A 72,089-nucleotide genomic window follows, 5' to 3' on the forward strand; every position below is an offset into this window, starting at 1 on the left:
GAAAATAAATATTTCAATTATCATATTTTAACACTCATACCTCCCATTACTCAACATCACTGTTTTGTCTGGTCCATCTTCTTGACCGAGGTCAGCAGCGCGACCCAGTGAGCAGGTTCCGCAGCCTGCCAGGACTCTGACCTCATCATCGGTATGTGAGTGGGTTATGTGCCCATGCAGCTCAGTGTTCGCGTGGTTCTTTCAGATGTTTTACTCTTTGTTCTGACCGTGGTGGTTACGGCCCCCTGCTGGGCCCCCGGTCTTCCACACACAGGCCCATTCTCCCGGCCAAACAACCCAAGCCTTTCAGGGAAGGAGTGGAGTTCTGCTCTGCAAAGTAGAGGAATGACAGTGTACCATGCTACTGTAAAAAACGGTTAGGATTTTTATGGTAAAATGTCCATATCTGCTGCATTGTTTTATATTAATTCAGTATGGATATGTCAGAATCAAAAGTCAGGGTAAGTTATTTGTGTATTTGTAAGAGAGAAGTGTGTATATTTGTGTATTTGTGAGACAGAGATGTGTGTGCATGTGTGTGTGTGTGTATTTGCGTATTTGTGTGTGAGAGAGAAGGCAGGAGGTATGGAGAGCGAGGAAGAGAGAGGGAGAGAGAGAGAGAGAGAGAGCGAGAGAGAGCGAGAGAGAGCGAGAGAGAGAGCACATGTTCTAAAGAGCGAGCGAGAGCTGAGATCAATATACCGATTACAACTTTAATTCGCTAATGGTTTTGTGGACAGACAAATCAGAGAGAGTCTGGGGGACTATTTATATCCTTGCTTAAGGAACCCTCAGACATCTAAAGGCTTCGGCTTTTTACAGTATACAACTACAGTACAGTATACACAGTTTCCTAAGGCTTCGGCCTGTTAGAGTATACAACAACTATACACAATCTCCTAATGCTTCAGAGTACTGAGAGTTTCCTAGAAGCCTGACCCCAGACTAGAAAGTCACAGTGCTTGTTATGACATGGAATGTTTGCTTGGGGATTCTGTGCACTATTGCTTCCTGTGTGCTGATGGTGGCCGCTTAGTGTTGTGGAGTTTCCAGATTTCCCTAATTTCCTCTTTCTCACGCTTTTTCTAATACTACGTGTTCTGCCTTGGGAGAAGACCCCCACCCCCCTGCTCGGTCAGCGTTAGGGTGGGACGGGGGCGGTAGTGAGTTTGGGGGAGGCGAGAAAAGAGGAGTTCTGGGATGTATCTCGATGCAGTCGAAAACAGTGATATGTTCAAACTACTTTTTTAGGAAACTTTTGACTGACACTGTTGTCACGCTTGGAAAACATTCCTTGGAAAACTTCCTGCATTGGGAAAATTAAACAAGTTTTATACATTCGAGAAACTAAAGACTTCTTTTTTCTGTGTACAATTATCCACAATAGTAGAGAGAGAGAAAGAGAGAGAGAGAGAGAGAGAGAGAGAGAAAGAGAGAGAGAGAGAGAGGGAGAAAGAGAGAGAGAAAGAGAGAGAGGGAGAAAGAGAGAGAGACAGAGAGAGAAAGAGAGAGAGGGGGGGTAGAGAAAGCAATGACAGACAAATCTGCTCAAATTCTTGGCTGCTGACGTGATCATGTATGACCTGCTGTTGTGAGGAGAGAGGGGGGAGGGAGAGAGAGATTGAGTGTGTGTGAGAGAGAGAGAGATAGAAAGAGAGAGAGTGAGAGAGGGAGAGGGGTCTGGCTGTGATGAGGAGGAGCAGAAGACATTCACTAACACAAACTCTCTCTCCATGCCGAGTCCTGGGGTGGGGGGGGGGGGGGGCCTGAGGGCCCCAGAGGAGACAGGAAGTGTTCGGAGGGAGATTCTGAGGCTCAGCAGATGGTTGAGACATGTGTTCCAGTGAACACTCTTCCTCCCTGGCTCCTCACCACACAGATGTTCCGCAGAACCTTCCGGAGCACAGCGCCCTCCGAGGCCGGCCGAGCACCAGCCCGTGAACCTGGACTGAACATGTACGTGACCCCCCCCCCCAGCCTCTACAGGCCAGTCCTCCACTCAGGAGGGAGCTCAAAATGGCGGCGAGAATGTGTGTATCCTGAGTGCTGGGAAGGGCCAGCCTCTCTGTGTCACAGAACAAATGTTTTAATGCGTTTTATTGGATTAGCCCGCTTTAAGAGCAGCGTGCTGGTCGATGGTCCTCCTGGCCTGATGTGGGGTAATAGCATTATGCTGGGGTGGGATTGGCAGAGTGGGCCAGGCTCTCCGCCTCCATCATCCAGCCCTCCAGGGCCACTCACACACTTCCTCCTCCCTGCCTGTTGCTCGTGAAATATTGATAGTGGCTGACGACTCGTTCTGGAGACGGGCAGATTCGGCTTGAGAGGAAAACATCTACTTGCAGGCGTTCTGATCTCCTAGATGGGTTTGTTAGGGGACGAGGATGAGTAGTTTATGATCATTTGGGGCTGGACGTAGTTACCTGATTGATGCTCAGCTGCCATTTTGTGCAGAGAATGTGGTTGGTGTCTCGTTGTCCACTCGTGGCTGATCATGTCACGGTGGTCGTGCGTGGATATAACAAGCCTGCTGGAAATGTGAACCATCTTCTACCTCATCAGTAACGAGGGTCGTGGTGGAGATCAATACTCTGACATTCACATGTTCAGATGTGCCTCTGCTTGTACACAACAGCATATAGATCCAGTTACCTCTTACCCAAATATGTCCTCAAAAGGGTCAGTTCTGAAATATAATAAGGATTTGGGGTACATTTGACATCCATTCTAATGGATTTATATCACATCAAAGGCCGCGTGCAATAGCATAACAAATGTGCTCTGAAAATGTGATCTGTAGATCCTTTCTGATGGCTGCTGACCAACTGAAAACCACCAGGTCAAACCAGTCATTCTGAGCGAGTCCTGAGGGAAAACCAGGGAATGGCTGTAGTTGATCTGTTTGTTGACAGCGCCCTCTGTCTGCAGAGCAGCTCTGGCTCAATGTCATAATTCCCCACAAAACAAGGCACCATCCACTCAGATGATGCTCTTGGGGGGCCTTGTCTGGTTAGCAAACAGATGCTTCGGTTGTTCCACAGTGGCAGTTGGGATTGACATAGGCTAGCCTACTAACAGACAAGCCAGTTAAAGCCAGGGAACAGCCTTGCGGATCAATAGAGGCAGCCGAGGCAAAGCCCACATAACCACTAATGAATTCAAGAGTGCTCCACTCGGTCACCGAGGAGCAGGGCATGGCATTGAAACATCTTACAGCAATGCCAGACTAGCGATAAAATATTATCACATACAGTATGTTTAATTTGCCTGTTACACTCACACATAATCTGACAGTCCCAACGAATCTGTTCCGCATTGCAAGTGTAACCGAGTGAAACGTGAGAGTAGCTGGTGAAACTCACTCCTCAAAGGAAGCTGACAGTTATTCCAAGAGGGACGTCCCTATTGGCGTAGGGGTCAGTGTGTCCGCCTCACAAATGGTAAATGGTAAATGGACTGCACTTATATAGCGCTTTTCTCACCCCTAAGGGACAAAGCGCTTTACAATGGCCTCTCGTTCACCCATTCACACACACATTCACACACCAATGGCCGAAGCTGCCATGCAAGGCGCCAACCTGCTCATTGGGAGCAATTTTGGGGTTAGGTGTCTTGCTCAAGGACACTTCGACATGTGGACAGTCGGAGCTGGGATTCGAACCACTGACCCTTCGATCACTGAACGACCCACTCTACCACTGAGCCACAGCCGCCCCTAGCGTTAGAGCATGTTGAACGTGGGTTTGAATCCTGGGCAAAGACCTTAACTTGGGTTGCACAAGACTTAGGTTTACTTGAACTCATCATCAAAATGTCTTAAGACCACCTGTTGAGCTATTTCCTCTCTGAACTGCTGGGTTGGCGTAGAATGGAGGATAAGTGGCGTTGTTTCCTTGTATGTCGTGACATCACAGCGGTCTGTGGGACAGGTTCTGTGGAGAGACTCTCTTCTTCTGTTGTTTGACCAGTTGTTGTGTGACACATCCATCTATCCGCGTAGCTAGATATTGCCCAAGAAGGCCTACGGAAATAGTGAATTTTATTCGGCAGTAACTACCCAACTCAAAATATACAATAACTCACTAATAATAACCCAGATAGCAAGCGGATCTGGGCCATATACAGGCCAGATCTGGCCCTTGTGGCTTAGTTCCGGCCCATATATGGCCCAGATCCGCTTGCTATCTGGGAATACAAATGTATCATACTATAGTTTACTTAACCACTTTTTAACCACTTTCATAACAAACATAAACGAGTGTGGCCCATCTGTTTCGGTATGCCCAGGACAGGATTAGTACCCAGGTCTTGGGAGGCAGACGCGCTGACAGTTGCGCCAATAGGGACCTCCCCTTCCACTTGGTTACGCATGCAGGATGCAACAACATTCCAGCGTCCTACACTCCAATACAATAACACACAGAGCCCTCAGATCTGCCTCACCTACTCATCCCTCCACACACATCTTTGCTGTCCAGCAGGGAAAACAGGCGGTCCATTTCCGCTGAGCCGCCGTGTATAATGGAGACGGTGCTCGATGCGTTCTGACAGCCGTGATGTACGATTCTATCAGCACTGGGGCTAAAGCCCTGACAGAGCTCTGCCCGCTACGAAAAATGATGGCTATAACCGCCGCTCCCCACCACCAGTAACGAGCGATTCCTCAGCGCTGAGTCAAGCACTTTAGAGCTCGTCTTTAGGATATTAGCGCAGCCAGAGGTTATTCATAGACTATCAAACGAAAGCTGTGGTCAGGAAATTCTGACTTGACTTATGTGCATATCAATTAAATTAGCGGAGGCCTGGTCAGTGGTGCACTGTAGCTTGTTTTAATGGTAGTATATACGTCAACAGTGCACCTCAATCATGTTTTCACAAGACTGGAAACATAGAATATGTATACATTATAGACAGTATAGTGGTTAATGCAACAACATTAGAAATGTTGATGATATGCTGTTTTAAATGACTAAATTATGCATCGATGGGCTCTGATAGTTAGGCCTACAATTCATCCATGCTTACAGCCTACATCAAATGCTCAGTGTTCCCAAGGTAGCCTACAGAAGGTTTAGCGATGCAATTGTTGTCATAGTTGGAGAAGCCCTTTTCATCGTTAAGCCGGCCAGTCCGTCTCAGATAGATAAAATGGGTGCACCGCTCAGCAGATGCAATGTCAGCAACGTAATCATCTTCATGGGACCGTGGGCAGCGACCACACACACACACACACACACACACACACACACACACACACACACACACACACACACACACACACACACACACACACACACACACACACACACACACACACAGGGATGGGGAATACAGAACACAGAGATAAAGAGTTATTTTCAAGCTATGGAAACATCCATGAGATATGGTTAGGGTTAGTAAATCACAAATGCATGGGATGCAGTTAATACTACGGTAAAAGCACATGGCTATTCCAATCCTCAGTCTCATATCTTCTAGATCTGGGTTTCCCAGCCTGGGGTCCGGGGGGCACCAACGATCGCGGGGGGAGGGGGGCAGGCCTCAGACAATTTGAGGCCTTAATATTAGCTAGAGAAATATTTGTCAAAGAATCATGCTACTGACATATCACACAGCAAATTTAACAAAATAGGTACATGAACATATCTAATGAAAGGCCAAAAAGCCTTGTATTTACGGTACTCCAATACCATATAAATTCAACAAATTAATCTGAGACTATGAATCATGTTACATGAATATTACTGCTACACTGGCGAAGCGCTTCATTGTACCCTAACTTACACCTGATGGAATTTGTGGAACATATGAACACACACAGACTGGACATTCACAGAGATTTTTTTTTTTGGGGGGGGGGGGTCAGGTGAAAGTTAGGGGGGCTCTGGGGGAGAAAGGTTGGGAACCCCTGTTCTAGATAGACAGTATCTGTTTTCTCAGTGCCATTAGTAGGCTACAATCTGCCATCAGCCTATTGGAGATGAACATTTAAATATGGTATAACAACATACTATATGAATATGATCCAGCCGCGTATATACTGTACTGATTGGTCCAATAATTTGCATTGTATTTATTCCTCCAATAGCTTATATCTCTCAGACTTTACTCAGAGTGCACACACAGTGTCACGTTCTTGTGCCTCTCCCAGTAGTGGCAGTCTTCCGGAAAGTTCCACGCCGCCGCGCTCTCTTTGTGGCGGCTGACGGCGTGGACCACGAACCCGGCCAGCTGCTTCTCCAGGACCTCCGCCACCGACCGGGCGTCCGCCTTCTTCCCCGCCCCGTCCACCAGCTGCTGCACGCAGTCCCGGGGCACCGGCTGGGGGGCGGCGCTGTACGAGACCACCAGGTTGGTGTCGTTCACCTGCAGGACCTCGAACCAGTTCTGGCCGGCCGCGTGCTGGAAGTGCTCCCCGGCGCGCCAGTTTCGGTAGCTGCTTCCGGAGTGTTTCACCGCCCGCACCGACCACTTCACCCAGTCGTACTTCTTGGCTAGAAACTCCTGTAGTTCCTGGGCCGTGTCCTGCAGGCTCCGCCCCTCTTTCTCTTTGAGAAGACGCTGGGCGTCCAGACAGGCTTGCTCAGCGAAGGCTGCTACGCACGCCTCGATTGCGGCCTTCATTTTGGACTCAACCTCTTCGATTCTGCCGCTCCAGTCCTTGATTACGTCCTGTTCCTCGTCGGGGGTCTGGGTAAGCGCGCAGTGGCCCAGCAGGGCGATCAGGCCCAGGCAGAGCAGCTCCTTCATCCGCACGCAGAAATCCTCCAGCAGGCGTCGGTTCCTCGCCTCGTACCTGCAACACACGACCGACCTCCCAGTCAACCGCTCAGAACCCATGAAGACAGGCGTGTGGACGTGCCATGCTTGAACGCTGCCGTGGCTTTCTACATTATCAGATGTGATTTTTAAGAGAAAGGGAGATAGGGAAGATTGAAATTATTAATGTTTGGAGAGAGGAAAGATCCGCACACTGATATCTCCCGGTTCACTTTATTGAAAAAATGCAACGTTTCGACCCTTAGGTCTTCATCAGGCAACTTGGAAGTTGCCGATGAAGACCTAAGGGTCGAAAGGTTGCGTTCATTTCAACCTTACCTATCTCCCTTTCTCTCCAAACGTATGTAGGCTACTCTAAGATCCAGCACCTGGCCTACTAAGGTTAGATGAGCGCACAGCTCTTTTGCCTTTTGAAATGATTCATGATCACGGGGAGAAATAACTTAAAAACACATTACCTCTCTACAACCTCCAAGATGGACTCCCCGAAGCTGTTGGTCCCTTTCAGAGCCTCATACAACACATACAAGTTCTTCTCCCCGCCAGTAGTAGCAAAGTGCTCCAGAAAGAGTTTGATCTTGACCTGCCGGAACTGTGGCTTGGCCTCCAGAATGTCCATGTACTTCCGGAACTGGTTCCTGATGTTCTCCTCCACGGTGAAGTACTGGGAGTCCAGACGACCTTTCTTGATCTCGCAGTCGATGTCCTCCAGTTGAGCGGACAGGACGTCCAGCTTGTTCCTCACGGTCAGGAACTGCTCCTTGACGTAGAAGACCTCTTTGCTCTGGACGTTGTCCAGCGCCAGTCGTAGGACGGGAGCGGCCGCTTCGCAGAGAGGAAAGAGCTCCCCCACGGCGCTGGCCAGTGACTCCGCCCCCCTCTCCAACATCTCCATCACCGCCTCGATGGCCTCCTTCTTCTGGGCCACCACCTTCTCCAGGGGGCGCGCCATGCTCTGGGAGATATTCGGTTTTATTATTCATATTGAATGTAAAAGTAAAAAAATAATTGTATTCTTATATATCCTAAATTACATTAAACTGTATCACTTTCAAATCTTTATTGTCTTGCAAATAAAATTTAGTTTGCAGACAGGGAGGGTTTAAAAACGCATAATAAACGCACTGTAAATTACCACAGACCACGTGATTCATTTAAGAAAAATGTCAATTCATGTTTTATTCTTATCTTTGAGAGACAATGCAGATGCTTGTACACACAGAATACATGCTGTAATAATAATGCAGAGCATTTAGTGAGGGATTAATCCTGTCGTCAATGTCAGAAAGATAAATCGAGAATTAGATACAAATTTGATAAATGCCCCTGGCATATATTCTTTCATTTCAACTGAGGACAGACCAAGCCCAAGCCACATTTAAAAACCCCTTTCATCTCCAGCGAGTTGCTGTAACCTGACATAAATCACCGCATCCTCACTGGCCAGACATCGTTGCGCAATGTCTAGCACAACCAGCAGTGCGTCATCTCTAGATGTGCCCAACTGACCTGACTAATGAACCAAGTAAACAAGCAGCCTGTACATTAAGGTTTAATATAAACACCACTGCCTTTTTATTCAGGAAAATCCAATAAAATACCATTCGTGTAGATAGTTTTAAAACGAATTTTCAGTTTTTTTCTAGTTGCTAAAATAAAAACTGTACTGTACAGTTTACTGTAAATCCAGCTATTGCTTGGTATCATTTGGTAAGCTCGTGCGCACACTCGCCTACAGTAAAAGGGCCTCTTTGCGGCTACATTTACGCACGCAAACGGAGGTCCTTGGAGCAGCAGTGGACACACCTTGCTGTCTTTCCCCCTGTCCTGGTGGTTGGTAAACCCTTTCCTACAACAGCAGCTCGTATTTGTACCTGAAATAGCGGCTCGACTGGTCCTTCACGCTCAATCTGCCTCCAACAGCTGCAAGGAAGTTTCCCTTTTTTTAAGTTTTTCTTCCCACGACTCTCACTCTACCGTGGTGCTGAAGAAAGAAAGACCCAGCTGGATAGGCGCTACGCACTCAATATCTGCAATATGGGTATGTGTAAAGGAGTCAGAAAGAGAGAGAGAGAGAGAGAGAGAGAGGGAGAGAGAGAGAGAGAGAGAGAGAGAGAGAGAGAGAGCACGGTGGCATATCTGGATACCCTCGCTCTCCCTGCCTGGACAGTCATGAAGTGGTCGACCCTGCGAGTCTCTTTTTTAGGAGGATAAATACAAAAGTCAAATATTTACTTCTCCTATAAATTTTGCTGACAATGACATCTTAACGACAAGATTGCGCATTTTGCGCCAAGAAATCATAACGTTGCTTTAATGGTTCTGGGACGTGCGGTTAAAGTGAGGTTCTTCATCAAAACACTCGACTATTGTCTAGAGAACGTTTGAAGGTGAGTCGGTATGTTTAACTGGTAGAGAGGTTGTCTGGTTTGGAACTGGAAATGTGAAGATTTGATTACACGACCTTAATTTAAAATTAGAGGATAATTTTGGTCAACCATCATGGTCTATCTAAAGGCGGGGGGCAGACTAAACCTTATTCTTTATTTTACATCACTAAACATTCAGAGGTAGATCTTAAACGCTTTACTTATACGCTACAAAAACATCATTAGTGAACTAACAAGACAGGGTCAGATCCGAGTAGGCTAGGCTATATGCGGACCGTGTATTGTTGCCGATTTGCATAAATCTGCATTACTTCATCCGGCAGACCAGTGGGGTCATCACTCAGTCAGACAGACATTCACGTTTATACCAAAAATGATCCTGTAACCAATAACGAATTATGCGTTCCCCAATTATCACCTTCAATTCTCTCCTCCGCGCCCCACCTGCCTGCCTGTCTGTCTCTCTTTCTCTCTCCTCTCTCTTACACACACACACACGCACGCACACACACACACGCACACGGACACGCACACACACGCACACACACAGTCTGTCTCTGTCTGTCCGTCCGTCCGTCTCTCCCTCTGTGAACGCACGGTTCAAGAGCCAGTTTCTCATAATAATTAAGGAGTTGTTGTCTGATAATGGTTTTCGTTGTAATACGACTGCACAAATATATTTTTATTATTTCTTCTGGTACAGTTAAGCACGAATTTCCCAAAACGAGATCATATCATGTGTCTTTGCCTGAACACCGCTGATGCGCAAGGTGAAAACAGTCACCACTGAGGGAAAACTGCAGAGCAGCTGGGCAGGTAGGGTTTGACCATGAACCTCGGTCTGAACTACAGATAATTATTTCCAGTTTTGGTCCACCGAGACCACGTCTTAAACCCCGTTTTTCAGGCTGATGCGCGGGCATACCACAGAGCGTGTGGGTGGATGCCTGTGTGTGTCTCCCTTGACCGCTTTTGAAGTGGCAGTATTTAGTGTTTACCTTCCTTATGCCAAAGTTTATTTTGAGTGTATCAGCTTTCTAACGTAGCCTAACTTTGTATAGTGATTTATTTTCTAACAAGTATGGTCAGTACAGTATATGTTCTATTCAGACATTGGTAGCTACATTTGTGGACATTAGTAGGCTAAGCCTATTATCATTCCAGAGTGTCAGTGGCGAAACGTGTTGTTGTACCATGCACATGGATGCGAATATGTCTCCCCCTGGTGGACGTACCTATGAATAACATATCCACACAGTTGACCCCTCTAATGAAAATCTTAGGTTATCGTTTACATCTACAACATAACGAGAAACGAGTACAATATTAAATTCATAAAACCTTTATTGACAGAGCTATAGTAGGCTACAACCAGGCAACAAAGAACCACAATATAACAAAAATACCATTATGTTTAGATTATGAACACATATTCCAAAAGCCTATTTCCACGTTTTCATGTTAACAGTGCATAATTATGACTATAAACAGCATATATGAACTCCAGGACCACAGAATCACCTCTATGTTACAGACAGTATGGGGTTATATATAATATGGGGTTATATATAATATGCACAGAAAGCAGGGTTCTGAAGCAATATGTCCTCAATGACAACAGAGAATGCAGAGGCTAATAGATATAGATTACATTTATAGACTGTATATAAAGACAGACCAGTCTACAGTCTAGACTGTATATAAAGACAGACCAGTCTACAGGTAAAGACTGTATATAAAGATAGACTAGTTATAGATTGTATATGATCAGATGAAGAAGAACCCTGTCTTTGGACCAATTTAACAGAGCAGAGGAGCGTTTAGGGAGAGAGGAGCGTGGAGGGAGAGAGGAGAGAGGAGAGAGAGAGGAGGGAGAGAGAGAGGAGTGTGGAGGGAGAGAGGAGTGTGGAGGGAGAGAGGAGAGAGTAGGGAGAGAGGAGTGTGGAGGGAGAGAGCGTGGAGGGAGAGAGGAGAGAGGAAAGAGAGAGGAGGGAGAGAGGAGCGTGGAGGGAGAGAGTAGAGGAGGGAGAGAAGAGCATGTAGAAGGAGGCACTGTTGGTGAAACGTCAAAAGTGCAAAATGTTCTCCTGATTCTCAGGGTTCTCCTTCAAATATGAGGCAACAACAAGAAATACTCATAATAACGCTGACTTAGCAATTTGTACATAATATTACACCCATGGCTAGAATAGTGATTTAATCATTGAAAAAATGCAGATAGATTTTTTTAAATTGAGTTTTTTTTTTACATTTACTACACAGAAACAGAGAACATACAATTTTCCCGCTGAGTAATTGTGTTCATATGTAACAAGAGAATGCATGAGAGGTGTCTTGCTGACAGCAGGCGTGTAGTGTTCTGCACTTTGACCTTTTGTGTTATTCATTCATGTTCAGGCTTTCTGTAGCATTCGGTATGTGTAGTTTGCAGTGGATAGTGTGATTAAATCAAACCTCTTGACCTTACAGTTACTGTTGTTACTTAGGATTCACTACAACAAGTAGGCTAACATTCTCACTTTAGGCACAAATGATCAGTGAACTCTATATTAGTATTTGGTGGTAATAAATTCACTATAAAGTGGCAGCATCTTCTGTACCCAGTCAGTTAGTCTGATGTCTGAAAGGTAAAGATTGAATCACTAGTGACATTGTAGTACAGTGTCCCACAAGCAGGAAGTGGACAGAGATATTAAAAGTGCTATTCTACTAAGGAATATGCTCTCTAGTGGCGGACCTTACATTCATGCAAAAGCACGACCTGTTCTCCCTGTCTCAACATGCAGCCTGGTGACTTTGAGGAGGGTAGACAAGCCGTCCTTAATTCAATTTAACTGCCCGTCAAAAAAGTTTGTCCTCAAAGGCCACTGTGTATGTAGGTCTCCATAACAGAGCATAACAGGGAAGGGAGGAAGACTGGTTATAGACAGATAGGTTATAAAGGGAATGTGGACAGAGTTCTGCCTACGGAGGCTAGAGAACGATAAAAGAAAGATCCTCCACACCTCCTCCTCTTCCTCCTCTCTCTCTCAGTTGCACCTCCGAAGTGCCTCCTGCATCTTCTCCTGCACGTGCTCCATCTTCTCCGTCCACTCCTCGGTCAGGCCCTCCTCGTCGTCTCCGATGATGGCGGCGTAGCCCATGAGGGCGATGAGGCCGATGCAGAACAGGTAGGTGAGCCGCTTGCACAGACTCTCCATGGTGGCACGCTCACCCTGGGAGTGGCTGAGGTACACCTCCAGGATTGGCCGGCTGAACAGCTTGGCCTTGCCCACCACGCCGTCGTACAGCGTGTGCAGGTTCTGGTCGCCCAGGTCGTTGGCGTAGGCGTACTCGAAGTCGTCCCTCTTGCGCTCGCGCTGCGCCGGCGTGCGAGCCTCAACCATCTCCATGAACTTGCGGAACTGGTTGCGAAGGTTCTCCTCCACGCGGGAGTACTGACCGTCCAGCGTCTCTTTCTGGATGTGCAGCAGGGCGCCACGGTGTAGCTGGGACAGCTGGTCCAGGCCGCGGTTGACCGAGTTGAACTCGCGCTTCAGCGTGCGGATGTCCTCGTCGTCGACGTGGTGCAACACCACGCGGATGAGCGAGCCGGCCACGCCGAAGATGGGGTTGACCACGGCGGCGGCCGAGGAGATGGTGGCCACGCACTCCAGGACCTTCAGCAGGCCCTTCTTTAGCTTGGCCTGGTCCTGCTCGATTTCCTCTGACATCATCGCTACCAGGGGTGAAGGCGCAGGGGTCACGACCTGGAGTTGTTAGGAGTCTGTGAGAGAGAGAGAGAGTGGCAACAACATTCATTGGTGAAAAAGGAGGTGGTTTCGACACACTGCAATGGTGATCCTGGACTCAAATCTCCATCAAGCTTTAATTCTTGGTTACATAGTAGCCTACAATGAGACAGACTCCCCACAACATCATTCATAACTTGCTAGAACCAGAAGAAGAAATACTTCAATTGAAGAAAAAATAAACCTGAGCTTGTTGGTTTTCAGAATCTTTTATTACCAATCTGTCAGGGGCAACCTCAGAAATAAAATATGCATTCGTCTTAAAGCACAGAATGGCGTCTGGACTGCCGACAAGAGAAGAGTCATCAACCAGAGAAGAGGAATCCAAGTTCACATACAGTAACGTAGTAAGTCATGTTATGGAGGAATTACATACAGTAACATGGAAGGAACCTGCGAGTGCAATCTACACCCAGGGATCAATAAACTACTATTACTACTGTACTACTACTACTGTACTACGACTACTACTACTGCTGCTGCTACTACTACTACTACTACTACTACTACTACCACTACTACTGTACTACTACCACTATTAATATTTAATTTATAAATAAATACATAAATAAATATATATATATAAAGATTTACTGATTGCAGAAAGCAATTAATAAAAGGAAGTAATGATCATGATTTGATCCAAAATTAGAAAAGTAAAATCGAGTGAATTCATAAGATTCATTCAGTTCACAATTATTTAGTTACACTTTTCATAAAAACAAGAACACCATCAGGATTAGAAAACAAAAACACTTGTTTGCTATTCTGCAAGTGATAATCCTGCCTCCTCCCCCAAAAATATGATTCATTTTCAGTGGAACACTCAAGTGATGGTGCCCACCCCCCGCCCAACACGCTCAGACTTTTGAATCCACATTCGATCATTCGACTCATAGCGACGCATTAGGAGTTAGTGCTGTATAGTAACCTTTCAAAGCTTCCTTAAACCTCAACATTAAAGACGTTCAGCCCCTAACGTTCAGCCAGCTCCGGTGGTGCCAGATGATCAGTTCCCCTCACACTTGTCCAGCATCTCATTCATTTTGGCCTGGATCTCTGCCATTCGGGATGACCATTTCTCCATAACCTGATCCCCATCATCCTCAGTGATGAAGGTGTACGCCATCAGAGCCCTCAGTCCCCTGCGGAACAGCTGGGCCAGGTTGGAGCATGTCGTTTCCACGGCGCGTCGATTTCTTCCACAGACCTGCAGGTACACCGCAGACAATGACCGCCCCAAAACCGGCCTTCCGACCACACCTCTGTAGTAGATGTCCAGACCCATATCACTCTTGTTGGCCTCGTAGACTTCTTTGAATGTCTTCATGTAGTTTTGGGAACACCCAGGGGCGTTCTCCACCTGCTCCAGCATCGCGTTGAGAGCTTCGTACTGGTGGTTGATGTGATCTTCATACTTGCCGTAGGTCTTGTTGACTTCGCTCAGGTGGATCTGCTGTAGGATCTTCTGATTGGCCTGGGAGATGCTGCCCATCTTGGTGTGGACCTCGCTGAATTGTTTGCAGCTTTTGGCCGTCTTCAACAGGCTAGCATGTTTTTTTTGCACCGTTTCACCATGGCGGTAACTATTTTGAAGAGAGGGTGGAGACTTTCTCTAAGCCCCTCGGGAGAAGGGACAGCTGCTCCTCGTCTCGCAAGTAGCTGCCGCAGTTTGAGCTCCCTGTATTCCTGTAAAAGAGTGCATGTATTGTAAATGTGAGAAGGATCAAAAGACCAAAAATATGTGAAACCATGTCAGGAATAGATGTTGGTCTGGGGGACAACATGACCTGGTGGCCTATGATTCAGTCATGTAGAGGCATGTAAACAGGAAACAAACTAGTTCAATCTTAAGCTTGATGGTACAGTACCATGCATCTGACTCTAATCAACCCAATCCGTCAATGTTTTAATTGTATCTGTTACTATCAGATGAATATCACTATACACTGTATATAGTATTATAGAATAGAATGTAGAATCTTATGATATCAATGTTTAATACTTCAAAGAGATTCTTTCTTAGGACCGAGTATATTCACGGTATATGGCTTGAATTTTTCTTACTTTTCTTTTCTTAATTTTCTTTAGATTGCTATTCTTGCACTTTGCCTTCAGCACTAGATTATGCTCTTAGTCACTTGTTTTAGAAAGAAGATGCACTTGGGAGTTCTGGCAAGTAGTAGTGCATTGGCTTTTCCTACGTTAAATGCAATTATTGTTAGTCGCTTTGGATAAAAGTGTCTGCTAAATGACTGTAATTTAATGTAATGGCTAGGCAGTATATTCTGTACGGAAATGGACTGTGTCAGTGCTCATTAGTCAAAAGATCATCTAAAATCATTAGTCGCCCAAAGTAGTTTTATAGGGTACAAGCAACTTCTACTCATATTATACAAGGCATAATTTAAAGTACTGGCTGGTCTTACCTGTGCAAAGTTGGTAGCAGTCTCCTTCTTAGTGGTGCAGCTCTCTAGCCATCTGAATATATTCCCATCTGGACACCCCGATTAGTCCTTTGTGCCATATATGGGCAGCTGCTGTAGGTGTGACTCATGCATAATCATTCTGATTGGGTCAGAGGAGCAAAGCTGCTCTTCTAGGCACTCGTGATTGGCTCTCACACCACCGTCTGCAAGATATGACTTTCAGTTGAACAGTGTTTTGTTTGGTTTTCATACATTTGTAGAAGTGGAGAGGAGAGGCCAGGGTGTTCATTGTTGCCGTTTTGAGACAGCTGTTAACAACAGTCCCACAGCTGTCGCGTAACTGAAACCCTGTCTGTCTGTCAGCTGTTTCTGAGGGAGCGCAGGGGTGCGGCGTCACCACACATCATGAACCCATTCATCCCCTTCATTCTGGGAGGAAATGTAGGAAGCACGTGAACAGATTCTAGTGTCAATCATTTGTTTCTGCGGAGGTCTAGGCCTGAACGGACACAAATTTAACCACAGGCAGCGAACAGAAGCTTGAGCAGCTGACTGACTGGGTCTCCCAGGCGGTGAAAGAGTTAACAGCTAGCGCCGTCCGTTCAGCACTTCAGCACCGGGCTGGTGTGACTGCGGGTCTACGGGGGGAGCTGATAGCTCCGACGAAGCAGCAGCGATGCTAGCAGGCTACAAGGAAGTAAGCGAAGCAGGCTTTGCCGGTGGCAGGCGCGCACTCGATGCAAGCAGCCACCGGGAGGCTCACTGAGCTACAGAGGGAGACAGACGGCCACGGGCGCTGGCTCTTCCACAGCCCAGTCCCACTGTAGTGCACAACATGAACGACAGCCCGACACAAGAGGGCTGTCTTTTGAAACTGATTCAGCAGTGGTAGCCATATAATTAGAAGAGCTATGAGTTTAGTGCACAGTTAGCAGTTATCTCGTATAACTGTGCAGTGTGAACAGCGTATTCTCTGTCTAGACTATACGCAGGATCATTTACACTTTTAGTCATTTAGCAGAAGCACAACTACAGTTGTCCGGAGTTAACCTACTGCTCATCATCAGGTATCTTAATGTAGTAGCCGTATGACCTGGAGTGAAAAGTAGGCTACCTAGCAGACCGAGAGCTGAAGTAAGCAGTTGAAGGGTCAGCCTGCGTGTAATCTCTCTGGGTACGCTGCTGCTTGTACCTCACACCCTAGCGAGTGCTGATGGCGGGGCAGCCATGCTGGACTGTGACCACAGTGAAACATGCCACAGCTCTGAGGCTACAACGATGACAGAAGACATGTGACAGACAGACAGAGGATGGCCCACATACAGGTTGAGAGAATGGGGTTTCTCAAGAGTTCAGGTGGCTCAGCGTCATGTGAGGAACACCCAGGCTGTCTTTCTGTAGTCAGGATCATTCTTCAATGCCCAAGTCTACCACAGAGGGCAGTAATTATACCATTTCAAACAACATCTCCCCTGTCGGAGTTCAGCACCGCGGCGTGGACGGAGCTGCGGTGTCACTCACACATGGGTTTAACCCTTTATCTTCATGTTAATATTAGTCAGCAGGTTTGGACTCCAGTTACTTACAGCAACACCAGCTAGTATTTAGCTGATGTGAAATCAAACAGTGCTATAACATTTAGTATGGTCAGATCTGGTGGCCCAGAGACATACTGACTGATATCTGAGATGCACGAATGACTTTGAAACGTTTTTATTTTATTTTATATAGCCTATGTGCCTATTAAAAAAGTCTAAAGTGTATGTGGTCAATGCTATTCAAATTAAACACAAAACACCACAATACACAGCACCTTCCTTAAAGTTATATGAATGATTTGGGTAATTTGTCTGATTAATTACTTGTTGATTAAAACAAGTTGGATGATATTTAACAAGTTGTCTTCTTTCATGTGTTCCTCTCTCAGATTACACGGCAGCGTGCAGAAACTCTACCTGTCACTGCAACGCTGGAAGACTGCGTCAAAAACAAGGTCATGGAAGGGTTAATCTTTTTTTTTTTTTTTTACCACTTTAAGGGCATTTTTAAATCTCTAGAACTGCAAAACATGCAAGGACAGAGGTTCACTGACAAATCTAAACCACAATTTCCAGCCTGATAAGCGTGAATGCTCCTTCCATATAAGTGTGAATGCTCCTTCCATCACCTTCTGTAGACTGCAGGTTAGTGGCAACAGTAATTGAACCTGTTCTATGTACACACCCAGCTGTTGACGGTTCTTTGCACGCAACAGATGTTATAAGTGACGGTCTTCATGAAAATCGGGGTTATTAAATGCTTGAGCGGAGGCTGCACATTCAATTCAACATTAACGATGTCCGGCCTCTGTTAACCAGTATTTTAATGAGAGAGAATCTGCAGGTCAGACCTAGACTAAGATTACACTAACGTTTACGCTGTCAGTTAACCAATCAGCACTGTGATACACACTGTAGCACCACCTGGTCTGTGGCAGTTAGTCTAGGCCTGTCCTGAGGCCCCATATACTGCTATTATTCAGCATATATTCACTTTATGCAAAGTTAAATCAGATTATTTGTATAAAAACAACATACTTAAGTCAGGTCATGACTTTAAACAAAGTAGCTGCGACACTGCTTCAATCAGGAAGTGGACACTTGCTTTCCCCACAGTGGAGCGGCCATCTTAACAGTTCTCTCTATGCTCATAGCAGGGGAAAGCTAATCAAATTCTACATGTAATCTAACATTAAAACCTCTACTGAGTATATTATTTGCATGTTTACCTCATATTTGAATAGTTGTCTGTCTCCTATTCTAGTATTCTGACAGTTTCCTCCTTGTCATTGCAGTGTTCAGTCTGTTTGGCAGTTGGGGCACTTTCCCTTGGAGCACAGCCTTCAGGCTAATATGCACCAAACAATAACTGACTAAATAAGACAAAAGCAAAACAACGTGGTCCCTTCAGGAGTTCTATTGTGTTTGTGAGTACAACATTAACCCTCATGCCCTCCCAACTGCACAGAGCCAGCAGGCTTGCTCTTCCAACCAGCTATGGCTCCCCCTAGCCGCTCCTCCATGTTTCCTGGTTTGTGCATAGCATAATGTCCTGTCCCTCCCTTCTCTATCACACTCTACACACACCACCTAGATTCTCAAAACCTCTACTTTTCATGATAAACTTCAAATATAAAGTCTCTATACACCCCCTAGCCATCCTTGGACACCATTGGCCATAAGGCAACATAGGATTGCTTACCTTTACAGAGTGCCTCTTCCTCTGTCTCTCTCTCAAAAGCCACAACCTCGATAGCCTCCTTCTTCTTCCCAGCAATCCCTGCAAAAGGACACTTCCATGTAAGTTGAATGTGTAGGGGTGGTCATATTGGACTATACCATTAATACCAAGCACAGAGGCCCCCCAGATGCCCAGAAAGGGCCTATTTGAGCACATGGTCACACAAGCTCCAACATGCTCTTTTCAAATGGTATGTCAGTGGCCATAGCAAGTAAGCCCCCTCCTCAAACACATGCTGTCCACCCCCGAGGCTTTCAACATATTTTGGTCCATCCAGTAGTCATACTGCATATACTGAAGAGCAATTGTCACTCAGTGGGCAGCTAAGCCGTTCACAGAGTTTCCACAGGATCCTGTGCGTCTGGCAAGCCCTGCAGCCTCTTGGAGAGGTCCAAAAAGATTCATTGTGGGTATTTTGGACACAAATAGACCTATTTTAATCGGAATAGACCATTCAAACTTAGAAGAAAATATTATTTCGATAAAATGACAGAAGCAGGCAAAAGAAGGGAAACGTCAAGTGTCCTCTCCATAAAGGGTACAGGTGTATCCAAGTATCTCAAGGATGAGATAGAAAAGCTTTTGGTGTTTAAATATTGATTTATTAAAGTATTTTCCTTCATATTTCACTCAGAGAATTATCAGTTCCAGGTTGGCTGAAGAAAGATGCTGATTTGGGGCTCCTGTATAAATCGCTCCAACAGAGAATGTCACCTGCTCACTGCAGTGCATTGGGTAAGCTGTTTGTCTGTTAGACATCTGGAATCTGTAAAATAATTATTTAAATTCACATTTTCTACGATTTTAATAATTATTTACAATGTCAACCTAGAGATCAGTAACTTAAATTAGCCCATCTGGCGCACAACGTGGTTGGCTACTTGACACATCTTGTAAGCCACAACAAAACGCAGACTGTTGAAACTCCAATTCAAACTCAAACGGTCTTTAACTCTTATCTAAAATGAGACATGTCTAAAATATCATGTTCGACCAAGCCACGATCATTTGAATGTGACAGAAAGATAGTGTGAGTATACATTAGCCTAACCTGAACATGTTTTCGTTCCAACACCATTCAAAGCATTACATGTCTATTCAGTCCGTTAAAATGTCCAATATTCACACATCGCATGGTCAAAACTTTGAAAGACCGTCGTATTCCATGGTGTTTGTAATAGTAAAAACAGATGGTTCCATGGTGTTTGTTTGCTGTCCTGCGTGTCCGAGCTTGCGCCTCCAGGCGACGCATGACAAGACCCCAAATCCCCATACTCGACTCCCCAGTAGGCGGCTTCAACAACAATGCCATTTAGCAGCGGTGTAAAGAGATCAAACATTCATAATAGTGACAAACCTGAAACTGGCGGCGTCCAACGTTTTAGGTAATCTTAACACCTGTTCTAATATATCGACCACAGGCAGCCCTATCATGAACCGAAAATAAGTCTTTATTCATAATATTTTACCAACATACAGTAAAACAAGCCCACGGGCCAGCAGGCTCTGCCAGAGCAGAGCTCCTCACGCGACTGGGGGGATGTCAGCTGCTGGCGCGCGCCTGTCCCTGGCTCTATTGTTCATCAGGACAGCCCCAGCTGTCGACCAAGATCACGTTTCAACACTTTAGAACAAACACTCGTCTGTAAACCACAATTTGTTGTCACTGATAACTATCTAACGTTATTATTTAAAATGCGCAAATACGGTTTGAGTCAGCATAAATATTTACATGTCCACATGTTATTCAGACGCCTTATGGGCTTGGCTATTTACAGCCTACATCAGGGCTCTAGCTTAAATGGAAGTGCGTGCGAGATGCAAGACTATCAACCACATATTGGCTGAAAACAATTGGTGATATAATAAGCTTTTTTTCTTTTAACAAAACCATACGTACCGGTGAAAAAACAAACAGAAACAGCGCGGTGCGGTTGGTTCAGCGCAGCGCCACTACGTGCGTAAAAGCGCCGTCACACGCGACGCGCATGAGCGCACAGCAACAGCTAGAAGCGTGCGCAGTATGCGGCATCAAATGTAGCATTTAAAGTCAAACTGAATAAATGTACATGTGTCATGTCAGTTTGAAGTGTATTAAATAAACTTTTATATTAAAAAAGGATTTTGTGGGCCTCTATTATTTCTCATCTTTCAAAATAATGTAACGTGGTAATGTTTTGTAGTCTTTCTTGTTCTGCAACTGCAAGATGTCAGACCTACATCACCATTCAGCCATTATTCAGCTTTGTCATGTTGATTCAGATATGATCCAGGAGACCCGGGGCTAAAATAATTTAACAACACTCTCCTCTCATCCTTGATCCTGGATTTAGGTCGTAAACAACGTGGTGACTAACGTGGTTTGGAGATTTTTTTTTGAAGAGTAACATTTTAAACAACCCATTCATTTCATGAGTATTATTACAACAATTACCCTCAGGGATGAATAGAGCATTTATTTTGTTGAACCTCACTGCCAGGTTTTATTGTTATCCGTGGCTCATGAATCTAATATGTTCTTGCTTAAACTACCATCACATGAGTCAATCAGTCACAGCTTCTCTTAAAATGCATCTCCCAATTCTCTCTCCCAAATGTGTGTGTGTGCTCCAATACGCTCTCTCTAACAGAGCGATGCCACTTGATTTAGACCTCTGTTCGTGCTCACAGCTCAAAGGTCAACTCCTCAGTGTCAACTCACACACACGCATTCCTCTTCAACCTCCCTCTCCGGAGGAAAGGCCCAGGTTAGACCCTCTTTAGTCCACCTGGGCGGACGGGCCTAATCGCCCTGCTGTAAGACCTTTAAGCTAAATCTCAATCATCAATTCAATGACTCAAGCAAGATATATCTATACTCACCAAACCAATAAAGGCCAGGAGAAAATATCTGATGCAAGGGTAAAAAGCTTTATATAAAATTTGGTGTTATACATAAGTTATACAGACAATCCAGTTACATGAAAAATACAGGATATAAAAGAAAAACATGAAAGAGAATAGCTCCCAGGTCTCCAGCCTCTGACTTCTTCCACGTCTCTGTTGGTGGAAAGAAAAGTCTGACTTCCTCCATTCCTCGATGGAAAGAAGAAGTGTGACTTACTCCATTCCTCTATTGATGGAAAGAAGAAGTGTCTCTCCCTCCTCGCGAGCTGTTTCTTGAACCCCCTTCCAGGAGGGTAGGGTGTTGACGTCACGTCTCTTCGGATGAACACAGTCCTTCTCTCCTCCCTGTCAGATTAACAATCACCCAAAGCAGGACATCACAGAATAAATGTCTAATTAACATCTTATTAAATATCTTACTTTAAGCATTACCTATATACTCAAACAGTTGATACATGGATACATTCTCTAATCGTTACATTGTTATTACTGTCTCACACGTATACAAGGTTACATAGTTGATCTTGACTAAGAACAAATACATGACTTATAAATGTCTACTTCTACTTTAAGTGATTACATTTCCAATAAATGATATTCACTTTAAACAGTGTTACTTGCTTGATTACACCTTCTCCTTCTTCCTTTTAACATCTATTATTCACAATCTCATACAGGAAAGTTCAGGCAGTTCACCCAACACTATCCCTTTGTTCCTTCTGATAAGCGCCAGACCCTGGCTAGAGAGGGGGGGGGGCTTGTCAGTTCCATGTGTGTGTGGACCATTCATTATTCATCCATCCATCCCTTTTTTAGAGGGATCCACTTATAATATTTATTACCACCTTTCCAGCCTGTCCCAGGTGCTTGGGCCGGATCTGCCACCGTAGGCCTCTCGTATCTCATGTCTGACTCTTGGGCCTAATGTGCCAGCCCTTGGTGCACTTGACAGTCCACCTCGTTCCTGACTGGTGGTCGGAACTGGTGGTCGGTCGGTCGGTCGGTCGGTCCGTCCGTCCGTCTTTAACTTGTGGTGAGATCCCTGAGACCACTGCCAGAGTTAGAATGCACAGTGATGCTTGCAGCTGTCACACTGCTGCACTGACACAGTTAACAGTTAGAGAAAGTAAAAACCCTGCCAGCACACATTTTTTACGCATGGGTCGTTCATTCTCACTTAAGGGCCACAAGGAAGTCACTTCACACCCAGGTGGTGAAGTAAGCAGTCTAAGCAATTGCTACTGCCCTCTAGTGCTGGTGTGCAATGGTATTGGCTACTCCTGATTGGGCTAAATCTCATGCTATGAACAGACACATGGACACACGTTAAGTATAGGCTGCACTTTTTTTCATCGTTTTTGTACCATTTAAATGAGTGATGGAATGTTCAGTTGTTAGAGTAATGGCAGTTGGTGATTTGAAAATATCCACACATTTTGCAAATGGTTGCTACTCCTACAATTTCACAGTACTTTCACATATTATACACCGTGTTCAGGTTGTCATGCTTTCACTCGCATTCAAATATCTAAGTGATGCTATTTATAGTTTTTGAAATATTCAGTGATGTTTGAAAACGGGACAGTTTCAAATACCTTGGTATCCAGATCACCAAGGACCTAACATGGTCAGCACACATAAACACTGTGGTGAGGAAAGCACATCTGAGACTACCACCTCGGACTACTGAGGAAATTCAGTGTCCCAACAAATTCGATGAAGCTTCTACTCATGCACGATCGAGAGCATCCAGTCAGGGAATATCACTACTTCTGACAGAAACAGCAGCTCTCAGGATCGCAAGGCCCTACAGACTGGTACGGTCAGCTGAACGTACCCTGGGGGGGCACTCCCCCACCTTGAAGACATCTACACCAGAAGATGCAACACCAAGGCCAACAGGATCCTGAAAGACCCCAGTCACCCAGGCAATGGACTGTTCTCTCTGCTTTGGTCAGGGAAAAGATTTATTAAAAACCTTTATTGTCCCCACTGGGGAATTTTGTAAGGTATTGCACACATGGCGAGCACTCAGGAAGAACTTCTTTCCCCAAGCCATCCAGCACCTGAATGACTATCTAATGTATACTGCACCACTATATCTAGTGGATCAGAATATCTAGTGTACATTTATAACAATCATATGTAAATGTCAATATATCTCACCCCTGGGATTATTTATTATAGCTATAGCATGTACATAACAGACCCATGCCCCAGGTTGCATATCCATATACAGTATATAGCATGTACGTACACAATCCATGTACATACACAATCCATCCATGCTGGTATCTATTTTATCCTTATACTGTATAGATTGTTACATCTTGAGCTCGCAGCAACATTTCACTGTGACGGTACTGAACATTACATGTGACAAATTAAAGAATTTTGAATCTCCATTCACATAAAAGGCGGAATGTTCAGCGCATTCTAAATCTCCTGCTGTGAACGAACGGACACACGGCACCGAAATGTGTCTTTACCTCACAGGCAATGCATTCTCAAGTAAATTAAAAAATATGTTTCCTGTCACCTGTTCCATGGTGCATATACGAATGGAAGCAAACTATATAAAAAAAATATTAGAAAAACAGTTTATATTTCACTAAAAAATACCACATCTCTCAGTGATTCATGTGTCAGTTTAATCACAAATCCTGAGTTTAAATACAGGTACACTTACTTTTAATAAGCACCGTCTAACTATCACAGAAAAACCATGAATGGCTGAATGCACAGAGAGAATGGAGGCTGAATGAGAGATTCAAACCTTGAATAAAATGAAGAGCTTTGGCAGACGCTTCTGTTAATGAAATCACTAGTCATTCTACAGATGAACCAACCAGATTTAGTGTTGCAAGTAGAGGGGGTGTCAGTCCAGAAATACCGTTTTTTAACGTCTTACTTTTCCCAGCTCCCTTATGATAAGCTCATTATTAGTTGATGTCTATGTTGAACGTATTGATTATTGACCATCATCTATTCAGGTGTCTTCCCCAGCATGTGTCCTCAGAGGTATGAATGGATTATTTACACAAGTTTACAACCCGCAAACCAGTCACCGCAAAAGTCCTTATGTACAAAATGTCACCATCGCATACGGTCAAGCACAGTACGGTATACGATCCGCTGTTGTGTTGATGAGCTACACACACTGCCTGCCCCCCCCGCCCCGCGGCCGGCCCCTGAGCCGACTCCCCGCCTGATCGGGGTCGTCCGTGTCCTGGGGGGGCAGGTGGGGGAGGAGGTGATGGGCCTGTGGCGGGTCCGTCTGGAGGCCCGTGGAGGTTTTGCGGGCGCGGTAGCGCGTGGCGGCCGCCCTCCAGGCCTCCCTCCTTAGTCTCCGGCTCTCCTCGGGCAGGTCCGCGATCAGAACCTTCCTCCTGTGGTACCTGAGGGGGGAGAGGACGAGAGAGAGGTTCTAGTGAGAGCCCGTACTGAGCCACGGTATCAGCTGGAGGGGGAGAGGACGAGAGCAGGATTCTAGTGAGAGTTCTAGTTCAAGGTTCTAGTGAGAGCCCGTACTGAGCCACCGTATCAGCTGGAGGGGGAGAGGACGACAGCAGGGTTCTAGTGAGAGTTCTAGTGAGAGCCTGTACTGATCCACGGTATCAGCTGGATGGGGAGAGGACGAGAGCAGGGTTCTAGTGAGAGCCCGTACTGAGCCACGGTATCAGCTGGATGGGGAGAGGACGATAGCAGGGTTCTAGTGAGAGTTCTAGTGAGAGCCTGTACTGAGCCACGGTATCAGCTGGAGGGGGAGAGGACGAGAGCAAGGTTCTAGTGAGAGTTCTAGTGAGAGCCCGTACTGAGCCACTGTATCAGCAGCGGGTCAGTCTGGGATCAAGGGTGACTATCATAGAGAGCATAAGAGAGAAGTCATCAAATCAAGCTTTATTTGTATAGCACATTTCAGACACGGACGCCAATGCTTTTGGCAGAAAAAATAGGGGGAAAAAAATAAACATACATGCATATGAATATACATATAGTGAGTGTATAAGACAAAACAAACATATCTAAATATACAGGCTGTATAGAGAGAGAGAGAGGGTACCTGCGCCTCTCCCGCTCCCTGTAGGCCTGGAGTCTCTCTGGGTCGGAGTAGATTCTCTCCTTCAGGCGTCTGCTGTACTGTTGAGTTAACTGTTTCCCTAATAATACAAAAGGGACATCAACTTAGCTGTTAAAGCTGAACAGAGATGTTCTAAAAACACTTTGCAATACAAATGCACACACACACACACACAGAGAGAGAGAGAGAACACACGCACACAGAGAACACACGCGCGCACACACACACACACATACACAGAACACACACGCACACAACGCGAAGAGCCGTAGAGAATTTACGGTGATATAAGAGAACAACACAGAGGACATACTTACTTCTCTGCTGCTTATTATGGTTTCTGATCATCTCGTCTTGCATCAGCTGCATGCTGGAGTGGACGCGGTCTCTCCCCTGACCCCCCATCATCCCCGCGGACGCCTGGCTGAGCTGCAGCGACAGGCCGCCCTCCTCGCGGACGCCGCAGTCCCCTTCAGAGTACTCCACGGGGGCCAGGGGCTCCTGCTGCTCCCCGAGGCTCTGCTCACACATCTCCCATTTGATGTAGACCGCCTCGGCCTCGCACGGCTCCTCCTTCACCACCAGGGGCGCCGCGGGGATGGGGGGCGGGGACAGGGCGGCCCCCAGAGCCTGGGTCTGACCAGCGAGAGGGTCCTGGTGGTGGGGGGCCTTGCTGGGGCCGTCCTGGAGATCAGCGGCTGTCATGTTCTGGTTAAGTATGAGGGCTTGGGAGGGAGGGGGGGGTTAAAAAGAAAAACCCTTAGCAGATCTTAGCAGATGTAAAGAGAGTGTGGGCAGCCTGCTAATATCTTGTATAAACCGAATATTACATTGCAACAGGATACTAATGTGTGTCATAAGTACTTCCAAGTTCGGCTACAGGAAGAGGACATGTCAAGGACTGCCCAAAGTCGTTTTGATGGACAGTACATAGAGTAGGCCTTCAATTATCATCTCAGCAGAAGCACCTAAAGTGAGGCTATAACAACAAACAGCAGTCAAGAGTGGTGCGCCAGGTTGTCACTCACCAGTGAACTCGCTTTCCCAGTGGTCCGACCCAGGAAGCTCGTGATCGGCTGCCAACCTGTGAGGACTGCTCGCGCTTGCCGCTGAGGCGTGGTGGCTTGAACCGTCATGACGACCCTCGGGGTGTCCGAAAGACTGTTCTACGTTCCTGACACGACGGCGCAGCGTCTTCAGCTCTCGTTCAGCTAGATCCACCTTATTCCTGAGGTGTTGGTTTTCCAGGTTCTTCTTGGTCAGGTTCTTGTGATATTCTTGCAGTTGTTGACTGTTCACTCTGTAAAACACGTTCATGACCATTTCAATGGCACTCCTAACTGCGGATTCAATTGCGTAAGTGTCCTCGTGGTTTAGGGCAAGGGAAGTCATAGTTTCATCCAAAATGAGTAGGAACAAGCTATTACTGTGCAGAAAATAAGCAGATGGTGATGTGTGCTAGCTGGTTAGCATTAGCAGGGACTGTCCAAAACCTGGGAAAAGAAGCTCACGTTAAGACATATTTTTACTGGCATTCAATAATAATTGACAAGACTTAACAAACAAAATGGTGAAAATATTTGAAGTATAGCTGATAAAATATGTAAACCCACTGTTATGGTCGCAATGCTAACACATTCTGTTCCTGTTCTGTCTTCTTCTCTGTTGTTGCATGCCACTTCCTTTTCCTCGTGCCGTAGGTTTTTAATGTACAGCGTCTCCTAGTGATATGGAAATGCAACTGCTGTTGATAATCACTGTAAGCCTCATAGGCATCCGGTCCAGGGGTTTGATCAAACACAATCGTATTGTGTCAAGTAGGTCAGGGTTCCTGGCCTCTCAATTGGGCCTACGTTTTTGGCAGTGCAAAATGAGGACACAATTGAGGGTCTGACATTTCAGAGTCAGGCCCCTAACTTATGTGCTTTTCATTGTTGATTTTCAACATTTCAGGCAGGCCATACTGGAGACAAATATTTCAGAAGACAATGGTTTCCCATGTCACCTTTTGACAACAACATCTTTGAAAACATAATTTGATAACCTTTAGAAAAAGCCCTACAGGGAGGTTTAACATGAGCGCCACTAGAGGGCAGTATGTAGTAACTAATGGTGATTTGATAGAAGAAGTTGCCATGTTGGTCCAGTGTTCTCAAGGTGGAGGGTCTTAAAATGGAAAAAGGTCATTCAAGATCATTAGTGATATGATATAAGGTCTGTAGCAAACTTTAGTGAATCTTCTACTTTTACGTCTTAATTGATGGAATGTGTTTCCCAGTAATCCAACGTGTATGCCAACTGTTTTAGGTTTGGACTGGCTAAATGATAATGATTTCATTTGGGGAAGAGATGTTACATAATGAATTAGGCTACTGCAAATCACATCCAGTATCGCAATAAAATAGTGTAATTGAATAGAGGCGACACTGCCTGTCTAACGAGCAGAATGAGAGTTGGTGTAATTGAATAGGCTTCACTGCCTGTCTCACGAGCAGGATGAGAGATATACAGGTACACTTGTGTTTCCAGAACTGTGAGCCTATCATAGCCTACTCTGTCTGAAAGACCTAACAGGTCATCACAAGTGCAAACACAGTCACAGTAACTTTCATGTCTGTGTTTCGGCCATTAGTAACTTGCACCCAGGGGTGTAGTGGTGACTAAAGAAGTGGGTCTACTCTGACTAAAGAAGTAGGTATACTCTGACTAAAGAAGTGGGTATACTCTGACTAAAGAAGTGGGTCTACTCTGACTAAAGAAGTGGAAATACTCTGACTAAAGAAGTATGTATACTCTGACTAAAGAAGTGGAAATACTGTAGCAGAAATATTACAGTTTTTATATTAGTGGTGTTTAAAGAAGTGGGTATAGTGTGGGTCCATGGATAAAGAAGTGGGTATAGTGTGGGTCCATGGATAAAGAAGTGGGTATAGTGTGGGTCCATGGATAAAGAAGTGGGTATTCTGTGGGTCCATGGATAAAGAAATGGGTATTTCTCTGTATACCTCCGTAAACCCTCCACTACACCACTGGGGTGTGTTATAATTTATGATGGATGCGTTCTTGTCATGATCTTGGGCTGAAATAGCTCTGCCGGGTCCGTGGGGGGTGCTCCTATGTGGGGGCTTCTGACGGCTGTTCTTCTGTTCTGTGAAGTGACCCGGACACTGAAGCAAAGTGGTGGAGGTGTCTTAACACGGCGGGGGAGGCGTGTATGTTGAGAGTAGGAGAGGAGGAGGTGGTGGTGGTGGTAGTGTTGGTTGGAAGGTGGGGGTCTTGGGGATATACGCGGTCTTGCAGCTGTGCATGTGCTTGTGCATCTGTGTGTGTGTGTGTGTGCGTGTCTGTTTGTGTGTGTGTGTGAATGAGGGGGGCAGAAAAGGTTCAAGAGTGTTGGAGCAGAAAATCTCTCTCTCTACCCCCCTCCACACCCCTCCTCTCTCTCTCTCTCTCTCTCCCTCTCTCTCTCTGTCCTCTCCCTCTGTTGCGGGGTCAGACGTGTAGCAACAGCAATTTGTGCGATTTCACAGCTGACTGGCTCCCAAAACTCTGACAGCCTTGCATTGAGAGAGGGAGGAGAGGACGAGGGAGGAGAGGACGAGGGAGGAGAGGAAGAGGGAGGAGAAGAAGAGGGAGGAGAAGAAGGAGAGACAGAGGAAGAGGGCAGAGATGGAGGGATGGAGAGTCAATGTAGGTGAGTATCAAACGGAACAGAATGGGGACAAGAAAAAGGACAGTTACATGAGGGTAGACAGATGAAGGTATATAGATGAGGGTATATAGATGAGGGTATAAAGATGAGGGTATATACTGTAGATGAGGGTATGGTAGATAGATGAGGGTAGATATATGAGGGTAGATAGATGAGGGTATATAAATGAGGGTAGATAGATAAGGGTATATAGATGAGGGTATATAGATGAGGGTAGATAGATGACGGTAGATAGATGAGGGTATGGTAGATAGATGAGGGTATATAGATGAGGGTAGATAGATGAGGGTATATATCAATCAATCAATCAATCAAAGCTTTATTTGTATAGCGCATTTCATACCCAGAGGCAACACATATAGATGAGGGTATATAGATGAGGGTAGATAGATGAGGGTAGATAGATGAGGGTATATAGATGAGGGTATATAGATTAGGGTATATAGATGAGGGTATGGTAGATATATGAGGGTTTATAGATGAGGGTAGATAGATGAGGGTATATAGATGAGGGTAGACGGTAAACTTCAACTTTATTTGTCGTCTGTGTGGCAGTTGATTTGCAGCAAGAGTAGAAGACAGCAACAACAACAACAACAACAACAAAGGACATACAGTATAAGGCATACTAATAATCACCAGTCAGCATCACATCATCATCGTCATCAACACCATACGCTTTCAAAGCCAAAAAAGAGAAAAGAAAGAATATTTGACTAAACAAGAACAGCTTCTGTACATTTCACCAATTCACACTTACTGAAAGAGGGACATATTGCAGCTACCCAGCATCCATGTTATACCCTGCCTTCATAGAGGAGGAAGGATATGTATCAACATCCGGACAATGTGCCGTATTCTACATTTCCTATTTTCTTTCTTGAAGCCACCAAGGAAGCACCAAGCAGGAGCCTTTCAAGATAAATGCAGATAAATCCAGATCACGACCCTGGGTACCCTCACCCCTCATCTCTCCATGATCACGACCCTGTGTGTGCTAATCCCTCCATCTCTCCATGCTCTCTTGGACACCAATGGGGTTTCCTTTTGGGTGGCCCTCTGTCCCTTTGGTGCAGGATCACCCTGTCAGGACCCCTGAAGGACCACCGCAGACGTACGAAGACCCCCACACGTGGTCGACACGGACGCGGTCAAGAACTGTTTCAAGATACGCCCAAGACCAGGGGCGAGATAGTCTTTGTTGTCATTCATGGTGTGCTTCAAGGGCCTAATATTATTTCACCAAGCGAGATGGTCACCCACAGAATTTGAACAATCTACAGTCTTGATATTACAAAAATCAAACAAAGAAAACGCATGTGGTAGATGTCTTAGTCAATGGCTCTCTTGACCTTGGTAGTGCACCTCAAGACAGAGATACGACACAGTATTGGGTTTAGACTGGGGGACTAGTTTTGCCATTGTGAAATTCTACCAGGAGAACAACCAATGGGTAGCTGAGAGAAAGAGAGGGACATAGATAAGGTAAAGAGAAAAAGAGAGAAAAACATGGAGAGAAAGACAAAGAGAGAGAAAGAGAGACAAGGTGGAGAGAGAGAGGGTCAGAGATATGGAGATAGAGAGAAAAAAGAGAGAAGGGGTCAGAGGCAGAAAGAGAGAGCCCTTGAGATAAGAGGTGTCACCTGAGTGCTTTGTCTTGGATGGCGGGGTCAAGAGGGAGTTCGGGGGGGGGGGGGGGGGTCAGGACATCTGTGCGAGCTTTGAAGGGGTCAGCCGTGGGACAGGAAACCCTCTTGATCCCCCGGCTGAGCCTGCAGGACAGGCTTGCACCCCCACCACGCCCGCACCCCCCCCCCCCCCCCTACAACAGTAGCTAATTGAGCCCTACTCTGATCACAGTGCTTCCATGTTAAGCCTCTCCTGCTCTCACAGGGGCTTTGAAGCAGCGGGGGAAATCCCTCTACTCCAACCTGTTATCATGGTGTCATCAGGGCTGGTGGGAATCATAATCATAATCTTCTACCTGTATGTGGGGTACAAATGCAGGGACGTGGGTATACAGTAGACAGACAGACAGACAGACAGACAGACGATATTGAATACTGTAGCTGGATATACGATATATACACACACACACACACACACACACACACACACACACACACACACACACACACACACACACACACATGTGGATGGTTATCTGGATATAGATATAGGACACTGGCCTTGAGCCTGTGTTGTGTAGTACCTGTCCTCTCTGACGTGAGCCCCTCCCCCAACAGGACATTACCATACCGACCGAGGGGTCACGCAAAGGTGCCGTCCCCAGCCAGCCAACTGGAAAACCCCAGGGTTCAGAGGTCATGGATAACCAGCCCTATTGGCTGATTGGTCAGACAAATCAAATTAACATCCCCTCGCGATCCCCTCTTAAATCACTGTCCATGAAGAATTAGATGAGATGGCTGCTCATTTAATTTCATTCATTCCGGTACTCGTATTGATAAAGGATTACTTCAGTTTAATTAGAAAATTCTGAATTGCTGTCCTAGTACAATTTGATTGATGATGAAATGGAATGCTATCACAGTTTCCGGCTCACACGACAGCTTACCTACAGTGTTGTACAGTATGTACTTAATCCACTTCTGCTGTGCACACTAATCACATGAGACAATTATACTGTAACTTTGACCTCAAAGTATCACCTAACGAGGTCACTGCTGTGCGTCACCCTCTCTCCTACCTTCCGTCTCACTAACACTGTCCGTTCCGAACCCATGGGACAACCTGAAAGGAAGGGAATCGGGTCCAACCAGTAGCCGTGAGGTGTGTGTTACATTGATGTTGGCACCTCTCATTTGAACTCACTATCTCTGTCATTTAATTTTTATCTCCGTCCACGACTTTGACCTTCTCTCTCTGCCCCACGAGCGTTTGGTAAGCAATGATTTATCTGCCAAATAAATGTGTTGGCTCCATTGAAATGTGTTTAAGGTAGGGGTCACTCAGCGGGTCAAAGATGGCAGCCAATAAATCAAGGTTGAGGGGGAGGAGAGGGGAAGAGTCTGGTGATGATGACAGAGTTTACAATTTGGTGAAAATAAAATAAATTAAAGTGTGAAATTCAAACAGGAGATGGGGTACTTTATAAAAACATAAAAGCTTAAACATTTGAGCCAAGAGCATGAGAGAGCTCACCTTGAGTGGGATTCGGTGTTGAGATGGCGAATCATTCACTCTGACAGTTTGAGGTTAGAGGCCTCGTCTGAGGAGTGAAGGGCAGTGTCCCTCCGAGCACGTAACCCTGTACTCACAGCTCACCTGCCTGAAAAACAAACCCTCACACTGATCACAAAAACACCGCTACTCGGGCGCATTTTCATAATAAATGATGGAATTTTACTCACATGTCATAAGAACAACTGTAGTTACCTTATAGACTATCACATTTACAGCAAAGCCGTCAATATGAACTAGTGTCACCAGCAGTCACAGTGCTAATTAAGAGGAGACATTTTCAATTGATGTCTTAAGTTACACTGAATATTATAGTAATATAAAACAGTGATTTTATAAAACAATGATTTTCTCTTTACCTTGTTCTGTGTGATGTTGAATTAAATAACCTTTTATGGCAGTGCTGTAAGAGCCTTACAGGAACCTGAAGTCACATCTGCTGTCATGCCATTGTGTAAAGAAGACTATGTTTAAGGTTTTGGAATTTCAATGAGATCGATAGATAGCGCTCCTTAGCTTGCATTTATTTCATTGCCAGTTTTGCAGCGTTGCAGTTGACAATTACTTACACACCCCCTCCTGTGAAATGACAAGAGTGCTTTGACAAGGTAAGCATACAGCACCGACACATGAGATGTGAAAATAAAATCTGAACAGTGAGGTGGTTGGTAAACCCTTCATGACATAAAGTCTGTCAGTCATTGTCTCATTAAGATTCACCAGCCCTTCTTACCAAGCATTTCCTTCTTAAACCCCAATCACGCAGTTTCCATGAAGACTCAGATATTCACCAATGTTTTCTTATTTGGTATTTGTTCGTAGGTAAGAACCGAATTTACCAACACTCGAGCAGTCTGTCATCGTCTAGGTGCACGTGAATAAAGCCCAATACTCGAAGATTGGACTGCTGTCTGACTCCTTTCTTGAAGACGGTACAATATTATACAATTAAAATACAATTATATTTGACCCAGGCACCCTATGCATGCACGTACACATCACAGGTGGAAAGCTTTTGAAACTTAACTAGCTTAGCAGTCCAGTTTTCGGCAAAAAGCTGTTGTTCTCCCTTATGTGTAGTTTTGTGAAATAGTTTTTCACCAAATATTCCAGATCTCTTTTCTCCATAGTCATCGGGTGAGGTATATACATATTTGCATTTGCATGTGGTTATGTGCAGTAGATATTCTACATATACTAGCTGTTCTAGATGGAGTCATTCAGGAGCCAGATGGCTTGTGGGAAGAAACTCTTTCTGAGCCTCTCTGTGCTCGCCATGTGAGTGCGGTATCTCTTCCCTGACCGTAGCAGAGTCCATTTCCTGGCTGGCTGGTGTCTCTCAGGATCCTGTTGGCCCTGGTCTTACATCTTCTGGAATAGATGTCCTCGAGGTGTTGGAGTGGCCCCCCAAAGGTACGTTCAGCTGACCGTACCAGTCTCTGTAGGGCCTTGCGATCCTGAGAGCTGCTGTTCCCGTACCAGGTGGTGATATTCCCAGTCAAGATGCTATCTATCATGCATAAGTAGAAGCTCTATTGAATCTGGTGGGTGGTACAGTGACATGCTTTCCTCACCACAGTGTCTAGGTGTGTTGACCATGTCAGGTCCTTGGTGATCTGGACGCCGAGGTACTTGCAGCTAGTTACTCTCCTTCTTCCTCCCAAAGTTCACCACCGTCTCCTTTGTGTTGCTAACGTTCAGATGGAGGTTGTTTTCCTGACACCACTGGGTCAGGACTCTCATCTTCTCCAGGTAGGCCCTCTCATCATTGTTCAAATCAAAACAAACTTTATTTGTATAGTGCGTTTCATACACAGAGGCAACACAATGCGCTTTACAGAGAGCAATGGGGGGGGGGGTTGGACATAGGTCCTACTGCTATATTTTCCAGAGGGACGCAAAAAAACAGTTCACCCATTGTTGATGATCAGGCCTATTACTGCTGTGTCGTCTGCAAACTTGACAGTGGTATTGGAGTCAAAGGTGGCTGTACTGCCCTGGGGAGTGCCCGTGTTGAGGGAGGATAAGGTGTGGTTGCCTCCCACCACCTGGGATCTGTCTGACAAGATTTGATTGGATCAGCTAGGGCATGTTAATATTGGAAAACCCATGTAGGGCAAAACCTCCTTGGCTTATTTCAGCCCCCTTTCCAGGTATCTTGACAAATCACAGTTTAGTTTTGCTAGGAATGGCAAAGGGATCCCCAAAGCAGACATGGAACTCTGAGAGATGCTTAACACTATTTTACTTTGGTTTAAAAATATCGAACAAAGGTTTTATCCCAAAAAACAAGGCTGCTGAAATCTTCCAACTAAAGGTTGAAGTCACAAACCAACACAAAAATAATCAGCGGTCCCAGGCTGGCTGGGCAGGCAGTCTCTTCAAAACTGCAAAAACAAGAAAACCGTGTTTGACAAAAGTCTCTCGAAAACACAGAACAGAAGGGCACAGCAAGGTCTTACTAATATCAGGCTTAACAACGAACTGGCATGGAGGAGAAGAAGCCCAGGGTATATAAAGGACTCCAGTCGCAGATCAAATCAAATCAAATCAAACTTTATTTATATAGTTTCTTTACAGAGAGCAATGGGAGGGTGGGCATAGGTTCTACTCAATATGTAGATGAGACAAGAGAAAACAGGTGAGTGCTGGACTGGATTGAAGATGAGTTCAGGTGAGTGCATTCCAGAGCAGGGAGGGGCTAGGAGGAGGCAGGGGCAGAAGTGGAGAGCCAGGGCGTAGCAGCACCCCCCCCCCCCCCCCCGCCCCACACACACACACACACACACACACACACATACACACACACACACACACACAACGGACGCCTCCAAGCGGCCTACTGGCACAGGCCCGCCGGGAACTATTGAAGTCAGCGATGAGGGACAAGTCCAGGATCCCCCTACGAGGCGCCCAGGAAGTTCTTCTGGATCATAACCCTCCCAGTCCACCAGATATTGCAGGTCCCGACCATGGCGACGGACAGCCCGTGTAGACTGGACCATCATTGAGGAGGGTAGGTGGTGGGACTGTGGGGACAAGGGACTGGAGGCCACTGGTTTGATCTGAGACACATGGAAGGTGGGGTGGACACGCATAGTAGAGGGCAGTTTCAGGATGAATGATATCTGCGAGGGAGGCTGCCAGGGAGTCTCGGATGTACTGCTCCATAGCTGCTCGTTCTGGTCGGGAGAGGTTGTACAACCAACTACAAGGAAGACCAGACCCAGGTTTGAGTTCAATAGCACTGATGGGGGGGGAGACAGGGCAAGGTGCTTACTGGACACGGGAAAGAGGTTGTGATCGTCCGCAGGGACCACAGAGAGGTCTGGAGGCTCCGGCTTGGGAGAGATGGCAATGCCAGCTGGAGACTGAGCAGATAGCAGACAGTTTGCATGGAAAAAAACACTCCACGACACAATGTTCCCAGCACTTAAAGCAATACACTGCGATATTTGGACCTTTACAAACATGTCTGGTGCTAATTCTCCAATTAGATTTAGCCTACTAAAAGTAAGCTTAATCGTCCAAACAGTCTACTCAGAAAGATAATACATTGACATTTATTACCTTTTAAAACTCGCGCCCCCGGGACGCAGCATTCAGTCGAAGTGCGTATGCGCAACATTGTGCTTAAAGAACACAGTAGTAGCTAACTATTCCGGCGTCTATGGATATCATGCGTTTTTTAGCTCAATGATATCATGGCGGAGGTGAGAAAACCGAAGCGAAACATCACGGAGGAAGCCAGAAAAAGAAAAAGACAATCTGATAAAGTTACTACAGTACAACAGTGCACTTACTCGCAGAGCCTGTGGGGGCGCAGTTCAGAGAAAACCCGAGAAAACGCTATGTATTGCTTTAAACACAATCAACAACACAGATCTTCACCAATGCAAACTGCTGGCAAACATTCACTCTCATTGCTGGCAAGCGCTCCCTCTCAATCTACCCACAATTTGCCTGTGTTTGCTGTAATTCGCCACCTGTAGTTTTACCCACAAATGAGGTGACTAACGCCCGTGCCAAGGGTCGTTGGATGGGTTCATGCCGCTCTAGACTGCTTCAACGTGGGAGAGGGCGGGAGAGTGCACGTGGCCAGAATCCGGAGCAGATGTCAGGAGCTCACCATTAACAAGGCCTAATCACTAATTAGGGCAGGGTGGCAAATGAAGGTTGCTAATGACGGCGAAGGAGGGAGACTGGCAAAGTGGTGATTAGGACAACAAAGAGACGTATGAAAACGTGGCTATTCAAAAATAACATGTAACCGTTCTCCACTCACTCGCACTTCACAAATCTCTGAAGTCTTCATTTGAACAATGCGCTCGCCAGACACAGCTATTTTTAGCGTGAGGAGAAGGGCAGCCCAAAGACAACATGGCTAATGTGCTCCGTTGTTGTCTTTGGACCGGCCGCGGTGTCTGTGAGCGATCAGGTTCTGAACTGTGCAGGACCGCGGGGGTCGGTCAGACTAGTTCTTGTTTGTCTTGGAATATGACTAACTCAGTCCCGGTGATACACTTACCCTGTGGACGAAGCTCGGTGAGGAAATCAAAAGCTGGAAAGCAGCAGATGGAGGACGGAGATGGATTGGCCCTCCTAACAGGCAGATGTTTATGGGCCATTATTTACAAGCTCTTTAATCTGGCCTATTTCCTCGCCCTTGGCAATGGACAGGTCTATGGGTCACGCTAGCTGAACTCTTCCACTGCTGGTCATTCATCTCCCACAGAGAGAAAGGGATGGGGGGAGTAGAGGGAGGGAGGGATGGAGGGAGAGAGAGAGAGAGAGAGAGGAAGGGATGGGGTAGTAAAGGAGGAGAGAGAGAGGGTGGGAGGGAGTATTAGAGGAGAAGAGAGAGATAGGGAGAGAGAGATAGAGAGAGAGATGAAGGGATGTAGGTAGTAGAGAAGAGAGAAAGAGAGGGATGGGCTAGTAAAGGACTGGGGAGAGAGGGGAAGAGAGGAGAAGAGAGAAAGAGATGAGAAGAGAAGAGAGAGGGAGAAAGAGAGAGAGCTTCCACAGAAAGCTTGTCACCATCATTTTTATTCATATTTCTCTCATGTCTTCTCTCTTTCTATCTCTCTTTCTATCTCTCTTTCTATCCGTCCACATGCATGTCAATTAGGGAGCGTTCTCCATGCTACATACATAGCCACCCACATCCTCCACACCCCTCCTATCACGCGACTCATCTCTAATTTTCCCATCTGCTAGATGAATATTAGCTGAATTGCTGTCCATATCGATTTGTCTTAAGGTTAAAAGCTTATAAGACCTTGGCTTGAATATGGGTTGCCTGGCAACCACTCTTTTCAGACTAAACTGTCAGGCTTCAACAGGGAGGGGGGAAGGAAGGGGGGGGTGGTCCCGGCCTACCCAGACAGCTGAAGCCTGGGCCTTGATTTCTCTCTCCCATCTGTGATTAAAGGCAGCCCCTTCTGGCTGACGGCGACCTTAACCCCCGGACCTCCCTGCTCCGAGGTCACTTAACCTTGAACCCAATTACAAGATAAGGTTACCGAGCGCGCCCCACTCCGCCGCGTCACTCCGTTAATAGGACAGCTGGCAGAAAAGGGCCGGCGCAGCTTCTAGGCTAATTTGCCAGGCTGACAAAGGTCGTGTCCATCCGCCATAAAGAACGGGACTGCTCTTCGATCTCTCTCGCAAAATGAGAGTCAGCAATCCAATATGGCGGCTGGTACCTCGGCCAAAGAGCCAAGCCAGCAAAGTGGGAATTCAGATATCTGAGGACGCCTTCATCACACTGGGAGACGCGGGAGTCGCTCTAACCTCACGACTGGACTCAACTGCCTGTCTGCAGTGTTGTAGGCCTCTGTGCATTTTTTCCATCGTGAAATATTTGCATCCAGAGAGCTCTTCACAATTAGGAGAACAAATCTATTATCCTCAGTCAGACATACAGTGCACGAAATTGCAACTTATTACAGATCTAACAAATCCAATAAACTGTGTTGGATCCAGACAGTATTATCTGGTAAACTCTTTTCCCCCTCCAATCTGGCATTTTGGGACCAGGCCAAAGACTGGCTTAACAAGCTGGGTTATACCATTGCTGACGGAGGGGGGGCTGTTTTCAAGCTTCAGGCTAGTTTACCTACAGTATCCACCCTACTAACATGTTGTGGTGTTGTAGCTGTATCCATATCCGTGTGGCTCATCTAGCATGTGTTCCCATCAGACGGTGGCTAGTACCTTTGTGTGCGACGACCATCACTCTCTGTTTAGCGCTCGGCCGCTGCCATGGACGCTTAGCCCCGGCTACGCTACGCTACGCTAGGTCAAGCACAAAACGTCTGGCTGTGAAAACTGGTTAACAGACACAGCAGAGACCAGTCAAATAAGATAAAAGATGGCATATGTCTAAGATGTTGTTTCTGAACATGTGACATAGCATGACATCTATCTATCTATCTATCTATCTATCTATCTATCTATCTATCTATCTATCTATCTATCTATCTATCTATCTATCTATCTATCTATCTATCTATCTATCTGTCTGTCTGTCTGTCTGTCTATCTATCTATCTATATATATATATATATATATATATATATATATCATCTGGCTTTTCAGTAACCAATGATTCCCTTGTAACTGAAGACAATTTGTTTATAACCAATGATTCCCTTGTAACTGAAGACAATTTATTTGTAACCAATGATTCCCTTGTAACTGAAGACAATTTATTTGTAACCAATGATTCCCTTGTAACTGAAGACAATATCCTGAGATAATCAGCAACTACTGTAGCTGAAGTCCATTAGCAGACTCAAATGGTTCCCTAGTTGGAGATAATGGTGGGTGAATACAGTCTAGTTCAGGGTTTCCCAACCTGTTGTCCGCGCCCCCCCCCCGGCGCCAGGCCCCAGACAGTTTGAGGCCTTAATATTAACTAGACAAAGAATTATGTTATTGACATGTCACACAACAATTTTAACAATATACATCATATCTGATGAAGGGTCAAAAAGCCTTGTATTTACGTCACTACAATACCATATAAACTCAACAAATTAATCTGAGACTATGAATCGTGTCAACATTAATATTACTGTTACACTGGCGAAGCACTTCATTGTCCCCTAGCTTACACCTGATGGAATTTACATAGAAACACACACAGACTGGACATTCACAGCAAATCTTTTTTTTTTTTGGGGGGGGGGGGGGGGGGCGCAAAATCCATCAAGTGTAAGTTAGGGGGTCTCCGGGGAAGGAAGGTTGGGAACCCCTGGTCTAGTTGATACACAATGGTGCCATTCAGAAACTGTAAGGTGTCAAGCTTGTTGTTTTGGGGTCACGTAGGTCTTGAACTCTGTGGCACTGCCCACAGATCAAGCATTCAAATGAGCTTAATCTTGTCTGCAGTCTGCACACGGCTTTTCTTGGTCAGGTCAGCTGCTAAAATAGGTCATGATTTAAATCCTAAAGTAAGAGATTATTATTCATTTTTTTATTATTATTTTTTATTTGAGACCATGCATTTGTCAACAGATTTATCCACACAAACACACCGTGTCCTCGTCAAGAGTTCAGCAGCATCACAATAACAACAAGTATAGTCTATATGTCACGTTGAATATGTGACAGTAAACAGGAAGGACACATGCCCAGAGAACAGGAGAGCAGCCAAGTGCAACACTCCTGTCAAACAAACAGATCTATCAAACAAGGACCGAGCACGCAACATGGTGGCTGTGTCCGCTACGGAGGGGACAACATCAACACGGCACAAGCTTTTGTTTGTGATACACCCAGTTAGTACCACCTGACTGCTTGACAATCTCTGTCAAAAAAAGATGGCTGGAGAAAGGGATGGAGAGAGAGAGAGAGAGAGGGAGGGAGGGGGAGAGAACAAGGGAGGAGGGAGGGTGGGAGATAGAGAGAGTGAGAGAGAGAGAGAGAGAGAGAGAGAGAGAGAGGATGAATGAATGCCCCAGTAGTGGCCTGCTGACCGCCAGCTGAACCCCTCTCTGAACTGACGATGAACCCTCAACTTGAGAGGCGTCGGTCACAGATCTCCCTGGGAGCTACAAGCGGGGGCAGCCAACCCTAGGACTGACACGCACCCACACACACACGCATGCACACACACACACACACACGCACACGCACGCACGCACACACACACACACACACACACGCACACACACACACTTGCACACACACACGCACACACACACGCACACACACATACACACACACACATGCACACACGCACACACACGCACGCACACATGCACACACACACGTACACACACACACACACACACACACTCGCGCACACACACACACACAGACACACACACACGCAATCTTGCACTAGCACAGGTAAAAACACTGGCACGTAATACACACATAATACCCATTCATCCGCTACAGGGTGCAAATCCACTCAGAAAAATCCCCTGGGTGACGTCAGCAGACCGAGGCTGGCTCACGACGGCGGGGCAGGTTGGACCAGCTCCCGCCCTGCCAGCCACACGTTCTCTGGGCCGCAGGCGTGTGTGCAACAAGAACCACACGCAACACGCCACATCGCACACTCACACGCGCACACACGCAACACGCCACATCGCACTAACACACAGACACGCAACATGCCACCACACACACACGCACATACACACACACACACATACACACACACACACACACTGTTGCACTAAGTGCAGCCAACACTCCACCAGGCTTATCAGCGGTGGTGATCTTGCCCTTTAGCTGCCCCGGCTGTGACACGCCCATAAGGGTGCTGGAAGACGAAGCCAGGGGTCACGGACAGGTCAGCGCCGAGCGTACCAGCCCTGTCCCTGCGTGGCACTCAGCTCCAAATGTCAGAGAGAGAGCGAGGGAGGAGACGGAGACGGAAGAAAGAGGAGGAGAGAGAGGAGAGAGAGAGGAGAGAGGGAGAGAGAAAGAGAGAGATAGCAGAACGATGAAAACAGGAGCTCTGTTTTTCCATATTAGCTGTATTTTTGATGTTATGTTTTTATTTAGTCTACGCCCCCTCCCCCCCGCAGTGTGAAGCGTGGCGATAAGGACCCTCAGAGTAGGAAAGAAGGGTGGCAGGGGGATTTCTGTGAATGAAGTTCCCCAAAATGTAACCCCTACCCCCACGTCTGGTCTGGTGGTGGACCGTCAGACACACACTGGACCCCCCCTTCAAACGGTCCTCCCCCCACCCCTCTATGACTCACTCAATGGTGTCTTGCCTCTCTGTGACGCTCATTTTCAGCAGGTAGATTATCAGAAGAATGTTTGAGTTAATGGATGGATTTTCAATACTTGTAATCCTTTCTAATAATTCATAACGCTTATAAATACACAATAGTGATCAGTTTTAAGGAATTTACAAAGTATTTGTTAAGAAGGACTAATGCACTAATTAATACATAATTTGTAATAATAGTAGTTTAACATTCACAAATGATCTGTACATTATTTAGCCTATAACACATCATCGTTACTTGTAAATTATTTTTTCAACATGAAATAATGTTTGTTAAAGTGTAGTAACATATTTGTAAATGCTTGCAAGAATACACCTCAGTTGATACTGTACTTTAAGCAATTACTAGGCCTGTTGTCATTAGGTGGGCTAGCTTGCAGAAGCTAGCCCAACTTGTGATATTCCCACTATTTCTTTCTTTATTATTATTCTCCCCACTTTTTTGAACCTTAACTAGTTCTTCATACTTTGTCCTAGAAACTTCATTCAAACTTTAAAATGTTCATAATGTTTAGCTCTTGAACGGATCCATTCAGATTTTTGATATTTGTTATAGTTTTTTAGAAATGTAACTTTTAAAACTATTTTTTGTCCCATTGAAACTGCTTGAAACTGCTTTTGGAATGTTCAGAAACTTTATGTTTTTAGAGTGGTGGCAGCAGTTGCTTTGAAAATATTCACACATTTTGTAAACTGCTGGCACTCCTACAGTTTTGAAAGCTCACACACATATTATACATCAAAATGTTCACACAACTGTGCTGATTCGTACAATGTAAGTATCTAAGCAGTGTGACTTATAGTTTTCGCTGTATGACGACTTGTTCGGCAACTGCGCTCCTCATTGAAACGTATGGCAACGCACTCTAGCTTTTGAGCTGCTAATTTTGCATTTTTACTCTTTTTCTAACTTGTTGCTATGCCTACAGTTTTAACAGCTCATACACATATTATATATCGAAACGTTCCCATAACTGTGCTGATTCGTACAATGTAAGTATCTAAGGCGTGTGACTTATAATTTTCGCTGTATGACGATTTGTTCGGCAACTGCGCTCTCCATTGAAACGTATGGGCCCACACTCTACCTTTTGAGCTGCTCATTTTGCATTTTTACCCTTTTTCTAACTCGTCGCCATGCCTACAGTTTTTAAGCTACATGGACATATCATAGCCTAAAATGTTCAGCATTTTCTCAGGATTCCTACGGTGTTAATATCTAGGCTGTGACCTTTATACTTTTTGAGAGAGAGCTGTCTGAAGCCAACATGCCTTTCCATTGAAGTGAATGAGAGGATGCTCACTGTGTCAGTTGGGATTTGAATTTGGGGACACGTGCAGGCTCTCTGTACAGGCACCCTTATATGACTACTGTGGTAGCATTCATATTCATTCATTCATTCATTCCTTCCTTCCTTCCTTCCTTCCTTCCTTCCTTCCTTCCTTCCTTCCTTCCTTCCATCCATCCATCCTTCCTTCCTTCCTTCCTTCCTACCTTCCTTCCTTCTTTCTTTCTTTCTTTCTTTCTTTCCGTCCTTCCATCCTTCTTTCTTTCTTTCTTTCTTTCTTTCTTTCTTTCTTTCTTTCTTTCTTTCTTTCTTTCTTTCTTTCCATCCTTTCTTTCTTTCTTTCTTTCTTCCTTCCTTTCTTCCTTTCTTTCTTTCTCTCTTTATATTCAAAGAAATATTCAGAATGACACTCTTTTTCAGTCTGCAAACTCATATTAATATATTTTCTCCTCTTTCAGCTATTGAACTCAATAAAACTATGAGTTATGATGAGTGGTCAAATCTATTTTTGAGTGTAGTACTAGCAGTACTTATAACAAACACCTACTGCTTTTCACTGCTACTGCTTCTAACCTCAACTTCCATACAACACCTCCACAGCTACTGCTCGGCCCGGGGTGGGCTATAGACACATGGTCTCCAATGAAGGGTGCATGGGGATGGCCTGGCAATCACTGACCTGCCCCCCACAACCTCTGACCTGAGGGGGCGGAGTCTCGCCACCACGCCACTATCCACGCCACTGTCCCCACATCTCAGACCCTGAGTTGGCTAAAGACGCAGTTTTCACGGTTGGGTGCATGTGGGTGGTCTGGGGAGCAGTACACTGTCCTCGACCGGTTCTGACCCGAGGGGGCGGAGTCTCACCACCACGCCACTATCCACGCCCCACAACTCAACCCCTGAGTGGGCTAGAGACACAGTCTTCATTGGTGGATGCATGGAAATTGCCCAGAGGTCACTGTACTGTTCCCGACTAGCTGTGACCCAAGGGGGCGGGGCCTAACCAGCACACCACTATCCACGCCACGGGCCCCACAACTCAGCCCGAGTGGGCTAGAGAGAGAGTGTCAACCGGTGCGGGCGGGTAGGTGGCCCGGAGAGGGGTACACTGTCCTCGACAAGCTCTGACCCGAGGGGGCGGAGTCTCACCACCACGCCACTATCTACGCCACGGGCCCCACTCACATTTTCTCCAAGAAATGTACTTTCTAGTTTGTTTTTCATGTTTAACAAATAGATTCCTTTAGCATTCATGAAGAAATCTATAAAGCATTTGAAAAGGTTTTTACAGCCCGTAATCTAAAGTTGAAACTATTCACCATGCACAAATGTCAGTTATTTGAGGACTGCCTTTTTCCTCACCTGTTGTAAATGATCCATAAATGTATTAATAGTAAATATACTCAAAGCTTATCACATGAGAAAGATGATCTGTTTCTAAAGAACCCATGTTTTTAATTAGCTCATCAACTGCATTTTAAAAGACACCTTTTCATCAATAGATATCCCAGGGTTGTCGACAGGCACTCTCAATTTCAAAACCATCCAAAGTGCACATTTTTAAATCAATGTCCTTCAATGAGTGGGATCTAGAGATTTGCATATATTTAGTTTTTGCTTTATTTTGAAGCTTTAGAAGTGAGTGCTGGATACATTACATTAACATTGACATTACAGTCATTTAGCTTTTTGCATTTAATGTGGTTAGAATTCCAACCAGGAGATCACTGTGGACGAGAGCCTTTCCAGACCCTGAATTGCATTTCAAAAATTCAGATTCTGTGGCTGGAGCCAGGGTAAACGCACTGTATCATTAGCATAGAAGAGACATTGGGCCTCATTCACCAATAGCTTCCTAGGTTTTTACGCTCGCTGTGAACGCCATCTAGCTAGCTAGTTTAAAATTCAAGATTCAAGATTATTTTATTTGTCACATGTAATGTACAGTGTACAGTCATAGTGAAATGCTGCTGCTGCCTAGAAGATTATGCTTGATACAGATAAACTCTAATACTCTATTCCAAATTACAAATTTACAAGTTACAAATTTAGAAATTACGAAACATTTACAAATTAACATAAGTTTACAAATTAACACTAATTACAGTATTCATTTTTGTAATTTGCAGAGCTCTAGGTAAAGATATTGCGATATCGAGATATTCTTCCCTAATTAATTTTGCAGTTGGGTGCACAGTAATCACAACCATGACACAGCACTCAGACAACCTGCAGGCAGAGAAACGCTCACTGATGTGACGCTCAGGTCACATCAAGTTTGTTTTGAAACATTACTAGCAAGGAAGCATCCTGGAATGACAAGAAAAAAAACAGATGTGTGGGAATTGTTACAGTTGCAAGCACACAGCGGCGCAGAGATCTACAGGTGATTTGACCATTCTATTCAGAATGTTTCTCGTCCAATCACAATGAGCAGTCAGAACTACCTGTTGTATAAAGGGTTGAGACTGCAAAGCTGTTAGCCTGGCATCACCATCCAGATTGTGAGCTCACATTCTGCTCTCCACGCGTCAGTCTGTACCTCTCCCCATCCACATGGATTTACAGAAATTACATTTTAACAAGGCAAATCAGAGACTGTGTTTGAACTGCTGTTCTGCCCCCCAGTAGAATGCAGCCCCTGATTGGTTCCTGTAGTTGATGAGTGAAAATGAAATACAGGCCACTGGTAAAACAGTCTCCTGAAGCAACAAGTGATAATGCTAACATTAGTAGAGTAAACACAGACATGTGCATACAAGTGCATCTGTTGTAGAAATAGACTCAATAACAACAATTGAACAAGAACAATAGTATGCACTAGTGGAGTTTCTCAGAGTAAAATATGTTCTTCCAGCTGGATTTGGCAAAGGTTTTGCTACGCATCAACGCAAGGAAATGTGGTTTCCCGGCTACAGGCCGCATGAGGCAAAGCTTTGAGTGGCCCAGAGTAAAGATGTGGAGGATGCAGCTCCGGCCTCGTGCATGCATATGGACTTCATCAGGCAGGTAAATCAACTTTTGAGTACTAAATAGACCAAAACCAAAATTAAGCTCTTAATCTCTTTATGCTCAAAATATCCCTTCACACACACAGAATTTTTGCACAAAAATAATGCCACAGAGCACTGGATTCCAAAAGTAGCCTAAGAAAAACTTAAGTAATTCTGAAATGGAGGTAGTGCAGGATATGAACAGCGAATGACCTGTCATATATAGTGGATGTAAAATAAACGCCAAAGATGCAGGAGAAGCTATTAGCCTCCTCATTCAGTGAACACTGAGAACTGATGAAGTAAAAACAAGGTTTGATCTGAGTAAAAAAAAAACAAACAGAAAAAAGAGAGGCTGACCACTGAAATGAATGTATGAATGAATGAAATGAAATCTGTTCATTTATCTGTTTACTAGTCCCATAGCCATCGACACACCAACACACGTAAGGGATAATCAACGAGTAGGTGTGCGTTAATTAAGCAATAAACCACGAGAGGCCATGTGTTATAGTGATTTTATAACAGCTAGGGGGCGTTGTTAGGCACGAGGCGAAGTGGAGTGCCTAAAACCCCCCTAGCTGTTATAAAACACTATAACACACGGCCTCTCGTGGTTTATTGCTTTTATACAACGGTTACTACAGCTATTAGTGTAAAATAAACACACAGCAATGTAAAATATTAACATTTATTCAAAACGAAGCATCATTCCCTCAATTCCAACAACAACTACAATGCATTGGATCAAATGGGAGGCGCATTAATACTGAAAATAGAATGACATGCGGTCCCAGGTGTGTGTTACAAAAGCTGTGTTCGGAATCGCTCCCTTGTCCCCTCACTCCCTATTCCCTATATAGGGTTCACCATGTAGTGAACTACCTAGGTAACGCAGAAAATGTAGGGTACATGCACTGTTCCCTGGAAATCAAGGTGAATTGCGGGTAATAAATAGTGGATTATATAGGGAACGAAAATTCTGTGGAGAATTCGGACACTACAAACAAAATGGCTGACGCCCTATATATTGCACTATATAGTGAATAGGGAGTGATTCCGAACACAGCTAAAGTATTTTAACACAGCTTCCAGCCAATCAGAATCAAGAACCAGAACTAACCGTTGTATAAACTGTTTTAAGGCACGACGTGAAGGCGAAGAACCACCTGACGCGCAGCGGAGGGTGGTTGCCTCCGCGAAGTGCCTTAAAACCGTTTAACGCACACCTATGAGTTGATTATCCCGCTTATACCATGGCCTCACATGCCAAAGACAAATAAATATGTGCCATTTACTCGCATTTTCTACATTAAAATATAAAGACATTTTATTTATGTGTTGCTCATTGCTGAGTGTCATTATAGTCCCTAACCGCTAAATCACGTTGCTATGGAATTGAATATCATATTTCTTGGAGGAACAGCGATGACATCCAATAGTTAACATGGGGTTGGAACCGTAAGTGAAATGGAAAGTGTCCGTTACCTTTTCTTTCAGCAATGTCTCTCAACCCTGGATACGACCTAGCAACCAAACAATGAGCCTAGCAACCCAAACTAGCTAATTCCATAGCCTACTGTACCCATATTTCTACAACGGAGAGTTTGGATACTTGATTCTGATTGGCTAGCAGGTGTGGTAAAATATATATATATATGTACTCTGACTCGATCTTGCAGCAGATGTGGCGGCTCAGTGCCCAGATCTTCAGAGCCTCTGGCTTTAGGGTTATCCTAACGATCCCGCCTGCACTGTGGCCATACCTCATGAAGGTGGACTCGATGAACTGGTCACTCCACAGGCCATTCCATATTCCGCTGACGTGTGTCGTGACATGTTGCCCCTGGAGGAAAGGGCTTTGGACATGTGGAGGAAGCTTTTCCATGGACCAACACCTTTTACCAGCCCATGCCATATCAGGATGTGACACTGTAGCGTCATACTATGGTTTGGGAAAAGGCTCTGTCATCAAAGCCCTGAAAGCTGGTTACGATCTATCAGCTATTGGCAATGTGGATGCACCATTCCAGCAAGTCCTTGACCAAGCCACTGCCTTCATCTCAGCCTGTTATGGCATAACGGAGAGCATGGACATGACACACACAAGGCTACTTGTCTTGGGAAAAAAGAACGTGAAAGGACATATGTCTTCACCAAATCTAGCTGCTATACCTCCAACAAAGGAAGTGTTCACTGAAAATGTAAAGAGGGCCCACTTCCAAGTGTACCTGTGGCGAAATCTCAATAACAATCTGCCACCTGCAATGAACCCAGAGGAATTTGGATGGGAAAAGGACACCAGTTACGGGGCACTGATCCCAATCCACCTACCAGAACAGGGGTGGCCAACCAGTCAGAGACTAAGAGCCACAAAAATTACTGTGGTACCACCCAGAGCCACACCATATATACCAGCGTTTCTCAACCTTTTTTTCAGTCACTGCACCCTTCATAAGTACTTAAAATCCCAAGGCACCCCAGTCTAAAATAAGAAGAAAAACATTATTGTCCATTAAATATACATTTAAAGTTAATTTATTTAAAATTAATACATACAACAAGATATTGTCTGACATAATATATTTTGGACTGGGCTGGGTTAGGCTGGGCTGGGTTAGGCTGAACTGGGTTGGGTTAGGCTGGGCTGGACTGGGTTAGGCTGGGCTGGACTGGGTTAGGCTGGGTTGGGCTGGACTGGACTGGGCTCGAGATTTGAGGCTTTGAAATGTCCCAATGATGTCTGGCATATCAGACAGAATGGCTTACCATTACGTTCTATGAAGAAAACATTACTCTCCCCACTCGGGTAAAAAATGTCCTGTGTTCGTCTTCATATTTTCTTTTAGCTGCGCATTTCTTTCCAGCCATTCTTTGGTTGTGTACAGTAGTAGCCTAGGCTACGTTAGCTTTTGTCGTAAAAGAGAATGACCCACGCAAAGCAAATTATTTTGTTTGCAATAGGAGCGTTTACATGACAAATATTATTCAATGTGGTTGACGAGCGTATACATGGGATACAAAGTAAACTGTTTGGATGTTTACATGCGACGACGAAACAAATGTTTCGAACGCGCATGCAGCCGTGAGTGATTGCGTTACGATGGTTACAAACAGCTGACTACGGAACTGTCGAGCATGCGCATTAGTCAAGTCTTGAGCATGCGCAAAATGAACGCAGAACGCAGCATCAATCCGTTTCAAGGTAGTATACATGACGGACCAAACGGTTTCGAAAAGGTTAAACTACCTCCTTGAAAGCGATTGGAATTTCAATCGGGTTGGGGCGTTTCAGTCGGATTGAGGTGTTTATATGACATATTTTCAATCGGTTTGGTCTTCCAAACCTATTTGAAACCGATTCAAACTGTCCATGTAAACGCACCTAATAATTTTGTTACCAAGGTCATTTGCTACCTATATGATTGGTTTGAAGTGGTTCTCACGCAACTTCCTCACTAGCGAAACGAATCATGATTTTATGACAAATCTGCAATAAACTAAAATGGGCGGGAAGAAATGCACAGCGAAACTAGAGAGAGAGAAACGTTCTTATGGAATGAATGAATTTATTTTTTAATGAAAGGATGTAAGAGCCGCAAGCCAACTTTTTTGGGGGGATGGATGGAGGAGCCGCACATTGACGGGCAAAGAGCCGCATGCGGCTCGCGAGCCGCGGGTTGGCCACCCCTGTACCAGAAGATGTCAAACTTGTTCCAGACTACATCCTGAAGATGATCCGGTGTGGCTGCAAGAGTGAAACTTTGCCATGCACAATGTTCTGTACATGTTTCAGGGTAGGATGCTCAAGACCCTAATCCGTAATATTATTACCATAACTTGGGCATAAATTGTGCTTCGTTGCCCACCCTTTTTTTTTTGTGCCTCCGCCCACCCACCAGATGATTTCTGGCAACGCCTCTGCAGTATTCATTTAGGATACATAACCTCCTTTATTAATAGTCATTGTAGACGATCCATTTGATGCATTTAATCCTATAATGCATGCAATATCATAAGTCTCTATTTTTGTGTGAGGATTTTCGGGCATGAAGGGGTTAATATCTGAAAATGCTCAAGGGATATCACTGAGCACCCTCCTGTATTTTGAAGAGGTACCCCCAATATCTTTCTACTGAGGTGAATTCTGGGGGAACATGTGTAGTATGTAGAGAATGATCTGTTATAATTACACCACACATTAGTTATGCTTTTTTTCCCATACTGTTTTTGTAATGCACATGTGCATAAGTGTGGATGCATACTCACTGGGTGGGGATGCACTTGTTTGATTTACTTAGATACATTTTGTGGGGGGAAGAGCTGCACCCCTTTTGCTGTTGCTCATGTTTTGTTGCCCGTATCAATAAATGGACCAACACAATGCAAACTTGAGTTGTGTGTCGCAGCTAATAACTCCTGCTCCAAAAGTTGTTTTACAGGCCTGACTTGAAAGGGTTAATACTAATAATTTGGAATGCAATACATTTCCCATCACTCCTTGTATGAAAAAACATTCGAGAACGTAAATTGCATGCATTTAATTTATATATTCAGCATGCAATATCAAGTCTCTATTTTTGTGTGATTTTGGCATTTTCTGGCATGAAGGGGTTAATATCTGAAAATGCTCAAGGAATATCACCGATCACCCTCTTGTATTTTGAAGAGATACCCCCAAGCTACAAGAAACAGCAAAGAAAAAAATTCTACCCGACAAAACAAGGTTCACCTATAAATCGGGCTATGGCTCCCGGACTAGTGTGCGTATACACGGTTTTAACGCACGTCTGCTGGCCAGAAAAGAGTATAAACCCAGGCCATGGTATAAATGCAGGTAATGAGCGGTGATATAGAACACACACACACACACACATTTGAATTATTTATTTAGTGTCACATTTCATGGATACAAGCAAGCTATGGATATACACAATATGCTTACATGCACATACATACACACAAATACATATTGATGTTATAATATACATAATAGATGATGTACAGTAAGCATGCAGAAAATACCACTAACACCAGGGGAGTTATGGGTACAGAAAACATCTTGCTCCAAATGCAGTGGCTGCCAATAATGGAGGAGACTGAGCAATATTTATCAGTCTGCTTTGCTCCACACTTGGCCAACGCCATCATCCTCAGGCCTCTGACTACTAACCTATGGACATGGCCCAGGCTGCCAAATATAAACACAATTAGCTGCCACTTGTAGCCTGGTTGTATAATGGCCTGTGTTAGATTGACCTGCTTAGCGGCCTAACTCCCAGCACAAGAGGCTCTGAGGCGAGGTAAAGGTTCGATCAAGGGTGTATTTATTATCCAAAAACAAGACATGACAAAAGTAGAAAAATCATAAAGACGTTAAAAATGAGCAACATGACTGTAGCTACGCTCACCTAGGTCCAACCTACAGCAGTGTCTGAACGGAACTGGCAGCCTTTTATACCACTGCTAGGCAATTAACCTGGACCATACCATGTCAAAGGGAAATGCAAATAACACTCTAATTCAATATTACCACTACACATTCCACATCTCTATTAATTACAAAACATCAAATACATTATCATACAACATTACATTTACTTCAATACATATCAGCTCCTATGAATAATCTAAACATTCCCATCAAACAAACACTCTACCCCCCCTCTATAATTCTAGCACATGGTTCCCTCCTGGAACTATAAATACAGGTGCTCGGAGCTCTGGGGATTCTTTTGCCCGAACACCTGCAGACCAAAGAGAGCATGGTAAGTACTTGACCAACAATTCTAAAATGTGTTCAATTCCACCATCCTATTGCACAAATCCCATTTTATGATACTTTGACATCTTTTGTTTGCTCTTCTCAGGTGAAGTTCACAATACTGCTGAGCAAGACAAACGTGCACCAACAAACAATTCAACAATCAATAAATACTATAAGTATTGGCTATGTCTCATCATTATATTGTGCAAATGTATGCTTGTGCAAATATTGCAGTTATGATAAATATGCACCTTGTATAGGTAAATATGCACCTTGTATAGGTAACAAAGTACCACAAGTACCCCTTTGTTACAGCCTGTACCAGTGGCTGGTACTTTAGAAACACTTCCTCTTAACTAGCATCAAACGTCCAGCCCACATCCAACAGGAACGCCTCACTGAGGTCCTTATCAATCACAATGACATCTGGCGCATTTGAAAATACATGGGGGGTCACTGCACTGGAACACTCAGTTTCACAGGAGAGTTCTTATGTACTACAGAGCAGAGGAGGAGACAGGAGAGTTCTTATGTACTACAGAGGAGAGGAGACAGGAGAGTTATGTACTGCAGAGGAGGAGACAGGAGAGTTCTTATGTATGTACTACAGAGGAGAGGAGGAGACAGGAGAGTTATGTACTACAGAGGAGAGGAGGAGACAGGAGAGTTGTTATGTACTACAGAGCAGAGGAGGAGACAGGAGAGTTCTTATGTACTACAGAGGAGAGGAGGAGACAGGAGCGTTCTTATGTACTACAGAGGAGAGGAGGAGACAGGAGAGTTCTTATGTACTACAGAGCAGAGGAGGAGACAGGAGAGTTCTTATGTACTACAGAGGGGTGGAGGACTCAGGGGAGTTATTATGTACTACAGAGGAGAGCTGGATTCAGGAGAGTTATTATTTACTAGAACAGAGGGTCCTTGGTTATGATGTCCACAATTCTATCGTGTCTGGCTATGAACAGACTTTTGTAAAAATGGCGACTGTTTAATATGTGGGACATGGACTCTATTAACTGATGCTGTCCATGGTGTAAACAGAAAGTTATGCATATGGGGATACCAGATGGATAGATTGAGTTTGGTTGGTAACACATGGGAGACGTGCTGTCACCATGAAGATGAGGATTTCCTCATTAACTGCTGCGTTCTTGAGGATTGTGTGGTGACACAGAGAGGTCGTGTGATGGGAGGCAGGCGAGCTTCCCTTGTAGGAGTCCCGCCCAACGCTGCCGCCACTGCTGCTCTCTCAGCGCACGCACGCGCACACACACATGCACACACACACACACACACACATGCGCACACGCACACGCACACACACACGCACACACACACACACACATTCATTTAGCGGTCACCAGTGTATCCTCTGTGTTTCACCCGTGGAGAGCGATCCGTTCTCCTGCAGGTTTTTATATTGGGGTTCTAGGTTAATGGGGGACATGCTTGCCCAGGGTTATAGCTAGACCAGAGCATTGTAAAATAATGACAATAATTATTGAAACATATTAAAAATGATACAAATATTATTGTATTTCAATCTAATAATATTATACAACTGTAGAATTGGGAAAAGAGAAAAAGTAATAACCAATAATTTCACATCAGCACTCAAATGTACTTAGGACTGCTCTTCAGTGTTCATGGATTCTAGCTACAAACAAATCCCAAATGAGAAAACATGGTTTTGGTTTGTTAGAATCTTGGCTAGACACTTCTTAAATTGGGTTTAAGATTAAATTGCTTCATAAAAATGGTTGGTGAATGAGGCTAATTGATACTGATATACAAGGTGAAAGTAAAGGTCCTAAAATGGAGCCATGCAGTACACTTTTAGTGAAATCCAGTAAAGTTGATTGAATAGTCAGCAACACTACTTAAAGTGAATGGTAAACTGTATCAAAGGCTTTGAACAGGTCAATGAACAGGGCCCATTGTCAAGAGCACAATCGTTTACAACAAGGGATGCAGCTGCTACAGTAGACTCACCAGTCAGACTCGAAATGCTTCGCTCAACTAGAGACGGAAGACTTTCATTCAGATTTAGTTGCTTAAAGTGGGTGGAAACAATTTGAGAGTAAAAAAAACACTGCATTACAGAACCATTCCAAGAAGGTTTAATCCAAGAGGGTTTTAAAAACTGCATTGCAGAACCCATCCCAGACACTTTACTCCAAGTGAGTTCAAAAACAAACAACTGCATTGCAGAATACAGTCTTTAGGGCGTAGCTTTATCCAAAGCATTAGGCATAGTCTCACCACCAGCCCTTCTCAACAGCATTCTAATGACTCTTTCAACATGGAAAACCCCAGATGTTCAGAAGGCTGAGATCCCAAATGTCTGTCATAATGAGACTCCTAATACAGTACTGTGACCAGGTCTAAAACCAGACTGAAAAGTATTTAAAATGCCAATTCTGCTCAAGAACTAAATGAAGCTGGCAGATAACCAAAGATTCAAGGGAAATTGTGTAATTATTAAGGTCTCTACAGTCTTATGAAGTGGAAGCGCATGAGCAGTTTTCCAAATCTTTGGTACACTTCTCAAACTAAGTGAATTATTACATTATATGTTAAAGGGGACCTATTATGAAAGTCACTTTTTCAGTGCACATACATTTGGGTCTCTGATGGGCATACTAACACACACATACTTCCATTTCAGTGGATAAAGATAAATTATAAGCATTCCTGTCATTTGAGAGCTCTGGTCCTGATTGGCAAGTCTCATTTTCTTCATGATGTCCCACCGAATTGATGATATCTACAGAATAGGATCCATGCTATCAAATACATGGCCTGCACTAATAAAATAATAATTAAAAGCAACCAATCGCCATCTTGTCACTTATGGGACGAAGCAGTAACTGCTGGGGCAGAGCTATTCTTTGTTGATTTAATTGTTTTCCAAAATTCTGCTGGGTTACCAGCACTCATGTGTAAGGAATTTAGATCATAAGCAGATTTTGCTTTCCTGATCATTGCAGTACACCTGTTTTGCAGCTGTCTGAACAAAATCCAGTCTGAAACAGCCCATGTTTTTCTAGATTTTGCCCACGCCTAATTCCTCTCATAATTGCTTCAGATAATTACTGGAAATTAAAAAGTAGCTCTGCATGATTGTAATAATGGGAAAAGAATGTTATTCTTTCAGACTTTTGCTTTAGGGGAAAAGTAACAGGGAAAATGTTTCAGGGAAAAATTCACGTATCGCACTACCAGAGCTTTGTAAGATTGTCACTGTGTAACTCCTCTACCTCATGTCTTGAACCTGTACCTACAGAATTCTTTAAGCTGGTGTTCAACAGTGTTTCAAGTCATGGCCTGAAGATCATAAATATGTCTCTTCAAACAGGCATCTTCCCAGATGCCTTTAAAACAGCTGTTGTAAAGCCGCTACTAAAGAAACCCAACCAATATGTTAATGGACTGAACAACTACAGGCCGATATCCAACCTTCCATTCATTAGTAAGATACTTGAAAATATAGTTTCAGTACAAATAAATTCATTTCTTAAAGAAAATAATATCCTGGAGGAACTTCAATCAGGCTTTAGGACACACCACAGCACTGAAACTGCTCTTATTAAAATAATCAGCGACCTCAGACTAAACTCTGATGCAAAAAGGTCTCAATTTTGTCCTACTAGATCTTAAAGTCACAATGAAATGAAAAAAGCATTCTGTCCCATTTTGGTTCAAATAATTGGTCAGTGTTCACCTATTCAACGATGTATGCCAAAAAAATTCAAAATTCTACTTTTGTTGTAATCTTATATCAAAGTATAATTTCTTACTTCCTGGAAAACAGTAGGTCACGTGCAATGACAACAGGTACCACGACATCCACCCGTCAATCAACGCTATCCTTCTATCGAATCTGTCTAAAGTTCTTAAAACCCGTCCACTTGTCAATGTTCCAATCAAATTCCTCTAAACATATGTCCCACTCTCATAGCTTGTCTGCGTCGGAAATACGTCAAACTACGGAAGTTAGATGATCTCAAACGTCCGTTTCAGTGCGACTTTAAGTGCAGCGCTTGATACAATCGGCCATGCCATCCTAATCAATCGTCTTGAAAAGCTGGTTGGTCTCTCTGACTTTGTATTAAACTGGTTCAGAACATACATCAAAGGGAGAAAGTTCTACATCAGGCTTGGAGATTGTGTGCCTGAGAAACATGACACCTGCTTTGGGGTTGCATAAGGGAGCTGCCTTGGTCCATTACTATTCTCACTGTACATACTGCCACTAGGTGACGAAAGCTGTTTTTTCCACCTTAGAAACTTAGCTAAAGTATGACCATTTATAAATATGAATATAATATAATATTAAAACAGATGCAGAAAAATTTATTCATGTTTTTATTTCAAACCGACTTGATTACTGTAATGGACTCTTCACTGGCTCCCTCCCCCCCAAAAAAAACACTGAGAAACTTTTTTTTTACATTAGTCATTTAGCTGACACTTTCATCCAAACTTCTTGAAGAGATAGGTTTTGAGCCTGTGACGAAAGATGGGCAGTTCGTTCCACCACTGTGGGGCCAGGACAGAGAAGAGCCGTGATCCTTGGAGTGACGGGGCAACCGGTCACCTGGAGGTAGCAGAGCGTATTGTTCGGGAGGGGGTATAGAGTTTGACCATGGCCTAGAGGTAGGAGGGGGTTGTTCCTTTCATTGCCCTGTAGGCTAGTGCCAGAGTTTTAAACTGGATGCGAGCCGCTACAGGGAGCCAGTGTAGGGAACGGAGAAGGGAAGCTGTGTGGGAGAACTTGGGGTGGTTGAACACCAGGCGAGCAGCAGCTTTCTGGACAAGTTCCAGGGGTTTAATGGCTGACGCCGGGGTTCCAGCAAGGAGGACCTGCAGTAGTCCAGGCGGGAGATGACCAGGCCTGGATGAGCACCTGCACCGTTTCATCAGTGAGGAAAGGGCGAATCCTCCTGATGTTGTAGAACAGAATCTGCATGGATGTGCAGATGGATGTGATATGTGCAGAGACAGTTGACAGTTGGTCATCCAGGGTCACACGCAGGTTCCTCGCAGTCCTGGTCGGCATCACCACTGTGTCTTCAATGGTGATGGCCAGGTTCCGGTGTGGGCAGCCCTTCCCCGGAAGGAACAGCAGCTCAGTCTTGTCCAGATTCAGCTTGTGGTGGTGTGTCACCATCCACTCCGAGATGTCAGCCAAACACCCAGCTATGCGTGTCTCCATTTGTATGTCAGAAGGGGGAAATGACAGGACCAGTTGGGTGTCATCAGCATAGCAGTGATAGGAGAAGCCATGCAAGCGAATGACAGAACCCAGAGATGTAGTGTAGAGGGAAAACAGGGGAGGACCCAGGACAGACCCTTGTCAGACATCAACCCTCTCCATGTCACCTGGTAGGAGTGGCCCGTCAAGTAGGATGCAAACAGGAAGCATACAGAGCCAGCGACGCCTTTCTCCTCGAGGGTGGAGAGGAGGATCTGGTGGTCTATGCTGCTGACTGGTCTAGGAGTATCAGGACAGAATAGAGAGAGTTTGCTCGCTCTCGCAGCATGGAGTGACTCCGTCACTGCAAGGAGGGCGGTCTCTGTCAAGTGGCCAGCCTCAAACCCAGACTGGTGGGGGTCTAGGAGGCCATTCCGGTGGAGATACGAAGATAGTTGGTTAAAGATAGCATGTTCAAGTTTTTTAGATAGAAAGGATAGAAGGGAAACTGGTCTGTAGTTTTGGACGTCAGAGGAGTCCAAAGCCTGTTTCTTCAGGAGGGGGGAGACTCTGGCAGTCTTGAAAGCAGAGGAAAAGCATCCTGATGCAAAAGACGCATTGATGAGGTGGGTAATGAAGGGAAGGAGTTTGGGTGCAACAGACTAAAGGAGAGTGGAGGGGACAGGGTCTAGGGAGCACGTGGTGGGGGGGCTGGATGTTACAACATTGAGGACCTTGTTGGTGGAGAGGGGAGAAAAGTGGGATAAGGTGGGTCGTGGAGAGGAGGGGGCAGAGAGGAAAGAGAGGGTGGGGGTGGGGAGGTGAGGTGAGGTTGGTGTATGGTGTCGACTGGGGCGTGGGGAAAGAGGATCTGATATCGAAGCGGAGGTTTGAATTTTAGAGTGGAAGAAAGCAGCTTTAGCAGCAGATAGGGAAGAGGAGAATGCAGAAAGAAGAGATTGGAAGTTCAGAAGGTCCTCTGCTCGTCTTCCTTTCCTCCGTTTACGCTCAGCTATTCTCAGGCTCCGTCTATCAGTAGGACTGTATCCGACAGCCATGGGGCAGGTGGAGTTGGCCGTGCTGACCTGGAGGTGAGGGGACAGAGATTGTCCAGAGAAGAGGAAAGAGTAGAAAGGAGAAAATCTGTGGCGGTATCGAAGGGTAGGAGAGAGAAGGATTCAGGGGCGGGGAGGGCGGAGTTAACGGCAGAGGAAAGGTCAGTATGGGAGAGTGAGTGGAGGTGGCTATGGGTAGTGACCATGTGGGTAGGACATGAAATAGTGGTCAAAGAGATGGAGGGGAGTGACAGAGAGGTTAAGGGTGGAAAACAGTGGAACAGAGAAGAGAGAATTTTTATAAAATAAGCAGAGCAGTACCATCACCTCGCCTCACAGCTCTGGGAGTGTGGGAGAAGGAGTACTCATCTGACAGGGCTGCGGGTGTGGCAGTGTTCTCTGGTGTGATCCATGTCTGCGGGTGTGGCAGTGTTCTCTGGTGTGATCCATGTCTGCGGGTGTGGCAGTGTTCTCTGGTGTGATCCATGTCTGCGGGTGTGGCAGTGTTCTCTGGTGTGATCCATGTCTCGGTGAGAGCGAGAAAGTTAAGGGAGAGCGAGGATGCTCTCTATGAGTTGAGAGAGTAGGATAGATGAGGCTAGAGGGGTGGGAGTCTGGGGGTGACCCAATGTCTGCGTGACCGCCGGAGAGGGGAAAGGACAGGAATAGGGTGCAAACACATAGTGGTAACAAAGAAATATACAGGTAGGGAGAATACAGGTAAAGAAGCCAATGAAGATGTAATACCTTCCTGACACAGTCTTTCTTGATAAAGTGGCTCTTGAATAAATCTCCTAGTGCCATTGGTCGCCCTTGCCTTCGGTCGCATGCCGGAGGGAGCTGTCGCCGTCTAGGGCAGCAGTGTTTGCCGCTGTTGCTGCTGATTGCTAATTGTCTGCCAGGAGAGTAGGCCACTCCCTTAGGGCAGTCACCAGGGCAATTAGTCTACACCCTACTAACACAATCAGGTTGCAGCAATGTTGCAGAAACGTGCGATTTAGACTTTTGTATGGTCCACTCAACGTCAAGTTAAACGTGCATGCAACGCAAACGCGGTATCTGCACACAAGTTGCCGCAACGTGCAGTTCCAACGTGTCTGCAACGTGCCTGCAATGTCCACACAATGTTGTGGTTTCCGTGATGATTTCGATGTATATGGCTGCAACGTTGTATACACGTTTATATATTACTATATCTACACTTCCGTTGGCTACATTCATAATTTGCATTACAAAACAAATCGGCTCCTTGCACAAGCTCCACTACTTCCTGAAACTCTACAGGCATATTTCTTTACCGTCCTATACTATTGGATAGCAATTGCGATGAAACTGGTGTGCAGCACACCTGATCAATCACTTCCATCCACTAGTATAGGACAGGAAAGAAATATGCCTGTAGAGTGTCAGGAAGTAGTGGAGCTTGTGCAAAGAGCCTATTAATGCTATAGTCAATGCAGCAAGCAAAATTATGGTACAAAAGTTATGACAACACCATTAACAGTTAAGAACAATTTATTTTATTAAAAAAGTACACACAATGTCTGGCCTGCAACATGATAAACAAGTTTTTAAAACAAAAAGGATTTAAAAAAACAACAAAAAAACAGTTATTTACAAAAAAAAGTTATTTACAAAAAAAATGACAGGCTGTGCTCAGATAGGCTGGGGGGAGGGGGCTGTGCTCAGATGGGCTGCGGGTGGGCGTCAGATGGGCTGGGGGGCAGCTAGGAAGGGAAGTCTTCCTCATCAGAATGCTGGGGAGTGCTCAGATGGACTGTTCTTGGATGGGCTGTGCTCAGGTGGACTTCTGCAGATACCTAAAGACATAATGAAATGGCCGTAAATACACAACACACATACATGCACAAAAAAGTGGTACACAATCTTTGGAACCATGCAGTGTCACTGGGTAGGAGAAACCCCAAAAAAAGACATCACTTACCCTTCTGCATTTAGCAGGGGCATGTTTTAATGTCTCCTGCAGCTGGGCGGCCACCTCCGCCATCGTAGCCTTCGGCATAGAGACCATAACTGCACCTTTAAGTTATCAATAAAGGTAATGGTTTCAATTCACATCGGTCATGGAACAAAGACGATGTATTAAAAAATATTAAAAATATGAACCATTTCTTACGTGTTAGAACATTGAAGTGTCATACTCTTAAGTGGCTTCTTCCCGTGCACACTGTAGGCGCTCCACACCGCATGTGTGGCAACAGCTGACAGCACCCGTCGGACTGTGTCCGCCAAGTCTCTGCCACCAGTGGCACCTAGGTATTGTCTGCAAAACAAAGACAGTCATTTACTGTACCCTTCCCTGCAAAAATAAGACAAAGTTCTGCCCTGCAGACACTCACCATCTTCCTCTGATGTTCCCGGTCCTTCAACCTGGCCTCAAAGACCTGCAGCTCCTCCTCCGTTTGGGCAGGGTCCAGTACATCCAGCACTTCTCCCTGGGCTCCAGACTCCCCAGGCCGCATGCTCTGGGCCAGTTCCCTCACACTCTGTGCAAGCTCACAGAGTTGCTCCCGCAAGTCTGAGAACTGCTGATGTACAGACCTCTGGAAATCTAGATAAACACAGATGTGGCTATAAGTACATTGACATAAAACTAAATGAAACTCAAAATATATCCCTGCATGCAACATGAAGTAGTTCCATACCAGCATCTGCAGAGCAGCATCGATTCGGTAGAGGGGTACATGGAGTCAATGGTGCTGGAGCCGTTTTCTTGGGCGACGGCATCACAGACCTAACTGAAAAACAAAAGGGATAAAGGAAAGGGATTAGCAGGAAACTGTATGGTGTTGGCAACATGTTTTGGCTTCTGGCATTTGAAGGAAAATAAATTAAGACATTAACAGGTAGACATCACAACACCACAGCAGTACATGCCACTCTTACCTGGTCTGGCTGGGGTGCTATATGATCTGGCTGGGGTGCTATACCTGGGGTCTGGGCCCCGCTCGCTCACATGGGACAAGCTTGGAAAATCTGCAAGATGAGTAAAATGGTATTCAAAATAAATAAAAAATAGTCCAACTATCAGTGTGCAGTAGGCATAGACATTTCATTTCAACACAAACATGCATACCTGAATTGTACAGCACACGTGGAATGTACTGGACAGCCGGCAGAGGCCTTTTTAACTCCGGCACCTGGCATACTGTCTTTGGCCTGCATTGTTGGGACCAATGGCTGTCCTGGGCTTGGAATATCTAGTGGAATATCAGTATATTAGCTCAGATTACTCGATTTCAAAAGTACTACTCTTTTGGGACTGTTGAATGCACTTTAGTATATTACCTTCGTCACTGGAGTGATAGCGCGTGTTGCGCCGTCTCTTTCGAACGTCTTGGCACTCGTCCATTGACGACTGCTGCTCAAAGACTTTTGCCATGAGCCTGGCACCTTCGTAATGATCTGTGTGCATAAAGTACCATAATCAATACATTTCAGCCATCCTTTTTCCTCAGAATAATGAGTCATGATCTTTTTTCCCCCCCCATCAGTATTTTTTGACAGCTTAAAATGCAAACAGTACCAGTTGTGGACTTTGGGAAAACCCGGACTCTGTGGAGCGCCCAGCCAGGGTTAGGTTCCACACAGCTCTTTATATTTATTAGGAGAAACCCCCCAAAAAATACATCACTTACCCTTCTGCATTTAGCAGGGGCATGTTTTAATGTCTCCTGCAGCTGGGCGGCCACCTCCGCCATCGTAGCCTTTGGCATAGAGACCATAACTGCACCTTTAAGTTATCAAGAAAGGTAATGGTTTAAATTCACATCGGTCATGGAACAAAGACGATGTATTAAAAAATATTAAAAATATGAACCATTTCTTACGTGTTAGAACATTGAAGAGTGTCATACACAAATGCAAACAGTACCAGTTGTGACTTTGGGAAAACCCGGACTCTGTGGAGCGCCCAGCCAGGGTTAGGTTCCACACAGCTCTTTATCCGTTGGCTGACTTTGTTCATTGGCCAGGAACACATCTGCAACTGTGAGTGAAACCATGTTAGTACCCGCTTCCCTGTACAATTGAAAAGTAGCACACCAATCAGAAACATTGTTCACACAAACATGTTCTTACCCCATCCTTTTTGGAGAGCCAGGATACTGAGACAACCGACACTGTCCTCCCCCAGAAACTCCACACTGCAATACAGTCTGCCCAATAAACAAAAAAATATTAAGGTTATAAACACATAAGGACCCTATGGGAAAGTAGGCAGAGGGGAAGAAGCGACTAAAACAACAATTCAACAAGTCATTACAGCCGATAAGTAATTAGTGACACACCACTATTCTATACTATTCTTCTTTTTTTTTAATTCTCTGCCGGCATCTGCCCAGGACAGATGCGGTCAATGGCGGTCAATCATCAGTGTGGGAAACATTAAGCTAGTTTAGGCATTAGCCACTGCAGTGCATAGATTAAATGTATAAGGCCCGTGAATCACCCGTTACTACTCGCAGTTTTAACAGGAACGCCTGTTTTTGACTCGTGAACTCCAACAATACACACCGATACTACTAATGTGGCAAACAAAGCTGCCTCCATCTTTGTTTCGAGCTAACGTTATTGTCCATGGTACCTCGCTTACCTCGTGGGTGGCATCGTTCTCAGTCTCCCACTTTCCAGACAAATGGAAAATATATAAAGCATTATCTTGGCTTTGCCTTCACTCTTGCCTATGTAAAATTAGCCTAAGATTCGTGATGGCCTTTGAAAGCCTGACACGAGCGAGCTCCCAATGTGAGTCTCAAAGCAGTCAAACAAACAAACAATTCACATTTCCCTCAGTCCAGCGGCCATTTTAGAGTAACGTTAACTAACACAAACTACCAGCTCAGACCGTTCGCTTATGTTTCTGCAAATGTTCGCGGCGAACACAAAGCCAGCAGGAACAGAAAAAAGGTTTGCAATAGTTTGTCGGAGTATTTGCAATATTGTCTAAACGTTAGCCAAGTTCGGGCCTTGACTTAGCTAGCTAACACTAGGTAGCGTGCTAGCTAGCATTAGCTTACGTTAGCTAGCTATCATTGGGCTTCCAATTCCTGAACTTAGTTTAGCGTGCAGGTTATGAGTTACTTCTGTTTACTTAAATCTTATATTACCGGTAAGTAAACAAATAAATAGCTAAACCAACGGTCAAATCAACGTAATTTGATGAGAAAAAAACCCCGAGGTGACGTTAGCTAGATAACTTACCAGAGATGAAGTGCGCACCACACAAAAAAGTGTTTGCTGGTCCCCAATCTGTTCTCTTTATGGCTTTAAACCACAGCTTTCGGTGTTTCCTCTGAAAAGGGTGACATCTCGAGGGGATGATGAAGAATCTGAGGCCATCATCTCGTTCTTTTCTGTTTGTACAGTTCACAGCACAGCAGCTTTGAGGCATAATTAGCTACATGAAACTGAGCTCCTGGCTACTGTGGCGAGTTTGTTTGCCTTTTTGCCTACAGGCTGCGTGCTCGCTCTGCTGTGACGTAGGCGGCGAACCCATCTATAGGGAGGGAAAGTAATCTCATCGCCCCCTAGTGGTAGCGTTCCACAATGCCGAGAGAATGAATGGGTTTTCTCGACACGTCTTTTGAAAATTGATATCTTGGTCGACACCGAAAAGTTAGTAGAATTTTTTTTTATAAATGAAAAAGCATTCAATTTATAACAAACACAGAAATATACAATCAATAACATTTCTAAGATGAGTTATTAACCTCAACATACAGTACAATATGAAGGATATAAGCGAAAATTTAAAAAATAATAATAATACAGGAGCAGTTTGGCAAAGAACCGCCTACTTTAACTGTGAACCAGCGAGCAGTGACGTCACGGGATAGCCCGATTGCTAGCCTAATAGGACTGTAATACGACGTTACTCTCACGTTATGTAATGACGTTGCAGGGACCCATGTTGCCAATGTTTCTGCAACGTTGCAGTAAAGTCTAATTAGACTTAGGAGGGTAAAGTTATTTTCGACCATAGATGGACGCTGTCACAACATCGCCTGATGGTAACGTTGCAACTTACCTAAGTACAACATATGTGCAACGTTGCTGCAACCCACTGTTAGTAGGGCAGTAGCTCAGGAGCTAACTCTCACAATACAATTGACTAACAAAGCAGCTTCACAGCAACACTGACGACTTCAGCTCATTCAAAGTGAGACCACATTAGTACAGGCTTAGCTACTCTGCATTTACAGTTGATTTTAAGGCCCTCCTCCTTACTGTATATAAAAAGCCCTTAATGGGCGAGGACCAAGCTACATTTCTAATTCTCTTCTCAGCTACATGCCTTGAAGAGCACTGTGATCGTTCACTGCTGGTTCACTAGGTTACCAGCAACAGTCTGCACTTTGTTATATCTTCCCAGTACAGTATTTTATTAAATTGCATTTATCAAATAATTAATGCTAAAACAAATCTATTAAAATTATGTTAAATTACAGTTGTCATTAAAATGAAATGTATATATTTATTTATTCATTTCTTTATTTAAAGGTTGTATTTTACTTGATTTCTTATCTTTATCTTCTTTTATTGTGTTTTATCTTCCATCTGATTTTCCTGATTTTCATTAATTTTATGTCTATTTTTATGTGAAGCACTCCATACATGTATATTCTCTTTTGGAAAGCACTTTGAGCTGCATTTATTTGTAAAAAAGTTTCTGTGCAAATAAATTTTTATAATTCTATAATTATAATTATTATTAGTATGAATAGTACTAATAATAGTAGTAGCAGTAGTAGTACCATCATCATCATCATCATCAGATATGCTCACATTATAGACCTCCCTTGATAATATCAGATATTACATTACAGATAATAGTATAATAGTACATTATAGAAGTCTGGTAATGTCAGATATGTGGACATCATAGACCTCTCTTGCAAATAAAATAATCCAACAGAAAATGAATGAAGATGAGAAACATTTTGCAAAGACAGTTATTATTACTATTATTATTATCATTATGGTGATGATTATTGCTATTGTTATTATGATCATTGTTATTATTATTGTTGTTATTATTATTATTATTATTATTTGCACAGGTAAGTTCATTACAGTAACAGGTTCTTATTATCTATGACGACCTGGGGAGGACCAATAGTAAACAAGAATTTAAGATTTATTTAATTAAACGGATGATAATAATGAGCACTGAATATCAGACAACACACGCACACACACACACGCACACACACACACACACACACACACACACACACAAATGCACACAGACGAGTGGCTGTTGCTGTTACAGCCATGCAGGAAGGAGGGAGGAGGGTTGTGGTGTTTTATCACCCCAGGGGCCTCATTTATCATTGAGGTACGCCATATTTTACACGGTCTTTTTCGCGATTTCAGGCGTACGCCATTTTCCCCCCCCACATTGCGATTTATCAAGCCGAAAGGGCGAAAATTTAGTTGCCTTTCTCCGCGCTTTTGTAGGACACCTCTCAACTTGTCCTACCGATTTACACGGTTTTCTACGCCCTTTTTGAACACAGGGGGAACTGGCGACGCAGGTGGTGCGTCGGTGAATTACTATGTTTGAGGGAGAGAATAAGAGCGACAGTTCATGAACGCACAAACATGTAGGCTAATAGCCCAATTCAGCACTAACATATATCGCAATGCAAGATTAGACGTGTCCTCTAACCGGCTCATTCATGGTCCGATATGGATTTGTTCCCCAAACTGAACCTATGCGCTGTCCCAAACCTTTCCGCGCTATATGTCACACACCTAATGCAGGCACTCCATCAAACGGCAATAATTGACCAATTAGATTGTCAGTAATATGTGATCATGTGGACCTGTTTGCTGTTTGGTAAGCATACAAATGACAGTCCTCCTGTGCGTAATGCGAGCCTAAATGAATCCGGCGCTACTCGGCCTACTGGCCGAGATAGAACTCCAAAGAGGTGACGGCGATGGCGACTGCACCCACATAAGGGCACCATCAGTGAATGAATACGTCTATGTGAATCGCTAAAATGTGCACACTATAAATACCCAAATCATATGTGACATGCTCATCACAAGTGTAGTGGCACGGTGGCCTGGCTCCACGCATGACTCATTCATCCTGGCGCACAGCAGGGTAGGGGCTAGACTGGAGGCAGGCGCTGCGCGTGACGGCTGGCTTGTTGGTGTGTGCATAGCCAAGATACATATTCTTTGTCTTATTTACTTTAATCTTTATTAGCATTTTCCATCCATACAACGACAATACAATAAAACATAAAAACTTACAATAACAGCTTATGGGTACTTCCATCCATGCAGCTTTTTTTTCTTACTCAAATATGACAATTTTAATATTAGTGGTATCATCACACTTCCTTCTATAATCCATCCATTTTTCCCATCTCCCTTCAAACTTTCCTTCCTGCATCCTCAATGCATAAATAAATCTCATAAATCTCCTCCACAACACCCACCACTGCTCCTTGGTTGGGGGTTCCACCTTATACCAAGCCCTCATTATTGTCTTTTTACTAGCAACCAATAGTACTTTCACTAGGTATCTGTCCCCTCCTTGTACATCATTCTGTTATGTTTGCCAAGATGTATATTCAAAGCTGATAAGAATGAGAACCAGTCAAGACCCCACCACAAAATGAGGACCCAAGCCCTCAGCCCCCTCCCCGTCATGAGGTTTACCAGCGGAGCGAAAGGGCCCACACTGAGGTCATGCGCCAGCTATGAAGACACAAACAAGTAAGGTTCACATTTCTACCATTTTATTGTCTGTTGGTGGGTGACTGTGTGAGGTGTGTGAGTGCGTTTGTGAGTGAATGTGTGAGGTCCGTGAGTGTGGTAGTGAGTGACTGTGTGAGGTCCTTGAGTGTGGTAGTGAGTGACTGTGTGAGGTCCTTGAGTGTGGTAGTGAGTGACTGTGTGAGGTCCGTGAGTGTGGTAGTGAGTGACAGTGTGAGGTCCGTGACAGCATGTGTGAGGGAATGAAGTGCAGTGAGGATGTCCTGTTGGCTCTGGTGGTGTAGTGTGGTGACCTCCACCAACTGCTGAACAACTGCCCCACAACTGCCCCAATCCCTTCTGCCATTTCCCTCTGGGCCTCTAGGGTCATGAGCCTCCAGCACAGCGTCTGATAGGAAGCCCAGCCCTCAGGGACCCTTGAGGCAGGGACGCTGGCAGCCGGAGGTGGAGGCGTGGGCGGTGGAGACGGAGGCGCTGGAGATGGCACTGGAGGTGGAGGCCGGTGCGCTGGAGGTGGAGGCACTGGAGGTCGTGGCACTGGATGTAGAGGCTGCAACCGGCGGGGGCACGACCGTCAGGTCAAGGACCACTGCAGACTCCCCCTCCTCTGAGTCCCACCCCACGTCAGAGTCTGGAGAAACAATTTCAGTCATTTTCTTTGAGTTTGTCTGTTAACTTGATTATGCATTAAACATTTTATTGTGTAGCCATATTCAATTGATATGTTTTTCTGTTGGCAGCCAAATAAATGCTTAAGTGTGATTTACCGGGTGATTTAGATGAGAGTCTTAATAATGTGGTCTAACATTATGAAGTGGTCATCTGTGTTATCGTTCCCTGTTTTTGGTCCTGAATCAATCATAGCCTACCACAGAATGTGTGGAATGTTTGCTTTCCTCACAGCCACATAATACAGCATGTCCGTGTAGCCTACGCCACATACAGGATGCACGAAACGTACAGTAGGCTACCTAAACTTTAGGAGCAATCAGACAAATGTAGGCTCGTACAAATAGCTTACCTTCCGAAGATGATTTTCTTTCCTCGCGTGGACCTCACCAACAAGCACATGCACCTCCGTCTCCGAAAAGTTTCTCTTCTTTCCGCGTTTTTCCATAAACGTCTTTGTCTGTCCTAATGCTCCACGCTATATTATGTCGGTTCCTTCCGGGGTATCCACGTTGTGCGCTGTCATAGTTTTGACCATATATGGTTGGATTTGGGCGTGGAGAGGGCGGAACACGGGGCGCGTGCGCGTACGCTCTCTTCCCCGCCAGTCTCGGATTTCTCGTGCAGGAAATGGCGTACGACTTTTTTGATAGATCCGAAAAGCGTGTAAATATTCTCGTCGTACGCTACATTTCGCATTTTCCGCGTTTTCGTCGTACGCCCTCTTTTACACCTGAATGTACACGCTCTTTGATAAATGAGGCCCCGGTTGATACAAGGGTTCTCTCAGGTCAGTGGGTATATCAACCACAGCTCACAGAAACATGTCTTCAAATGCTGTGTGTGTGTGTGTGTGTGTGTGTGTGTGTGTGTGTGTGTGTGTATACCCCCTGCACCACCTGCAAATTACCTCAGATTGTTCCACAGACCTTAACGGCACACACACACACACACACACACACACACACACACACACACACACTGCACTCACTGTACATAACACCACTCACCAACCACACTACACTCTGCACACACACTGTACATACCCTCACCACACCCCATTCTGTACATAGAACACACTGTACATACCCTCAACACACCCCCTTCTGTATATAGAATGTACTGTATACTGAAATTGTGCCTCCCCTTTTATTTTTATTTTTAACTGTATACCGTAATTTGTACATTGCACTGCATTTTGTTGTACTTTTTTGTATTTAGTATTTTGTACTGTCCTGTCTTGTCCTGCACCCTGTCCTGCACCCTGTCCTGTCCCTGTCCTGCACCCTGTCCTGTCCTGTCCTGTCCTATCCTGTCCTGTCCTGTCCTGTCCTGTCCTGTCCTGTCCTGTCCTGTCCTGTCCTGTCCTGTCCTGTCCTGCCCTGTGTAGTCTACAGCAGCGCATGTCTAACCCTGTCAGGTTCCTAGTATGTGTGAACCAGATACATTACATGACAATAAACACATCTTGAGTCTTCAGTGTGCATGCGTGTGTGTGCATGTCGTTATAATGTATGTGTGTATGCATGTGTGTGTATGCATGTGTGTGTGTGTGTGTGTGTATGTGTGTGTGTGCATCACATTTGAAGTACTCACGGAACACTCTGGGTTTACTTGTGATATGTGAAAAGGTCACGGAGTGGCCCCTGGGCGGGTCTGTTCACCTCCATCTGAGCCAATGAGCCGTGTAGTTTGAAACTTTGGGACTACGACGAGCGGTTCCCATGAGCAGGGCAAGCCTCGGAGTGTGTGGCCTGTAGTTCCTGTATCCGTGGGTGTTTTATTTTATCCTCTATTTATGCAGGGTTTAGCGTGTAGAGACCTCAGGCCCTGTTGAGAGCGGCTAATGCTAGCCGGAGCTAAGGCGGATTCCCCAGAGAGCCCGGAATGGAGTCTGCGTCCTTCTGTTGCACTCACACTAAGTGCAAAAGCATGCTAAATGTTGAAAATCCTCTACTTTTAGGGCTGTAGACCCAATTTTGTCAGGAAGGTTTTCCAATATCTCTGTCTGCTTTTTATTTTTTGGTCATATTTTGACTCTTACGTAAGACATCACATTTTGCCAAAAAAATATAAAAAAAGCTAGCAGAGAAGGGAATCTCTCACTAGGAATAGACATGAGTTTTCTGTGGAGCAAGAAGACGTATTCTATCCACACTGCTCCATACTTCTCAGATCAAGGAAGGACTCCCTCTCACGGTATCGGTCGGCCACTTTGTACTTTGTACAAAAAACAACAACAGGGAATGAGGCCTCGTCGAGGTCATGACAGGTGTTGGTGGCTCGGAGGACCTTCTGTGGTGACAGCTGTCATGGCCGCCTGAGGGTCGGAGACGGAGCTGGCGGAGACGGACAGGTGGGGGAGGAGACGGGGCTGTCAGCGACCCCGTCGTGACCTGGGATGAGGTTTCACCTCCAGGTCACCTCAGGGGTCACAGCTATAGATGCAGAGTTCAGCCCCTGTGGGACCCGGGGCTTGTTTATCTATCTGGAGGAGGATTTGATTGGTATTATTAGAACCAGGTCAAAAATAGTATTTGGAATCCATTCAGTTACTGTATACTTTGCTTGAGTGTGCCCGGAGGGTCAGGTGGGAAGAGTTTGCGTTTATAGGAGTAACCTATTGGTTCCTGTGTGCCTGACCAGAGGAAATGAAGCAGATATAAGTACAGTAATATTGCGCTCATACTACAAGATATTTAAAATCCTAACTAGGGTTGCAAATTTCAAGGAATTTTATTAATCGATAACTGTTAACCTTAACAAACAATGGTCGATTAATTGATAAGAACGCCCCTTTGCTCTCTTAATTTTTGTGTCTTCTTCCGTTGTGTTGTTGAAATTTCCTGGCATCCCACTTACTGTAGCCTTAGCATGACGCCCTCATGTGCAGTCACACCCTAAATCATGATTACATTTCAACTCCCATTGATAATGTTCGTTCCAAAAAAGAAGGTATGTTCCATTAACAAGCAATTAATCGAGTAACCAAATCTTACTCAAGTAAATTCTTATCGGCAATTAATCGATAGTCGATTAACTTTTAACATCCCTAATCCTAACCGATTTTGAAATCATCACACACACAAGGAGAATCTTAACAGACATTCTTCCCACGAATCTCCAACATGCACACACTACAAGATTTGAAAATAACGGTTAATCACAAACTACAGGATATAATCATGCCCGAGGGAGCAACGAACCACTGCCTCGCCTGTACAGTAGTGATGAACATCCGTACCGATCCGATACCAACGTTCCAGACCAGATTTCTCCTCCGATTGTCGGGAGGGAGGAAACAGGGATCAGTCGGCCCAAAAATCCTGTAGTATGAGCCCAGCTTAAAGGAGAAGTAAAGGGAAAATGCATGTTTAGCCCTGTTTTAAGGTTACTTATGATCATATACAATGGTTCAGATCAAAACGTTGACAAAGCTAGCATTTTCTATAAAGTAGATAATTGCTCTACCACCGTTTTGGTCATACAATGGATGTGGGTGGGCATCTTGAAAAATCATTCAAAAACATGTTAAACTCGATTTCAAAGACAAGAAGCTCACCAAGGGGGCAATTGGTGTCCGTTGGTGTTCTGACATCAAATTCGCCACAAAGTATGAATCCTGTAGGGTTTTATTTATCATTTTATGAAATCCATTGACTTGTATTGAAGTAACCGTTGTAGATGTGTAGATCAATCCGCAGAGGGGATTCAGGAAGCGGAACTACATACGGTAGCTATTGTTATTGTTTATGTTGCTAGGCTACCTAGTTTGCGGACGTTTACACACGTATGTGCTGCGACTAAATAGTTCTATGCTAAATATTTAAAAAAGCCTTTCCAGACGAACTAGAATCTTACTTTATGGGGAATTATATGTCAGAACGCCAACTAACACCTAGGTGAGTTTCTTGTCTTTGAAATCGATCGAACATGTTTTTGAATGATTTTTCAAGATGCCCATCCACATCCATTGTATGACCAAAACGGTGGTAGAGTAATTATCTACTTGCTCGAAAATGCTAGCTTTGTCAACGTTTTGATCTGAACCATTGTATATGATCATAAGTAACCTTAAAACAGGGCTAAACATGCATTTTCCCTTTACTACTCCTTTAAGGGAGGTTATTACAAGTAGTATTTTGACCCGGGTATGGGACTGGGTTTGACGTTCCTCTTCTCATTCCTCCTCATCTAGAGCCCCAATGGCAGAGACCATATTGGTGTCTGCTGTAAGAGGGTTTCTTATACCTGGAGCGGGTCTGTCTGTTATAACATTACATTTACCTAACATTACATTGTTATTACATACGTGTCTGTGTGTCTGTGTGGGTCTCAGGGTGTAATATGCTGCTCCGGTTCCCAGACTCTGATTCATTCTTAAAAGCTTTGACCAAACTGGTTTTCATTCAGTCCCCATGGGCTTTGATTTGGGGTTCTGTAGACAGATAAACTACAGTCAAGTATCACAAACACTGATACTCTCACTCCCATAGAAACACACATTCTCTCTCTCTCTCTCCTTCTCTCTCTCTCTCTCTCTCTCAC

General features: G+C 44.8%; 4 protein-coding genes across 4 annotated transcripts; all 4 read right to left on the reverse strand.

Moving 5' to 3' along the window:
- Nucleotides 1–6,105: 6,105 nt before the first annotated feature.
- On the reverse strand, nucleotides 6,106–7,732 carry rpz6 (rapunzel 6; the record flags this gene model as incomplete). Its single annotated transcript, XM_084442469.1, has 2 exons — nucleotides 6,106–6,796; nucleotides 7,239–7,732. The coding sequence occupies 2 exons, from the start codon at nucleotides 7,730–7,732 to the stop codon at nucleotides 6,106–6,108; spliced, it is 1,185 nt and encodes a 394-aa protein (XP_084298595.1).
- A 2,918-nt stretch (nucleotides 7,733–10,650) lies between these two features.
- rpz (rapunzel) lies at nucleotides 10,651–18,672 on the reverse strand. Its single transcript, XM_084441791.1, has 2 exons — nucleotides 18,631–18,672; nucleotides 10,651–12,936 (listed from the first exon to the last, which is right to left on the reverse strand). Exon 2 carries the CDS (start codon nucleotides 12,884–12,886, stop codon nucleotides 12,200–12,202), a length of 687 nt encoding a protein of 228 aa, XP_084297917.1. The 5' UTR covers nucleotides 12,887–12,936; nucleotides 18,631–18,672; the 3' UTR covers nucleotides 10,651–12,199.
- rpz2 (rapunzel 2) lies at nucleotides 13,971–14,456 on the reverse strand (the record flags this gene model as incomplete). The annotated part of the gene is made up of 1 exon (XM_084442470.1): nucleotides 13,971–14,456. The coding sequence occupies one exon, from the start codon at nucleotides 14,454–14,456 to the stop codon at nucleotides 13,971–13,973; it is 486 nt and encodes a 161-aa protein (XP_084298596.1).
- Nucleotides 18,673–24,260: 5,588 nt separating the features above from the next.
- LOC311311943 (uncharacterized protein) lies at nucleotides 24,261–27,295 on the reverse strand. Its single transcript, XM_084441763.1, has 5 exons — nucleotides 27,250–27,295; nucleotides 26,665–27,129; nucleotides 25,954–26,361; nucleotides 25,619–25,715; nucleotides 24,261–24,953 (listed from the first exon to the last, which is right to left on the reverse strand). The coding sequence occupies exons 2-5, from the start codon at nucleotides 27,026–27,028 to the stop codon at nucleotides 24,707–24,709; spliced, it is 1,116 nt and encodes a 371-aa protein (XP_084297889.1). The 5' UTR covers nucleotides 27,029–27,129; nucleotides 27,250–27,295; the 3' UTR covers nucleotides 24,261–24,706.
- Nucleotides 27,296–72,089: the final 44,794 nt, after the last annotated feature.

The sequence above is a fragment of the Borostomias antarcticus genome, assembly GCF_949987555.1.
Source record: "Borostomias antarcticus genome assembly, chromosome: 8".
Classification (NCBI taxonomy): Eukaryota; Metazoa; Chordata; class Actinopteri; order Stomiiformes; family Stomiidae; genus Borostomias; species Borostomias antarcticus.

Coding starts and splice junctions, on each gene's coding strand:
- rpz (XM_084441791.1), bottom strand. CDS start 12,886: ATGATGTCAGAGGAAATCGAGCAGGACCAGGCCAAGCTAAAGAAGGGC.
- LOC311311943 (XM_084441763.1), bottom strand. CDS start 27,028: ATGACTTCCCTTGCCCTAAACCACGAGGACACTTACGCAATTGAATCC. Junction 26,362..26,664: donor CTGGGAAAGCGAGTTCACTG/GTGAGTGACAAC, acceptor CTCCCTCCCAAG/CCCTCATACTTAACCAGAAC. Junction 25,716..25,953: donor CCATAATAAGCAGCAGAGAA/GTAAGTATGTCC, acceptor TTGTATTATTAG/GGAAACAGTTAACTCAACAG.